Source organism: Sorex araneus, chromosome X, assembly GCF_027595985.1.
Source record: "Sorex araneus isolate mSorAra2 chromosome X, mSorAra2.pri, whole genome shotgun sequence".
Taxonomy (NCBI): Eukaryota; Metazoa; Chordata; class Mammalia; order Eulipotyphla; family Soricidae; genus Sorex; species Sorex araneus.
In genome coordinates, this window is record NC_073313.1 from 22,685,949 (window position 1) to 22,758,037 (window position 72,089).

Genomic DNA, 72,089 nt, shown 5'->3' on the forward strand with positions numbered 1-72,089 from the left:
CCAGAGCACTTCCAACATGGCATCATTGGGAAGGATGAGTAAAGAGAGGCTTCTAAAATCTCAGGGCTAGGACGAATGGAGATGGTACTGAGACCACTTGAGAAAATCGATGATCTACAGGATTATGATGATGATGATGATTATGATGATGATGATGTTGAATCACCATGACATACAGTTACAAAGCTTCGTGATCAGGTTTCAGTCATACAGTGTTTTAACACCCATCCCTCCACCAGTGACCCCAGGTTCCCTCCCATAACATCCCACTCCCCACCCCCTACCTGCCTTTTTGGCAGGTGCTTTTCTTCTCTCTCTCTCTCTCTCTCTCTCTCTATTTCTCTCTCTTCTCCCCCTTCCTTTTGGGCATTATGGTTTGCAATACATATATTAAAATCCCACCACGTTGGTCCTTTAGCCACTGTCAGCAGACATCTCTCATCCAGAGCGATCCCTTTCAACCATCATTGTCCTAAAGGTTCCTTCTCTGGAATCAGTTGGGATCAACTGTCCTCTCCCCTAGCTTACAACTGTCAACCATTCATTTTGACCCTTGTTTCTACTGTCTTGGGTGCTCCTCTCATACTATGACTTTTTAAAATATATCACACAAATGAGTGCGGTCATTCTATATCTGTCCTTCTACTTCTGACTTATTTCACGCAGCATGATACTCTCCATTTCCATCCATTTATAAGAGGATTTCAGGACTTCATTTTTTTCTAACAGCTGTACAGTATTCCATTGTGTAGATGTGCCATAGTTTCTTTAACCAGTCATCTGTTCTAGCTGATGCAGATAGATAGGGACCATCATTCATTGTTGGTGGGAATACCGACTGGTCCAGACTTTTTAGAAAACAATATGAGCAATCCTCATAAAACTAAAAATCAAGCTTCCATATGACCAAGCAATATCACTTCTGGGAATATACCCCTGGGATGCAAAAACACACAGCAGAGATGACATCTGTTCATAGCAGCACTATTCACAGTTGTCAGGATATGGAAACAATATACTCTTAAACAAATAATTAAATCAAATATGAAATTTTTAAAGGAGGTAAAATATTCTTCAAGACAAAGAATAATGAAGACACAAACTATCAGAACCTATAAAAGCCATACTAAGTCAGAAGTTCATAGTAATACAGATTTACATTCAGGAAACAAAAAAAACTTGAATAAATGATCTCACAGCTTGAGAAACTAGAAAAAATTCAACAACAAAATCCCAAAGTAAGCAGATTGAAGAAAATAATGAAAATTAGAGCAGAAGTGCTTGAGAGATAGTATACTGTTAAAGGTGCTTCCCTGCATGCAACTGATCCCAGTCCAAACTCTGGCACCTTATGGTCCCCCCAAGCATTACTGGAAGTGAACTTCAAGCACAGGGGCAGGAGTGCACCCCAATATTGAAGGAGGTGGCAAAAACCCCACAGATATTAGAACATAAATCAATAACACAGAAATCAATAAAAATATTCAAAGGGTAAATGAAACCAATAGTTGTTTTTTTTAAGAATAAATAAGATTGGCAGCTCTTTGATAAACTCCCTAGGCTAAAAAAGAGAGAACCCAAGTAAATTCATCAGAAATAAAAGAGGAGATATTTCAGCAGGTACCTTGGGAGTACAGAAGATCATAAGAGGTTACTATGAAGAACTTTATGCTACTATGTTGGAGAAATTATAAAAAATGGTTACATTTTTAGAATCATACAAACTCCAGGATTAAGTCAATAGAATGTAAAAATATCTGAATAGACCAATCATGAGTAAGAAAATTGAAAATATTCCCAGAAAAAAAATTAAAATCTTTCCAAGAACAAAAAAACTTAGAACTAGGTGGTTGACCAGTGAGTTCTAGGGAGACTGCGAGAAGACCATAGCCAATACTTTTTAACTTCATTTAAATTATCAAAGAAACAGGAGTAATTCCTAACAGCTTCTATGAAGTCTAATATCAAAAGCAGGTAAAGATAATACTGAAAAATGATAATTTTAGGCTATTATCCCTGATAAACATTAATTCAAAGAGCCTCAAAAAATCTTAGCAAAGTAAATAGAACCATTTATCAGAAAGATCATAGACCATGATTAAGTGGGATACATCTTAGAGATATTTCAATATATGCAAATTAATGTTGTTACAAGGGAGTTTCAGCAGACACCGAGGAGCACTACTTAGTGGGGCCAAATTAGGAGTTTTCATTACAGAAGCTGGAGACCGTGGAATAGATTAGTGTCCCAAAGAAATTGTGGCTTGAGGACAGTAAGGGAAGAGTTTATAAAAGCAAAAAGTCACATCCTAGTCAAACAATAGATACAAAAGATAAGGGGCTACAGGAGCTGTGATAAAGTAAGTTACCGAAGCAAAACAAGCTAGTTATGGTTAAGCTAGTTTACCTTCTTGGAGAACAACTGGCTTGCAGTTATGGGGGCAATCATGATTCGGGGAGGCGAGGTGGTGATTCTGTAAGTTGAACAGTTTGTTTATGAGCTGTACTTGTTAATGGCTTACACCTGACCCTTGGAACAATGGAGAGAATTCCCCTTCCTACTGACAGGCTGGACTGGAGTGATAGCACTGTGGGTAGAGCATTTGCCTTCCGCACTGCTGACCTGGGTTCGATTCTTCCGTCCCTCTCGGAGACCCCAGCAAGCTACTGAGAGTATCCCGCCTGCACAGCAGAGCCTGGCAAGCTACCTGTGGTGTACTCAATATATCCAAAATAGTAAGTCTCACAATGGACGACAGTGCTACAGTGCTACTGACAGGCTAAGAAGGAAATAAAGATGGGATCGTTCATTTCAGGAGCCGTCAACTCACTGCAATACAGTTTTGCATCGAAAAATTTAAAAAGCATACATCATTTGATTCAGAGAAATCTTTTGACGAGATTAAATATCCATTTATGATAATAACCCTCAATAAAATAGGGATAGAGTTCAGTCCCTTAGGATAAAAACCAGAGTCAACATCACATTCAGTGACAAAAAACTAAAGCCTTTACTCAGAGATCAGGCACATAGAATAACCTACAGACTATTTAAAAGAAAAGCAAACAAAACAGAACTCTTAGAAAAAACCCAAAGAGCAAAGGAGCAGGCTACTAAATGCATTTTTTAAAATATGTTGCATTTCTGTTGCTGGCAGAAAGAACAGTCTAAAAACTAAACCAGCCCTAAGGAATGGAGGCCTTTGACACATAAGACCCATCTCAAGGGCCTGTAAAACCACTGATATGCAAAAATTTCAGGACCAAGCACTGAGAGATCTCCTGAGCAGGGGCCCCAGAAATGCTTGGACCAAGGCTGTCACTGGAATTCAAGAATAGACCACCTGAAGTTCAACGCTAACCCCAGGAAAAGCCCCATTAACTTCTACTAGTATAAAGAATCTGAGACAAAGGTGGTTATGGATGATTTCCACACTTGTTCTTCCCCAAAACACAACTTTGGGCTTTTTCTCCATCGTGGAGGCTATGTTTTCCTAGAGCACCTATCAAAATCTCTCTCCTACCCTCACTTTATATCCCCAACAAACTTGTTTTATTTCACTCTTCCACTCCTCCTGAATTTCTTCTCTGTGAAGGAAAGGTGACTAACGCCAAAAGCCTGGGGAAAATTTAGGCTTCACATTCCTACAAAGAGCAATTCCTCACGCCAGCGTGTGACTCTCTGGCTTGTGGTGCCCGCTGGTCAGGCTTCTTCACTGCTCAGTGCCTTGAAACTTCTTTTTTTTTTAATTGAATAACTGTGAGATACAGTTACAAGGTTGTTCATAGTTGGGCTTCGGTCATACAATGTTCTAAGACCCAACCCTTCACCAGTTTACACTTCCCACCACTAATGTCTCCAGTTCCCCTCCCACCACCCTCCACATCTGCCCCCATTCCTGTCCCAGCCATTCTCCTGAAATTCTTTCTGAGAGAAAGATGAGAACCTAGAAAACCTGAGTAAGGCCTAGAACTGACTTTGCTTATCCACAAAGAGGAATTCCCCACTGCAGCCTGAGTCCAAGGCTCCCCGGGGAATCAGGTGGAAAGGCTCAACTCCAGTGCTGAGAAGGACAAGTGGACATCAGGGGTGTGTGATCGGACAGCTACCTAGTGGGGCTGGCAGGACTCGAGGAGGCGGGACTCACTGGCTGCTGAGAAGGGGATTATTGAAGACATTATCAATCCCAGTCTTCCCAGCAGATCCCAAGGTGGCAGAAGTGGATCGGGAATGAGTGGCGACCTCTCTCTCCACTTCATATAATTCATCCGCGGGAGCCTATTGACTTCACAGGGACCTTTCCATTGCTGGGCAGAGCAAAAGGACTTCAGGCACATCTTGCAGGCTGCCTTGAAGCGGTGGTGTAATGCGGGTGTCCATGCAGTGCTTATCTAGACTCTTTTAACTCCTCAATTTCCCAGGTACTTCCCCGGATGACCAACATAGGTACAGATGGCCCCAGTATTTACTTTTTTTTTTTTGCTTTTTGGGTCACACTCAGCAATGCATAGAGGTTACTCCTGGCTCTGCACTCAGGAATTACTCTTGGCGGTGCCTGTGGAACCATAGGAGAATCAAACCTGGGTCGGCTGCGTGCAAGGCCAATGCCCTACCCACTGGACTATCACTCCGGCCCCCTTTATATAGGTACAGATGGAAGTGGTAGATTTCCTTCCTGAGGATGCTGCCGCCCTCTTTCTCACTTAGCATAAGCTACCTAAAAAATCCTACTCCGTTCTTGGTGGCAGTCAAGTGCACGACAGCAACATTTCCATATGTGAACAATGAACTAATAGAGAAAGAAATTAAAATGGCGATTTCACTTAAAATAATGTCCCCCCAAATCAAGTAGCTAGGTATCACATTTTGAATGGATAAGGAAAAAATTATCCATTGAAAACTATGAATCAGTATTATAAAAGAAATAGATGAGAACACCAGAAAATGAAAAAAATATTCCAAGTTAATGGATTGGAAGAATTAACATCATCACAATGACCACCGTACCTAAAGTATTATACAGATTCAGTGAAATCCTCATAAAAAATTCTGGTGACAGTTTTTAAGGATTTAGAACAAACACTACAAAAATTTGTATGGAACTATAAAACTCCACTAATAATTATAGCAATTCAGTGAAAAATGAAGATGGAAGGTATCACACTTCCTGGTTTTAAATCATGCTATAAGGTTATAGGCATTAAAACAAGGGTGCTCTGGATAATGAACAGATGTTAAGACCAATGGAATAGAATTGACAACCCAGAGATAAACCCTCAGAGAAGTGGACAGTTAATTATGACAAAACAGCTTGGTGAAGAAAGTGGAGAAAGGAAAGCCTATTTTATTGGTGGGATTGGGGAAAATGGATAGTCACATGCAAAAAAAATTGATGAAACTGGATCTTTACGCCATACCATATATAAAAATTCATTCAAAGTGGGTTTAAGATCTTGAGATTAGACCATAATCCTTAAAATACATTGTGGAATATCGAGGAAGAACTCTACACAATATAGTTCTCAGAGATCTTCACTGGCAAAGAGATAACAAAAACCAAACAAAGAAACGGGACTATATCAAATTTTAAAAGTTCTGCAAGACAAAAGATACTTGAGTTAAAATTATAGATACCCTACTGAATGGGATTAAAAATCTGTATATTGGGGTTGGGATGATAGTACAGTGGGTAGAGCATTTGCCTTGCACATAGCCAGCCTTTTTTCTATCTCTGGCACCCCATATGGTACCCAGAGCCTGTCAGGAGTGATCCCTGAGCACATAATCAGGAGTAAGCCCTGAGCACTGCTGGGTGTGGCCCCCAAACAAACAAAACTTATACACCACATATCAAGTAAAGGATTAATATCCAAGATATGTAAAGCACTCACAAAGCTCAACAAGAGCAACAGCAAAATACAATAACACCACTAAAAATGAGGAGAGGAGATGAACAGACACTTCCTTGAAAAGAAAATATGGTCAGTCAGTAAACATAAAAAGAAATGTTAGTTACAAATGAATCTGTGTAAGATCTTGAGAGGAAAAACTGATCAACCATGTTTATTTCTGGAATTTTCTAGTTCTTGTGTATACAATTCTATATGCCACTTATAGAAAAATTATTAGAAATCATACAAAATTAGCCAACATAAGTATTATAATATGGAACCAAAATATACAAAACTAGAACTGCAAATTTTAGAATAAAAATGACCTCAAATGACTGTTAAAACACATAAAGAGAGACATACAAACTGACCTCGGCCCGAGCTACTTGCTACAGAGATGGAGATGGCCCTGGACTTTGCAATAGGCCGTTCCCGCTGGGCTGCTCCAGACGGAAGTAGGTTCCGTTGCTCTGCCTACCCTCTAAAAACGCCAGTGACCGCCATTTTCTAGAAGTCAGCAATAAGCTCCAGGTACGAGCGGTGGTGGCGCCAAACGCAAGACCTTACGGGACAGGGGAGGAATGGGCACTCCTCCTTTCCCCCACCCCGATGGGACTCTGAGATGATGCTTAAGCTCCCACACAGCCAGGATCCAGAGACACAAAAATGAACCTCAGACCCAAGCAACTTGCTGCAGCGATCTCTCCAGACCCTAATTACTAACATTTTAGAATTCCCAGAGCCTATGGCTGCTCTCACAGCCACATGATATTATATTGCAACCAAAACAAACAATACAAAACACATTGTCTAGCATTACCTTTTCAGCACGTATGAGTGGTGGTGGGTCTTGTCTCGAAATATCAAAGTTAACTAAAGTAAAAAAAGAGAGTATTGTGCAAATTGTCTGCCACACAGGCAGGGGAAGGTGTGGAATGGGGGGACAGGGGATACTGGGGATTTTGTTGGTGGATAATGTGCACTGGTGAAGGGATAGGTATTGGATGACAGTATGATTGAAACTCAACCATGAAAGCTTTGTTACTGTACCTCACGGTGAATCAATAAGAATAAAATAAATAAATAAAAATAAAACATTTAAAGAATATATTTCTCTCTTGTTATATAACAGTAGTAAGGAAACTTCTATAATCATAATGTTACTAATAAATTATAAAACATATTTTAATTAAAAATAATAAAATAAAAACCTGAGTATTATAAGAACCCTTAAAGCTACATAATAAATATTTTCACTGGCAGAAGTTCCTGCTACTTCCTATTTTTCTGGTACACAGCATATTTGTTACATATTCTGAGGATTTATGTAAGAAACTGTTGATTTTAAAAGATTTCTGGGCTAGAGTTATAGTACAGTCAGTAAGGTGCTTGCCTTTTGTGCAGCCAACCCGGATTCGACAACCGGCATCCCATATGGTCCCCCCAGCCCATCAGAATTCCTGAGTGCAGAGCCAGGAGTAAGTCCTGAGCACTGTAGGGTGTGGCACAAAATCCAAAATAAAAAGAGATAGGCTGGCTAATGAAAGAGTCCTTGGTATGGTACTCTGGCTATACATGGCTCCTCTAGCAGTGGGGGACATTCCAGAAAAGTAACTCTCAGGTAGTGCTTTGGGAAATGACCACTGAGGAAATCCCTCAAGGTCAAGATCTTAGAACTCTTTGCGATGTGAGTCAGAAGTTTCTGGATCCTTCAGTGAACTCAAGTACTTATTTAACTCGCTCACTTTTATAACTTTTTAATTACGGAAATTTTCAAAATAGTACAAATGTAGAGAGCAGAATGTAATTAACCCCCATGGACCCTTCATCCCAATTATAGATATGAACACCAACAAGTTTTGATTATGCAATTCTGATCACATACAGCTTGAACTCTTTCCTTACCCTCATTCTTTAACTTCTTCCCTTCTCTTATTAATAGCTTTGTACATTTTAATAAGGATCCTTACTATAAATTTGCCATAATACTTCATTATGAATCTTTGACATACCATTTTCAATATAACCGTATAATTATCATACTCAATACAATAGCAATAGTCCTGTGATAGCATCTAAATTCTAGCATATGATCCAATTTCCACAACTCAAAACTTTTTCAGTGGATTTTCTCAAGAAATATTCAAATGAGGTCAACAGATTATATGATCCATATTTATTTTAATCTGTAGGGCTTCTTCAGTCTTATTTCCACATGTCATTGATGTGGCCATTATGACAAGAAGTGTAAAGATTTCTCAAAAAATTAAGAATAGATGCAAATAAAATGTGTGACTCTGGTAAACACTACCCCTAAATGTGTGAGCACTGCATCCAGACATGTGTGTGACCTCTGGTCATTACAAAAACAGCAAAGAAGGGGGAAATTATAAGTTAAAATTTATGAATTCAAAATAGAAATGCATGATCCAGTTATCCCACTTCTGGGTACTTATCCAAAGATATTTTTAAAAACCTAAAGAGAAAACTATATGCTCTTGTTGATTGAAGAATTATTTGGAAAAAATCTAAGTGGCATTGACAGATAATAGAAAGAATAGGGTACATGGACATGGTGGAATTCTACTCATACACACACACACATACACATACATATGTAACTGAAGAAAACCTAACATATGCAGAAACATGACCTAGAGGGTACTGTGCAAAGTCAGATAACAAAAGACAAATGTAACATTTCATGCATAAGTGGTGCATAGACAGAGGAAACAAAATTAACAAACCAAATTAAAAAAATAATTTACAGACCACTGGACCAACTTACTAGTTGTCTGAGGAACAAGGGGTTGTCAGTCAAGTGGCCAACGGTATTGAGCAGGATAGAGCAGCATCTTTAATGATGGACCTGAAATAATAACATAGAGGTTAATTTACAATGACATATATCTGAAAAATGTAATAACACAATGTTACTTCAACTTAAAAATTATAAAATACACAGTGATCCAGTCCAGTCCAAGAGCGATAGCACAGCAGGTAGGGCGTTTGCCTTGCATGCGGTCGACCTGGGCTCGGTTCCTCCGTCCATCTCAGAGAGCCCGGCAAGCTACGGAGAGTATCCCGTCTGCTACCCGTGATGTATTTGATACGCCAAAAACAGTAACAAGTCTCACAGTGGAGACATTACTGGTGCCCACTTGAGCACAATTGATGAACAACGGGATGACAGTGCTACAATGCTACACAGTGCTATTTTATCTTATAGAATTTATCTTATGTCTTATTAATTGTATCAATTCATTGCATCTAATATATTTATCTGTGCTCTTAGCTCTGGTCAACTGGCAGTCATTGTGCAGACTGATTAGATTTAAGCTAAGTTTTATTTTGAAGAGATATTCCTAAGATCTGTGGCAGTCCTCACTGTGTCACATGGAGAAAATTTTAGTGATGTTAACATTGTTAAATGGGTTGAGTCTTCACATACCTGATACATCTATTATGCAGTTTTCTACTGTTTTAGCCTTCACCAGTGACTTTGACCTTACTCACATTCAAAACTGGGATGGAAAATGGTGATTTTTAATTTTATCACTTTTTTAAAAAGCATTTTACTACATAGGAAATTGCATAAATCATTGTTACCTATAAATATGTTTATATAAGTAGCAGTTTAGGGGCTGAAGTGATAGCAGAGTGGGTAGGGCATTTGCCTTGCACGTGGCCAACCGGGGTTCGATTCCCTGAACCCTATATGGTCCCCTGAGCACTTCCAGGAGTAATTCCTGAGTGCAGAGCCAGAAGTGACCCCTGTGTATCACCAGGTGTGACCCAAAAAGCAAAAAAAGAAAGTAGCAGTACAAATCATAGTATATTCACTGTCACTGTCACTGTCATCCCGTTGCTCATTGATTTGTTCGAGTGGGCACCAGTAATGTCTCCATTGTGAGACTTGCTATTACTGTTTTTGGCATATCAAATATGACACGAGTAGCTTGCCAGGCTCTGCCATGCGGGCGAGATAGTTTTGGTAGCTTGCTGGGCTGTCTGAAAGGGATGAAAGAATTGAACCTGGGTCGCCCACATGCAAGGCAAACACCTTAGCTGCTGTGCTATCGCTCCAGCCCATAGTATATTATTGTTAATGATTTTTAAGTATTGAGATGATGTAGCAATGTTCAAAGGTGACCAATGTAATTTATTTATTTTATGTCTAATGACATGTTACAAACAACTATACTCATGATTTAGTTTTAGGTAATCAAATTTCCCGCATTGGATATATTCTTTACTCTTTAAAATATTTGTGCTGGTATTTTCAATATAAACTTAAGATTTACTAGTTTTAAAAATTGGGGGTTATTTTTTGGTTTCCATTTTTTACTTTTATGTGTGTTTATTTGCTTCATTTGGGTGGTGGTGGGGAATGTGTGTGTGCAGTGCTAAGAGCTTACTCCTAGTTTTGGGCTTAAGGAACATCCCCGGTGGTGCTTGGGAGGGAGACCATATGAGGTGCTGGGGATTGAACCAGGGTCAGCTGTCAGCAAGGCAAACAACTTAACTCTTGCACTATTTCTCTAGGCCTGACATTCGTCTTGGATTTAAATCTTGTCTTCTCAAGAAGTTTTGGTGAAAGTGTAGAGAAAAGGTAACCTTCATACATTGCTTATGGGGACAAAGAAATGGAGTAGCATCTATGGGAAAGATGTAACACTGTAGCACTGTCATCCTATTCATCAATTTGCTTGAGCGGGCACCAGTAATGTCTCCATTGTGAGACTTGTTGTTACTGTTTTTGGCATATTGAATACACAATGGGTAGCATGCCAGGCTCTGCCATGTGGGGGTGGATACTCTTGGTAGCTTGCCGGGCTCTCTGAGAGGGACAGAGGAATCGAACCTGGGTCAGCCGCGTGCAAGGCAAACACCCTACCTGCTATGCTATCGCTCTAGGAAAGATATAGCAATTAATTAAAAAACAAAAATGTAGAAGTGGGCATGTGATTCAGTACATGCCTCGCTTGTGTGAGGCTGTGTGTCCTATCACCAGCACCACCAACAATAAAATAAAACAAAACAAAAATGATATTTTAAGTTGATAGCACTTAGGCATTTATCAGAATGGTATGAAAAGACTAATTCAAAAGTATATCTGCATGTAAGAATTCATAGCAGCATTATTTACAATACTCAAAACATGAAAGCAACCTAAATACTCCTTGAGAAGTGACTAGTTAAAGAAATATATCACTTGTGTCACTTGTCATCCCCTTGCTCATTGATTTGCTCGAGTGGGTACCAGTAAGGTCTCCATTTGTCCCTGTCAAGTGCTAGTGTAGCCCAATGGCATCTGTTCACTCTAGGAACACGAAGAGCTTCAAACTGTTCATTCAGGCTCTTGACGAAGAAGTCTGACGGAGTCTACGCGGTCCTTTCACGTCCCATGGAATCCAGTCTGTAACAGCTTTATTCCAGCGGTTGTCTCCAACTTGCATTACGTGTCCCGCCCATCTGATTTTTGATGCCTTGGCAAATGAGACAGCGTCCCTGATACTTGATCATTGATGGAGGTCGGAACTCTGGATTCCTTCTCTCACTTGAGTGTAATGTGATACTCCAAGCATAGCTCTTTGGATTCCTCTTTGGGAGACTCGTTCCCATCCTGTTTTTGTAGGGCCCAGGTCTCTGAGGCGTATGTTAGTGCAGGGAGAACAGTGGAGTCAAAAAGATGTGCTGGAGCCAGAGGTTCTTCATCTTCTTAACAACTTCTTCAATGCTCTTGAAGGCGTTCTTGAAGAAATATATAGTACTTATATATTTAAAAAGACAAAGTCTTGCCTTATGTGACATGAATGAAATGAGGTGATTATGCTCTGTAAAAAAATTACAAAGGCGGCACATGGGACGGGGTGACGCAATGATGTGTTGTGCTGTTCTATTGTCCGCGAGCTCTCAGGGCAGTTCTCTCTCGCATGCGCTGCTTGCATTTGGTGTTCTCAAGATACTGTGTAAGGACTGGATCAGGACAGCTCCTCCTTGTGCTCTGCTTCTGTGTGTGCCGCTGTGCTCTCTTCTGTCTGTCTCTCTGTCTCTATAGTCTCTCCTCTGGTCTCTCTGACCTCTTTCTGTCTCTGTTTCTGTGTCTTCTTCTGTCTGTGTTGTCTCCTTTGCTTCTGTGTCTTCCTGTGTGTCCACTCCTGTCTTCTGTCTCTTCTCTGTCTCCTGCCCTGCTTCTGTGTCTTCTCTGTTCTTCTCCCGTGTCCTCTCCCGTCTTTCTCTCTGACTCTTCTACCTTCTTCTTCTGTCTTCCCCCCTGTCTGTTATAGTCTTAGTTTATATAGCAATTACATAGGGCGGTAACACAAAGGTGAGTTGAACATTAACAAATCAATAAAGAAGGGTAAGACCATTTCTCGAGGAGATTAACAAAATCTCCTCTAAGGAGATTACTAGGAGATCTGTTCAAGGGTGGGGTCCAAACAAGGGTCTGTCAGGGTGTGTCCCTTTCTTCATTCCTCAGTAATCCACTTAAATAGTTATAGTAAATTTACTTCTAATATTTCTAGCAATGTCATTCTGTATGAGCACAGTAAGAGACATATCGGACTTAAAGTTTGGTTCTTCCTGAGGATATTCATTATATATTCCAGACCACACTCCTCAGGCCAGGTTAGTCTTCCTAATCTCAGCAGGGTCCTAGTCTCGTCGTTACTTTTGGATCATGACAGCATTTGTCTATGACCATGCTCTCAACTTATAGTTGAGTATTGTGGTGCTTTGGTCTGGCCCATTTCGATGGCTGGGTAGCTCACAGCTTGCCCTGGGTCCATTCCGTGATTTTGGGGTACTAGGAACTAAAGGCAACTGAGTTGAGAAAGCAGATGCCTGGGAGTAAATATTATTGGAGTCAATGAGCTCCCAAGTTACAAAGCATAACATTAACTCTCTTCCTGTATCCATACAGAAAGGACATTGCTTTAAGGTAAACTAAGTTCCCTGCGGCAAGACTTAAAGGACAAACCTGATGTTATCCTACAATGCTCATGAAGAAGTTCAGAAAGTAAAAGAAAATGAATAGCTTGTGTCTCATGTTGAATCTAACAATTCAAAGCAAATGAATGTGAAAAAATAATAACAATACACTAAAATATATGGTGTCTATAGGGAAAGGGAAAGGGAGAGTGAAATATTGCATAGATGGAGGATGTTGACAGTGCGATGGCACTAGAACTTTGGTGGTTCTAGTGAACCTTTGAAGTCTTTTTGATATGAAAAGACTTTTAGGCATATAAGGCATGAATCTATCCTCTGGAAATTCTATAGTATTGAAAACTAGTGATAAATATATGAAATTTAATTTAAAAAATCTTATTTCCTAAATGCCATTAGTATACTTATTTGCCTTATCCAACCACCATTTAAATTTTTATCCATTTCAATTTCAAAATATTAAATATAATTACTTGTAAGACTCCTGAATACAGTTTCACATGTGGGATTATTTTTCTAGCTAGAAACAAGTCAAAACATTATGTTATTAAATAATTTGATACAATTATAATAATGGTGTGCCATCAAGTAGACATTTGTGTTCCCTACTTTTAGTTTTTCTTTTTAGAGATTGGACCATTTCTCCCTGAATTACCTTAAACTCTTTATATAGTTTCAATATAAAAGATATAAAGCAAGGTACTTTTTGGAAGCTCAAAGTTCTAATTCTGTAACCTCTGACATTTTCCTTACTTTCCCACCCCCTCACACACCTGCTATTTTCATTTTTTTCTTACTTCTCTCTCTCTTTTGAAATACATAATCAAATCCAATCAATTGCTATTAATGCTAGTATCACTTTGTGTATACAGTAGTCCATATTTTCTGCCCTTGACTACTTGGGATAGATTCTTAATAAAATAAAAAACTGAACCAAAACTAAAAGAATAAGTGATGTGTGGTAATCACATCTTCTTTTTCATAAGGGAAAATAGTATCATCATCATCACCACATCATCAGAAATGTATGAGACTCCACATTTCTACACTGTTTGGCAAAAACAATACATTGAACTTTGCCATGCAGAGTGAGAAATGGAATTTCAATGAAGTTTTTAACCCCATGTCTGTTATTATTAACTCCATGTCTGTTATTACTATTATTATTATTTTAAATCCAAGTCTGTTGAAGTTGCTACCTCTCAGAGGGTAAGGATCCTTTGTATTTATTTTTCTATGAACTACAGATTATATTATTTAGAGAGAGCATTAGGAGAGCATTAGTGTTTTTCCACCCAAGTTTTAGAACATCTTTAAATGTAAGGAAGAGGTTTTGTGATATTATTTGAAAATATATTTCCAGTTTTTATTCACTTGTGGTATTTTATTTTTGCTGTCCAACAACTTAAAAATATATAATCAAATTTATCGATCTTTTCTTTTATTACTTCTGTTTTTAGTCATCAGAAATATCACAAGTTATGTTTCCCAGGAAGCCAATTCTGAGATGGGAATTATAGTGCTGAACTTTATTAAGGAGTATGTCTTAGTTCAAGGTACTATAACAAAATACCATAAACTGTGTGGTTTACATTACAGACATTTATATCTCACAGTTCTAGAGTCTGAGAAGTATAAGAGAAAGGTGCCAGCAGATACGGGAAATGAACACCCTTCCTAGCTCGAACATAACTGCTAGCTCTCTGTGCTCACAGGACATCTGCATGCATGTAGAAAGAAAGCCATGGTCCATCTTTTCATAAAAAATTATTGTTATTATAGGAATCAAGCCCTCATGATTTTCTTTAATCCTAATTACTTCATGGAGATCTCGCTTCCTAAAGCCTCACATTTGGAGGTAAGGAATTCAGTATACAAACTACATGAAGTAACACAACACATGGCCCATAATATTCAGTTCTATAATGCTTGAGATTAACAAATGTGGATAAGAGGATTCCCAATGATGTGCAAGCTCTCCATTCTTGAGGAAGGTCTGGATGTATGCCCTAGTATTTATCACATGAAATTCTTTCCCCTCCAAGAAACTCATCACTTATATCACTTGCCATCCCGCTGATCTTTGATTTGCTCGAGCAGGCACCAGTAACGTCTCCATTCATTCATCCCTGTCGCGTGCTAGTGTTTCCCAATCGTAACTGCTCGCTCCAGAAACAGGAAGAGCCTCAAACCATTTATTCAGGGTTTTGACGAAGAAGCCTGACCATCTTGTAGGTGGGCGGCCACGAGGTATTTTGACATTCTATGGAATCCAGTCGGTAACAGCTCTAGTCCAAATGATCATCTCTAAATCGCATTACATGTCCGGCCCAACTGATTTTTGATGCCTTAGCAAATGAGACAGCGTTTCTGATTCTTGATCGTTGATGGAGGTCAGAACTCCAGATTCCTTCTTTCACTTGAGTGAAACGTGACACTCCTAGCAGAGCTCTTTCCATTCCTCTTTGGGATACCCGAATAGCTTTCACATCCTGTTTTCGTAGGGCCCAGGTCTCTGAGGCATATGTTAGTGCAGGAAGAACAGTGGAGTCAAAAAGATGTGTTCGGAGCCAGAGTTTCTTCGTCCTCTTAACCACTTATTTAATGCTCTTGAAGGCATTCCACGCTGCTCTCTTCCTCCTGTGCAGTTCTGGCGCCAAGTCTTTCCTCATGTTGATTTCTTGACCCAGGTACACACAGCTGCTGCATTCAGATATGTTCGTTCTGTTGAGAGCGAATGGAACGTCAGGGACTAGTTTGTTTTTTATGAACATCATTTTGCTGCGATTCAGCTGCAGTCCAACCTTTGCACACAAATGGTCAAAGTCGGCCAGCATTTGTGCTGCTTGGCTAATGTTTGGTATTATGAAAACGATGTCATCAGTGAAATGGAGGTGGTGTAGTTGCCAACCGTCTATCTTGACTCCCATTCCTTCCTATTCCAGTCATCACATGACGTTCTCGAGGGTGGCACTGAAGAGTTTCGGTGAAATGGTATTGCCCTGCCAAACCCCTCTCTTTACATCAATGATCACTTCCTTGTAGAATGGTGAGATCCTGGTGGTGAATCCGAAATACAGTTCACAGAGGATCTTGATGTACTGAGTTTGAACGCCCTGTTTAGCTAGGGCTTCTATGACTGCTTCAGTCCAAACAGAATCAGAGGCCTTCTTTAAGTCGATGAATGTTAGACAGAGTGGCATCTTGAACTCTCACGAAACTTCAGTGAGTTTGGTCTCTGTGTGGATATGGTCGATCATGCTGAATCCTTTTCAGAACCTGGCTTGCTCACATGGTCGTCCTTCGTCTACTGTTCTGCCTATTCTATTCAGGATGACACATGTGAACAACTTGTAGACGACAGACAGCAGGCAGATTGGGCTATAGTTGCCGATGTCATGGATGTCTCCCTTCTTGTACAACAGAACAGACCTACTGGTTGTCCATTGGGACAGAACTTTGCATACAAACAGGTAGCATGTGAAGAGCCAAGCCAGTGTATTGACGAGTACTGGCGAGAGATTCTTCAGATGTTTGGGTCTGACTTTGTCTGGACTGGGTGCTGTATGAGTCTTTACTGATGAAATGACATGTCAGATTTCGGAAGGGAGGACGTTGGGAACGACATATCCATCCTGCGGAACGTGGTATGTGGGCAGGTGGACGTGGCTGTTGAAGAGATCTGAGTAGAAGTAGTGAATAATCCGCTCCATTGCCTTTCTGGAAGATGTGAAGATCCATCAGGACGTTGGAGGGCAGTCATCTTGGTCTTATAGTTGGCGAAGAACAGGCAAGCATTGTGAATACTTTTCCCGGCTTCTGCCACATCGGCCAACACTGTTCCTCTTCTCTCTTTGAGGTCTTCCTTTATCACTTCTCTGCACAGCTTTGCAAGCTCGGACGTTAGCTTGTGATTGCCTGAGGCTCATGCCAAACCAGGTTGGCGAATGAGCTCGAGAGTTTCCGAAGACAGGTGTCTGTTTGTGGCTCTCCTACTCTCGGCATTCTTCAAGCAGTCATGGAGGTGCTGAACCAGTCAATAATATTCCTCATAGATGTTGTCAAGGACGGCATCTTCCCACGTTGCCACAATAGTGCCAAAGGGCTCCCAGATGATGGTCATTCTGGGAGTTCTCTTCTCAAACTTAAACTTTGCTGTCCTTTCTCCCTGCTTTGTGAAGTAGAATTTTGCATGAAGGAGACGATGGTCCAATCCCGTTTGGAATTTTGGGACAACAGCGACATCGGTCAGGCAAAACCATCGATTGAATATGATGTGGTCAATTTTGTTGTGGAACTGTCCACCGGGAGACTCCCATGTCTAACGTTTAGATTCGGCCTTCTGGAACTGTGAATTACCATGGATGGTCTTGGTCTACATGATGAACTCAGTCTCTCACCCTGTTCGTTCCATTCTAGGCCATGGGTCCCAATGTGGAGGTCTTCAGGCGACCATCTCGGTCCTATCTTGGCATTAAAATCACCAACAATGATCTTGTAGAAGGTGTGGTATTCTTTATAGAAGTCCTCCAGCTCCATGTAGAACTTCTCAATTTATTCTTCATCGTAGTTGGATGTTGGTGCATAGATGACAAAGATAGAAACTTCCAGCAGTGAGCCACATCTATTCAAGCATAATAATCAGATTCGTGTTGTAAGGCATTCGAATGAATCAATGCTCATGGCCAAGTTCGTGTTGACAAGGACACCGATGCCACTGACGCCTCTGTTGTAGAATATTCCGAGGAACAGATCTTCTCCAGTGTCGAAGATCTATCACTTCTTGCTTTGGTCAGACCAATGATGTCGTACTTGATCTTCTGTGCTTGCATCATCAGGTCCTCAATGGATGCTTCCAATGCCAGCATACGTGCATTGAAAGTACAGACAGTCATTTTAGACCTTCTTCATTTTCGCAGTCTAGTTTGTCCCTAGGATTTTATCAGCCTCTCCTTGCTCATCCTTCTTAACACTGCTGTATTAGGGGCTCTTTCGGTGTCAGGCGAATGAGGCCCATTTTTGTTACTGCTTTTGTCATATTGAATACACCACAGGTAGCTTTCCAGGCTCTGCCCTGCGGGCAGGTTACTCTCGGTTGCTTACTGGGCTCCCCGGGATGGATGGAGGCTTTTAGGTTGGCCTCCAATAGCCCTTACAAGAAACTCATAGGAAGAAAAATTACAGATAATAAGTACTCATCTGTCTTCTATCACTTTAGCAGTTTGATTTGGTAAATTAGATATATGATCTATTTGAAACAGTGTGAGAAACTGATTGACTATTTTTAAGTTTATATTTTATTTAAAAAAATGTTTTGTCAGTTATACCTTCTCCCACATCACTGGTAAAACTGAAGCTCTAAACCCTGCTCCCCTGTTATTCCTCTTTGTCTTTTTCTTCTTTCCCCACTGCACCCTTGATCTTGATTCCTTTCCTTCTCTGTCCTTCTCTTCCCTATACTCTGGGGTCAAGGCTGACCTGAAAATATAAAATCAAAATTGCAACCACAGAACTTTGAAATATGCCTGGGGGGAGGAGGATGGGAGGTGACACTCATGGTGGGATTGGTATCAAATTAGTAAATGCCTAAAACCAAACTATCAATTACTTTGTAAATCACAGTTCTTTAATTAATTAAAAAATTAAAAATAAATATAAAAATATTTTGTCAGTTGTTTCACAAGGACACTTACGAAAAGTTTATTTTACCATTGATTTGAAATGCTGTCTAATATTCTAAAGTCTAAATACCCATGTGCATTTAAATCTGCTTTGGGTTTCTTTTTAGTTTTATTAGTCTAGCTGCATACAAGTCCTGCATCATTTTGATCTGGGAGGTATTCACGATCACGAAATCCTGTTAATCATTGATTTCTCGAGCAGGCTCAGTAACTTCTCATTTCATCCTTTCCCTGAGATCTTAGAAGTCTCGACTTGGCCCTCCCAAAGATGTTGCACTAGGGGCTCTTTCAGGGTCAGGGGAATGAGATCCAGCTTGTTACTGGATTTAACATATGAATACACCATGGGAAGCTTGCAAGGCTGTCCCATGTGGGCAGGAAACTCTTAGAAACTTGCCAGTTTCTCCCAGAGGGAGAAGTAGGCTAGCTCTTCTGAGAGCTTGCTTTTAAGTGTCTCTCTCTCTCTTCAGGCATGAGGCCTGTCTGAACGTGTGGAGAGGGGCCTCGAGCATGGCTGTAGCTAGGTTCCAGTGGTCTTCGGCTGCCGGGAACTCTGCTCGGGATGGGGAGGGAAGCTGGAGCCCATCCCCTCCTAGTGGCCCCGGGGAAGACAGCCAGGCGTGCGAGCAAGAGACTCTCTGCCGGGAGGTATTATACTACATTTTAAAATTAATTATGGGATACTTTATACTTCATAGTTTTCTTTTTATGGTTTTGATAGGCATTTTTATAATAAACTTTATAAATTGTCTAACTAGAAGAACTGGTGTTTGTATTTAATTAGATTCATAGTTCAAGTTAAAGAAAATAGATAGAAATCAACAAGACAAGCTGATATCTTCAAGATGTTGTATCACCCTTTCTATGAATATGTTATATCCTTCAACGTGGTCACATATGCTTTTAAGAAATAACTTACAGTCACTCTTTCTATGGGCTTTGTTCCTTTTTTGGTTTATGCTTAGTTTCTTAAAACCTCCGATCATAAACAAAGCCTGTTTTATGATAGTTTTAATTAGTTATAATGAATACTTCATTTATTTATCACTAAATTTTATAAATACTTAGTTATTTTTTTTAAAAAGTTTTATTATGAAACAACTATTCCATATATCAAAGTTGAGGCAAGTGAATGATAAGCCCATGATGAGACACAACAGTGATAACTTCAAGAATCATTTTATTCTTAACACCCAGCCTGTTTCCTTCTTCTAGACTACACTGAAGTAACTCTAAAATATCATATAGTACAACCTATATTTATGCTAGAATATACTTCCAAAGGATGTGCAATTTTGGGGGGTGAGTTTTGGGGACATAACAAGTGGTATGTAGGCCATACTCCTGACTCTTTGCTTAGGGATCACTTCTGGGGAAGCTCAAGGGGCCATATGGGGTGCCAGTAATCAAACCTGGGTTGGCCACATACAAGGCAAGTACCTTACCCACTATACTATTGCTCTGGGACCCATGTATTCTCATTTTTAAAGTTTATTAATTCAAATCAGTATATAATTAATGTCTACATATTGCAGTAATCTGATGCCTTTTTTATTTTTATTTTTTTTAATTATTTTTTTTTATTTTTATTTTTTTATTTTTATAATTTATTTATTTTTAATTAGAGAATCACCGTGAGGGTACAGTTACAGATTTATACACTTTTGTGCTTATACTTCCCTCATACAAAGTTCGGGAACCCATCCCTTCACCAGTGCCCATTCTCCACCACCCGTAAACCCAGCATCCCTCCCACCCTCCCCAATCCCATCTCCCCCCCACCCCACCCTGCCACAGTGGCAAGGCATTCCCTTCTGTTCTCTCTCTCTAATTAGCTGTTGTGGTTTGCAATAAAGGTGTTGAGTGGCCGCTGTGCTCAGTCTCTAGCCCTCATTCAGCCCGCAACTCCCTTCCCCCACATGGCCTTCGACTACAATGTAGTTGGTGATCGCTTCTCTGAGTTGACCTTTCCCCGGAACGTGAGGCCAGCCGCGAAGCCATGGGGTCAACCTCCTGGTACTTATTTCTACAGTTCTTGGGTATTAGTCTCCCACTCTGATATTCTATATACCATAGATGAGTGCAGTCTTTCTATGTCTGTCTCTCTCTTTCTGACTCATTTCACTCAGCATGAAACTTTTCATGCCCATCCACTTAACTACAAAATTCTTGACCTCCTTTTTTCTAACAGCTGCATAGTATTCCATTGTATAGATGTACCAAAGTTTCCTCAACCAGTCATCCGTTTTGGGGCATTCGGGTTTTTTCCAGATTCTGGCTATTGTAAACAGTGCTGCGATGAACATACATGTGCAGATGTTGTTTCGATTGTACTTTTTTGCCTCTCTGGGATATATTCCCAGCAGTGGTATTGCTGGGTCAAATGGGAGCTCAACCTCTAGTTTTCTGAGAATCGTCCATACTGTTTTCCAAAAGGGCTGAACTAGCCGGCATTCCCACCAGCAGTGTAGAAGGGTCCCTTTCTCCCCACATCCTCTCCAACAGCGGTTGCTTTTGTTCTTTTGGATGTGTGCCAGTCTCTGTGGTGTGAGGTGGTATCTCATGGTTGTTTTGATCTGCATCTCTCTGATGATTAGTGATGCAGAGCACTTTTTTATGTGCCTTTTGGCCATTCGTATTTCTTCCTTGGTAAAGTTTCTGTTCATTTCTTCGCCCCATTTTTTGATGGGGTTGGATGTTTTCTTTTTGTAGAGTTCAACCAGTGCTTTATATACCATTGATATCAACCCTTTATCTGATGGGTATTGTGTAAATATCCTTTCACATTCTGTGGATAGTCTTTGTATTCTGGTCACTGTATATCTTGCGGTGCAGAAGCTTTTTAGTTTAATGTAGTCCCATTTGTTGATCTCTGTTTTTACTAGATTGCTTAGTTCCGTGTCACGTTTGAAGATACCTTTATCTTCAATATCGTGGAGGGTTTTGCCGACCTTGTCTTCAATGTACCTTATGGTTTGTGGTCTAATGTTGAGGTCTTTAATCCATTTTGATCTGACTTTTGTGCATGGTGTCAGGTCAAGGTCTAAACCCATTTTTTTGCATGTGGTTGTCCAGTTGTGCCAGCACCATTTGTTAAAGAGGCTTTCCTTGCTCCACTTCACATCTCTTGCTCCCTTATCAAAGATTAGATGATCATACATTTGGGGTTGTGTGTAGGGATATTCCACCCTGTTCCATTGGTCTACGGCTCTGCCTTTGTTCCAGTACCATGCTGTTTTAATTGTTACTGCTTTGTAGTAAAGATTGAGGCTGGGGAGGGTGATGCCTCCCATCATCTTTTTCGCAAGAATTGTTTTAGCTATCCTTGGACGTTTGTTATTCCATATGAATTTTAGGATTGCTTGATCCATTTCTTTGAAGAATGTCATGGGTATACATATTGGGATCGCATTGAATCTGTATAATGCTTTAGGGAGTATTGCCATTTTGACAACATTGATTCTCCCTATCCACGAGCAGGGTATATGTTTCCATTTCCTCATGTCCTCTTTGATTTCATGGAGTAGCGTTTTGTAGTTTTCTTTGTAAAGGTCTTTTACTTCCTTGGTTAAGCTGATTCCGAGGTACTTGATTTTCTGGGGCACAATTGTGAATGGGATTGCTTTTTTCATGACCCTTTCCTCTGCCTCATTGTTTGCATATATGAAGGCCATGGATTTTTGGGTATTGATTTTGTAGCCTGCAACTTTACTGTATAAGTCTATTGTTTCTAAGAGTTTCTTAGTAGAGGTTTTAGGCTTCTCTAGATATAGTATCATGTCGTCTGCAAATAGTGAGAGTTTGATTTCTTCCTTTCCTATCTGGATGCCCTTAATCTCTTTTTCTTGTCTAATAGCTATCGCAAGTACTTCCAGTACTATATTGAAGAGGAGTGGTGAGAGTGGGCATCCTTGTCTTGTGCCCGATCTCAGAGGAAAGGCCCTTAGTTTTTCCCCATTGAGGATAATGCTTGCCGTAGGCTTGTGATAGATGGCTTCGACTATCTTAAGGAAAGTTCCTCCAAACCCCATTTTGGCGAGGGTTTTCATCATGAAAGGATGTTGGATCTTGTCAAATGCTTTCTCTGCATCTATTGATATGATCATATGGTTTTTGTCTTTACTTTTGTTGATATGCTGGATTATGTTGATTGATTTCCGAATGTTAAACCATCCTTGATGATGCCTTTTTTAATCTATAGGTTACTTCTCTACCTCCTCTGATTTCCCCCATGTATTTCTTAAGGAACTCAGAGCATTTGTTCTCTACAGACTTTCATACGATTGCTGACTTTTACCCCCACTCATATTGTTTAATATTCTTTTTTCTTCTCTAAATTAACTAGTAGATAGAATAAGATAATTTGATTCCGCGCCTCAGCCAAACCCTTGACGTGGACCCTCCCAGCTTCCCCGATGGCCATCCTGCCCTCCTGCATGCAGACCTCCAACACTACGCAGGTTTGCTTCCTGTCACATGTGGGTGACCCCACAAGCCAGTACCCAACCTACACCACAGCAGGGGGCGTGGCCTACGCGGCATGGGCGTAGCCTCCAAGGCAGTCTCGACAGCAGTTATTCTCCCCACTCTGGAGTCACGTCTCAATCTTCATCACCTAACTCCCTGAAGAACATCCTAGCTATCTCAAACATAATAGGCCAATAGTCCACTAGCCTATTCCAATTTCACCAAAACACAGTGAACACAAGAAGGTGTACAAGCCCAATATAAAAGATCACATCCTCCGAAGCTTCACTAGAGGCCTCACATAGTCACAGAGGAACACCTGAGAGGAAGGATGTATCTTAGAAGGGGAAAAGGCGACCACCATCGACTGAGCTCATCCAGAATACTTTCTTGCAGGAAGAGGGAAAGTGATAGTGATAGGGAACTGGAAGGTCCCACCTCCATACAATCATCACAATGTGAAGAAACAGCGCAAACCCCCACCACGAGGAGAGGATGAAGAAAAGAGTTCAGAAACCTCAACAGGCATTACCCACAAATATGATCTCTCCGAAAAAGAATTCAGAGACGAAATGTTGAAGATATTCAATGAGCTCAAAGAAACAGTGGAACAGGCATCCAGTAAATTAAAAAAAGAAACAGTAGAATAGACAGCCAAGAGAATATAGGAAGAAATGAGAGCAGAAATTAGAAAGCTACAAACAGAAGTGTCACAAATAAAGGACACGGTAGATGAAATAAAAAACTCAGTGGGTGCCCTCAACAGTAGAATGGCTACAGCCAAAGACAGAATCAGTGAACTTGAAGATGGGCTGCAGGAAGCTTACAGGCAACAACAAACAATGGGAAAAGACCTCAAAATAGCTCTAGGGCAAATAAGAGACCCAGAAGATGATTCCAAAAGGAACAACATTAGAATCATTGGAGTACCAGAAGGATAGGCAGGAAACCCCAATGAAATAGTCACAGTTAAAGAAATCATTGCTAAATAGTTCCCAGATCTGGAGAATGCAGGCATCCAGATCCAAGGAGCCAGAAGGATGCCAGCTAACACAGACCCTAATAAACAGACTCCAAGATATATCATAGTCAGAATGATGTATGCCATGGATAGAGACACAATACTGCAAGCAACAAGGTCAAAAAAGGTAATCACATACAAGGAGCACCCCTTAGATTTAGAGCAGACCTATCAGAGGAAACACTCCAAGCACTAAGACAATGGTGGTATATAGTAAAAAAAACTCAATGAAATGAACACTTCACCAAAAATACTTTATCAGCTAGACTCTCATTCAAACTCGAAGGAATGATACACTATTTTATGTATAAACAACAGCTTAGGAACTTCATAGACTCAAAACAAAATTTAAAAGAAGGAATAAGAAGCTACTGTAAGACAAGGAAAAAACCTACAAGCACAACGAACCCCCAAGAAAGATGGCACAATTCCCCATGACAATAATATCTCCCAATGTCAATGATCTAAATGTACCAATTAAGAGACACAGAGTGGCAAAATGGATTCAGAAACTGAACCGAACATTCTGTAGCCCACAAGAAACACATCGGAACAGTCAGAACAAACATAGACTCAAAGTCAAAGGATGAAAAACAAGCCTGCAAGCAAACAACTCCCTCAAAAAGCTGGAGTGGTCTTATTAGTATCCACCACCATAGATTTCAGGTTGAAAAATATTAGAAGGGACAGCGAGGCCATTTTTTATTAGTCAAGGGATATGGATAACAGGAAGAAATCATACTCCAAAACGTATACACACCCAATGATGGACCAGCTAAATAACAACTGCTAACAGATTTTAAGGAGGACATTGCTAGCAACACAATAGTAGTTGGAGACTTCAATATTGCCTTATCACCTCTGGGTAAATCAACAAGATTAAAACTCAGCGAGGAAACACTTGCTTTGGAGGAAGAAATAGAAGAGAGAGGGCTAATAGATCTATGCAGGACTTTACATCCCCAAAAGAAAGAATACATTCTTTTTCAGTGCACATGGAACATTTTCCAGAATAAACCACGTGCTGGGCCATAAAACACACCTCAACAGAATCAGGAAGATAGCCATTATATCAACAATCCTTTCAGATCACAATGCACTGAAGATAGAAATTAATCAAACACAAATGCAGAGACCCAAATCAAACACCTGGAAATTACACAACTCAATGTTGAACAACAAGTGGATCAGGAAGGAACGTAAGGAAGAACTCAAAGGGTATCTGGAAACAAATGAGAATGAAGACATGAGCTATCAGAACCTGTGTGACGCAGCTAAAGACGTGTTAAGGGGAAAACTTATAGCTCTGCCGGCATTTCTCAGGAAAGAAAATAGGGCCCACATAAATAACTTGACTTCACAGCTCAAGATCTTAGAAAAGGACAAACCAAAGGAGCCCAAACCAGGCAGAAGTAAAGAAATAATTAAATTTACAGCAAAAATCAATGACATGGAAACCCAAAACACAATCCAAACGATCGATGAAACCAAGAGCTGGTTCTTCAAGAAAAATAAACAAGATTGATAAACTACTAGCAAGGCTCACAAAAAAAGAGAGAGAGAGAACCCTAATAAACCTAATCAGAAATGAAAAGGGGGACATTACAAAAGAAGCCAAAGAAATTCAAAACATCATCAGAGACTACTTTGAAAGTCTGTATGCCATGAAACAAGAGAACCGAGAAGAAATGGATAAATACCTGTATTCCTATCATCTCCCAAGGCTGAACCAAGAAGATCTGGAATACCTGAGTATACCTATTAATATCAAGGTAGCTGAAACTGTAATCAAAAGTTTTTCCCAAAACAAAAGCTCAAGTCCAGATGCATTCACTAGAGAATTCTTCCAAACATTTAAAGAGGACCTATTGCCAGTTCTTCTCAAGCTTTTCCAGGAAATTAAAAAAAAAAAAACAGAAACTCTCCCAAACAGTTTCTATGAGGCACATATCTCCATAATACCAAAATCAAACAAATACATCAGCAAAAAAATCAAACTACAGGCCAATATCCCTCATGAACACGGATGTGAAGATCCTCAACAAAATACTAGCGAACAGAATCCAAGAACTCATCCAAAAGAACATACACCACAACCACTTGGGATTTATTCCAGGGATGGAAGGATGGTTTAACATTTGGAAATCAATCAAAATAATCCATAATACAAACAAAAAAAAGATGAAAACCATATGATCATATCAATAGATGCAGAGAAAGCATTTGACAAGATCCAGCACCGGTTTATGATAAAAGCTCTCAACAAAATGGGTAGCAAAGCAACTTTCCTCAATATCATCAAAGCCATCTACCACAACTCTATTGCAAGCATTATCCTCAATGGGGAAAAACTAAGAGCCTTCCCTCTAAGATCAGGGGTGAGACAGGGATACCCAATCTCACCACTTCTGTTCAATATAGTACTGGATGTACTTGCAATAGCGGTTAAGCAAGAAAAAGATATTAAGGGCATCCAGGTAAGAAAGGAAGAAATCAAGCTCTCACTATTCACAGATGATGTGATATTATATTTATAGAACCCTAAAACTGCTACCAAGAAACTCCTAGAAACAATAGACTGGTATAATAAAGTTTCAGGCTATAAAATCAATACAAAAAAGTATATGGCTTTCCAAAACGCAAATAATGAGAGAGAAGAAAGTGACATGAAAAAAGCAATCCCGTTCACAATCATGGCTGAGAAAGTCAACTACCTCGGAGTCAACTTAACTAAGGAAGTAAAGGACCTGTATAAGAAAACTACAAAATATCTCAATTCCCGTCCCCAGCAGATCAAGGATGCAAAAAAGCACAGTAGAAATGACATTTGTACATATATGTGCATTGCAGCACTGTTCAAAATAGCCAAAATATGGAAACAACCCAAGTGCCCTAGAACAGATGACTGGTTAAAGAAACTTTGGTATATCTACACAATGGAATACTATGCAGCTGTTAGGAGAGATGAAGTCATGAAAATTGCTTATAAATGGATAAACATGGAGAGTATCATGCTAAGTGAAATGATTCAGAAATAGAGGGACAGAATATTGTCTGCCATGGGGCCAGGGAAGGTGGGAAAGGGGGGGTATACCGGGGATATTGGTGGTGGGAAATGTGCACTGGTGGGAGGATGGGTGTTTGATCATTGTGAGATTGTAACCCAAACATGAAAGCTTGTAACTATCTTTCAGTGATTCAATAAAATTTAAAAAAGAAACTACAAAATGCTACTCACAAAATAAAAGAGGATACAAAGAAATGGAAACATATCCCCTGTTCATGGATAGGGAGACTTAACATTGTCAAAATGGCAATACAATAGTCCCCCAAACATTATACAGATTCAATGCGATCCTTATAAGTATACCTATGAAATTTTTCAAAGAAATGGATCAAATACTCCTGAAATACATATGGAACAACAAGCCCCCATGAATAACTAAAGCAATTTTGGGGAAAAAGAAGATAGGAGGCATCACCTTCCCTAAGCTTAAACTGCACTAAAAAGCAGTAATTAAAACAGCATATTTTAATTTTAAAGGCACAGCCACAGACCAATGGAATATTCTTACACACACCCTCAAATATATGATCATCTAATCTTTGACAAGGGAGCAAGAAATGTGAAGTGGAGCAAGGAAAGGCTCCTAAACAAATGGTGCTGGCAAAAGTGGACAGCAACATGAAAAAAAAATGGGCTCAGATCTCTACCTAATACCATGTACAAAAGTCAGATCAAAATGGATTAAAGACCTCGACATCAGACCACAATCCATAAGGTACATTGAAGACAAGGTCGGCAAAACCTTCCACGACATTGAAGCTAAAGGTATCTTCAAAGATGACATGGCACTGACCAAGCAAGAGAAAATAGAGATAAACAAATGGGACTATCTTAAACTATGAAGCTTCTGCACCTCAAAAGAAACAGTGACTAGAATACAAAGATAATCTACATAATGGGAAAGGATATTCACCTAATACCCATCTGGTAAGGGGTTGATATCAAGGATATATAAGGCACTGGTTGAACTCTACAAGAATAAAACATCCAACCCCATCAGAAAATGGGGCTATGAAATGAACAGAAACTTTCTCAAAGAAGAAATCCAAATGGACAAAAGGCACATGAATAAATGCTCTTCATCACTAATCATCAGAGAGATGCAGATCAAAACAACAATGAGATATCATCTCAAACCACAGTGACTGGCCCTCATCCAAAAGAACAAAAGCGACTGTGGGGATGTGGGGAGAAAGGGACTCTCCTTTACTGCTGGTGGGAATACTGACTGGTTCAGCCCTTTTGGAAAATGGTATGGATGTTTTCTAAAAAAAATTATAAATAGAGCTCCCATTTTATCCAGCAATACCACTTCTGGGAATATATCCCGGAGATGCAAAAAAGGTATAGTAGAAATGACATCGGCACTTGTATGTTCATTGCAGCACTGTTTACAATAGTCAGAATCTGGAAAAAACCCGAGTGCCTGAGAACAGATGACTGGTTAAAGAAACTCTGGTACATCTACACAATGCAATACTATGCAGCTGTTAGAAATGATGAAGTCATGAAATTTACATATGGGTGGATCAACATGGAAAGTATCATGTTAAGTGAAATGAGTCAGAAAAAAAGGGACAGACATAGAAAGATTGCACTCATTTGTGGAATATAAAGTAACAGAATGGGAGATTAACACTCAAGAATAGTAGAGATAAGTACCAGGAGGTTTGCTCCATGGCTTGGAAGCCAGACTCACGTGCTGGGGCAAAGGGCAGCTCAGATAGAGAAGGGACCACCAAATAAAGGGTGTTTGGAGAACCCGCTTGGATTGGGAGATGCGTGCTGAAAGTAGATTATAGACCAAACATGATGGTCATTCAATACTTGCATTGTAGACCATAACACCTTAAAGGAGAGAGATAGTAAAAGGGAATGCGCCTGCCACAGAGGCGGGGGGAGGGGAGGAAATGGAAAGCGGATGGGAGGAATACTGGGAACTTTGTTGGTGGTGGATGGGTACTGGTGTGGGGATGGGTACTTGATCATTGTATGACTGAAATGCAAGCACAAAAGTTTCTAAATCTGTAACTGTACCTCACAGTGATTCATTAAAATATAAAAAAATAAAAAACTAAATAAATAAAATTTTAAAAATTAGCGCTAAAAAATTAAGATAATACACTAGACTCGAGTTGATTTTTTCGTCAAGAATACTTTCCTAAACGTCTAAACAAATTAACATGATGAAGCATTAATGTCTGATTGTGTATTTTAACATATATTAAATCTAATATTTCATTAAGGCTTGAAAAAAGGTATTTTTAACTTTTGTAACCTTTCACTTATTAACTAGAATCCCATAGATATTTTTAATTGCCTTCAAAATTATGTTAGACTTTCAGCATATTCCAAAGGTGACTGATACATTTTTCTTATTCTCATGTACTCATAGTTTAAATATGCTGACTGTACTGAAATTCCTTATAATTTTTCCTATGAGAGGAAACGAAATGCCTCTCTTTCTGATATGATCTTAATAATGGTGGTAGTTGACTAGATTTCTACCTTAGAAATGTGTTTTATTTTTTTTAATTGTATTGAATCATCGGGAGATAGTTACAAGCTTTCATGTTCGGATTACAATCACACAATGATCAAACACCCATTCTTCCACCAGTGCACATTTCCCACCACCAATATCCCCGGTATACACCCCCTTTCCCACCTTCCCCTGGCCTCCATGGCAGACAATATTCCCCATACTCTTTCTTTACTTTTGGGCATTATGGCTTGCAATACAGACACTGAGAGGTCATCATGTTTGGTCTGTTATCTACTTTTGGCACACATCTCCCATCCTCCCTGATTCCTCCAGCCATCATTTTCTTAGTGATACCTTGTCTATTCCATCTGTCTTTTCCCCTCCATTTATGAAGCAGGCTTCCAGCTATGGGGCAATCCTCCTGGCCCTTGTATCTACTGTCCTTGGGTTTCAGCTTCATGTGATGTTATTCTATTCTCCACAAGTGAGTGCAGTCCTTCTATGTCTGTCCCTCTCTTTCTGACTCGTTTCACTTAGCATGCTACGCTCCCTGTCTATCCATTTATAAGCAAAAGAAATATGTTTCTTACATATCTTTTACATTCCTTGTTCAAATCAAGCAGCTCCAAAAATTCTGTGATCAAACTAAGAAGAAGTGAGAATTTGAGATTACAATTTCAAATTTGAAATATTCTTCATTACTGGTTTTTCATTGTTTCTATGTCTTTTCTCATTTCAGAACTATGAAGTACTTTTTATTAAAATAAAAATAGATCATGCATGCAACACAAATAACTCCAATTTAGCCCTAAAGTGTTTTTATTTAACCTTATCAAAATTTCTTGTGCATCTGTCCTTTGCATAATAGATATCTGCATCCTCAATGATATGGACATCATTATTAATTTTATTTACCCGTTAAAATATACATGACAGCTTCAGAATACTAATAAAACCATTATCATGATACCATTACATACATTCCTTTCATTATGTTTTGATATCTATGATTGCCAGTGAAAGGAGTTCTTTATGCGTAAGTTTTATGTGATTTTAAAGTCAAACATACAAAATAATAAATATACCAGCTTCAACGAAATGCATTAGTTTGCTTTTCTTCCTCTGAATATTTAGGTACAGAATTTAACAGAGAAGGTTTCACTAGTAACTAAGGTGAAAAACTTGTACTTAGACCAGTGTTTCCCAAAGTGGGCAATACAACCTTTGGTGGTGCTGAAAGAAACAGGGGGTGGGAGGAAATAGTAGCTTCAAGTACAATTGTGGAAGCTTCCTGTGTGTTTGCTTAAAATAGGTAGATTACTAGGGTAGCACTTTGTGATAATTTTTCCTCTGAAGAGTAGGCAATAGGCCACAGTTGCTGAGGAAACTCTAACTTAGATGTTAAATTGTAATCTTTGTAAGAAATCTGTGGATCAGAATTGAAAGTATTAGGCAGTTAGAGTAGAAATTGGGGCGTTTTAAAATATTAGTGAATTGGTCAAAAAGATAATAATGATAGAGCATTTGGGGGAAAAAAATGACAGTGTGAGGTCCAAGGATATAAATCAAAGGGGTGGAGCACACTCCTGGAATGTGTGAGTCTTTGAGTTCAATCTCCAAGCATTTCATGACCCCCACTGCCAAATGTAGCCTTAGTGGTACCAGAGGATGGCTTAGGTGGCCTTGGTGGACCCTGGCACTGACAAGTTCCGATTACTGTAGAATTGAGTTTCAGCAATGAACTCTCGGGTCCATACCATCAAGCCAAATATTACGAAAAGACTAGGGGAAAATAAGAAGGATACTCAGGAGGAGGAGGAAAGTGGTATTTGAATACCAAATACAAAAGTCAGCAGAAAATCTTGATAGATGCTAACAAATGTAAGTACCTAACTATATAATTTAGACATCAACAAACCTAAAGAGACAAATAAATAGCAATCAACTAATGGCTCATCCCATTGTTTGTTAATTTACCCGAGCGGGCACTAGTAACGTCTCTATTACACTCATTCTTGAGATTTTAGCAACCTCTCCTTACTTGTCTCTCCCAACGATTGGAGGCTCTTTCTGGGTCATGGAAATGAGATTTATCGTTACAGTTTTTGGCATATTGAATATGCACTGGTAGCTTGCCAGGCTCTGCCATGTGGGTGGGATACTCTTGGTAGCTTGCCGGACTCTCAGAGAAGTATGTATATATCTGTTACTGTATTTGGGATATGAATAGGCCACGGGGAACTTGCCAGGCTTTCCCGAGCTGGCAATAGACTCTCAGTAGCTTGTCAGGTTCTCCAAGATGGAGAACTAGGCTAGGAATAGCATTTTGGCCGCTCACTTCAAGGAACTTGGTTTTATAATCTCTGGATGTTGGCCATTGATGGAATTACATGGTGCCAGGGCATTTTCTGTGTGTGGCTTCCTAACTATCGAAAAATGGGGGAACTGGGTGTAAGAGGCCCAGTCCTGATCCGAGAAACCTTGGAGATCTCACAAGGTCCCACACACCTGGGTTCCTTTGCCAGTTCCTTTATGTGCCAGGCTCGTCTGAACTTGTGGGGAGTGAAATTGTGGCATGGCTGTGGCTGGGTTCTGGATGTCTTCATATAATAACAGATATGGACTTTAATATATTACTTTCATAAGTCACTCAGATAGAAAATATTTTCTGTAAGAAAAAACTGTATATAAAATCAATAAGAAAATATTGATCATAACATAGTATGTCAGATGTACTTAAAAGATATATACAAAACATCCCAGAGAACACCCACAACATATACATTTCCCCCAACTGAATATGGAACATTCTACAAGACATACTATATGTTACATCACAAAACATCTTTATAAATTTAAGATGACTAAAATCATATCAATCATCTTTTCCAACCACAATGATATACAATTAGAATTACCTGTAAGAAAAATTCACAATTTGGAGATTAAAACGCTGCAATAAAGCTAATGAGTCAATAAAAATATATATAGGGAACAGATCTTAACATTATAAAGACCAGATATGATAATGATAATGCACAGAAAACAACATACCGTGTGGAGAAACAAGACAAGGATTTTTACTTCTTTAGTTTTATTAACCATAAACTTTTATTAACCAGATAAATTAGGCAAAAAATAATTAAAAGGCACCCACATCATAAAGGAAGAAAGTAAAATTGCTACTCTTTGCAGATGAGTTAATTGATCTATCTATAAAGACTAAACCAAAATTTAAAAGAAATCAAAATTAATGAAGTTGAAGGAAATAAAATCTTCATACATCCAATCTGTTCTATCTCTATTAACAGCAATCTCTCATAAAGAAAATAATTAAAACAATTCCATTTGCAACTACACCAAAAAGAATGAAATACACAGGAATAAACTTAACACAGAGATAAAGACCTGTACAATGAAAAAGAAAAAACACTGATAAAAGAAGACAAAGAAACCAACAAACCAAATCATATTTTGTGCTCATGAAACAGAAGAATTAATATTGTTTAAAAAATTCCTATCCAAAGAAATCTATGGGTTGTTATGTGATTTCAAGCTGTATTACAGAGCTACACTAATCAAAACAGTATGGCACTTGCAGAAAAAAACAACCTCATAGATCAATGGAACAAAACAGAGAGCAAAAAACAAAAATGAACCCACACAAAGATGGCCAATGAACTTACAAAAAATCAGTCAAGAACATACAAAGAGGAAAGGATAACCACTTAAATAATGAAAAGTCACATTAAAAAAGCAAAAGCAATCACTAAAATACATCAAATAAGACTACATTAAATTATGAAGATTTCTCACAGCAAAGAAAACCTCTAACAAAACAAAAAGACAACTAATAAATGGTAGAAAATATTTGAAAATTGTAAATTTGATAAGTATTAATATATATGATATAAATAACTCACAGAACTCAAAACCAAAATAATCTAAATATGAGCAACCTCTTTATCAAATGTTCTTGCTACCTCCTATCCCTAATCTGAATTCACCATTGCTATTTCTGAACCATTATTTTTTATCTATTTCTGACAACTGTTCTCTTGGGACAGATGCTGTTTCATGGCATCTGTTATTTATTTTGTCAGTTTCTTAGCTTGCATTGTCAGTCATGATTGTGTCAGAAGGAAAAAAAATGGAATAAAGTAGGTAAGTTGCTGAAGAAGAGCATGGAATATTAATTGGACGACAGAGTCACACCAAATAGAGGAAGGTGGATGGGGTGGAGGGAGAATGTGTGTGTGAGACATACATGATCCTTAAATAATAGATGAGGCATTAGGTATGCTGCAGTTGGAGCTGGTTCTAGCTCAAAAGAGTAAGTTTAAATTTTCAGAAATTTTGCTAATCAGCACACTAGCATTGACATGTGATTGAAACGGTACGTTATAGGAATATTTACACCATGGTAATCTGCAAATGCTACTAATCAGGATTCTTTCCCCATTGGGAGTGAGTTTTTAAATATATATTAATCAGCATTTCACTGGGTGGTAGAGAGGAAAAGGAAGTGGAATACTGAGTGGATCTGAGGTCAGGAACCTGAAGATAAATGGGAGCCAATTCAAAAATATCTTTATGACTAATTATCATTCTAAAATCTAACACCAAGAAAAAAATAAGGTATATTTAAATGTCAAACCCAGTAGTGGCAATATTGAAAACATATTCCAAAGAAAAAGAATAGGAACATGGGAAAATTGCTTTACTTTAGCTTACAAGTAGATTTAACATTGACAGGGGCTGAATCAGAGTTATCAGGAAAGAAGTTATATTAGCTGGATACTCATATTGACTTCAGCACACATGTTTATTCTGTGCTTAATTGGGCTCTGGACAGAGCTCTAATATTCAAGCACATGGGTTACTAGTTGAAAGTAAGAATAATGAGAATATTGAACATACATAGTTGTTACATTCAAAGAAAATGAAAAGGAGTTTGTCTCTTGTCTCCTCATATCCTCTAAGCAATATTATGTAAGTCACATAATTTTCTAAACTCATTTCATAGGCTAAAATATGGCAATGAGTTGTCTATTTCTTAGAGTAACTGTGAAAATTACTCAAGATGAAAGAATTTAAACTGCCTGGTCTGTGCTCTGTTTATACATACAGTCAAATGTTTGGTTCCCATCTCTTTCATACTCTGAAGCTTTGTATTTTCATGAGGAAAGGCTGAATACCTTTCTTGAGAAGGTGAAACCGCAAAATAAGAAGATCTCTAAGTATAAGAGTAAAGTTCTAATCCACAAGTGGAAAACTTCTGCTAAATGGCCAGAGAGTAAACATTTTAGGCTGTTCTGCCCGTAGAGTCTCTGTGACAACTACTCAGTTCCATTGGTGTAATATAGAAGCAGTCACAGATAACATATAGACAAATGTGTGGTGAGTGAGGGTGCAATGAAAGTGTATCATCACTGAAATTTGAAATTCAAATAATTTTTATTTGGAAACATCTACTTTTGCTTGGTTTTTAAACTGGTTAAAATCATTGACTCAAAAATCATATAAAGCATGCAAATGTTTGATTTTGCCTGTGAACTAGGGTTCCTGCCACTTATACTTACACTTCAGGAATAAACAGCAAGAGTCAGGGAGCTTAAAACATGTTGTTTGATTTGCTTTGCTTTGGGGGCCTCAGCTGGCAGTGCTCAGGAATTCTTTCTGGCTCTGTGCTCAGTGATCATTCCTGGTGAACTCGGGGGACCATATGGCATTCTGGGATCAACCCAGGTTTGGACCTGTGCAAGGTGAGCACATATTCCGGCCCATAAGACATATTTTTAAATCTTGGAATCATCTGCTCAAAGAAAATCTTGCATTGCCTCGCAGAAAAGAATTTCAGGAGTAGGTCTCTCCGCTGCTGCTCGAGCATGAGCCCGGAGGCAACCGAACTAATTTGGACACGAGCAGCTCGCAGAAATGCCTCCAGACTGTGAGCTGAGCCACAGCCCCATGCGGTGCCAGTGGGGCAAGATTTCTCTCTCTCAACTCTTCCTTCTTGGGCACAACGTGGCGATTGCCGGTTTTTAGAACACAAAATGAAGGTACCAGCGGGATGCGTGAGAAATCCCAGGGGGTGGGGTTGCCGGACCCGCCCTTTGCAGATATTTAAGTGCAGCGCCACGCTGGTAAGGGTCTCTTCATTGCTGCTCGAGCACGGGCCCGGAGGCAACTGAACTACTTTGGACACAGCCGCTCACAGAAATTCCTCCAGACTGTGAACTGAGCCACAGCCCCATGCGGCGCCAGCAGGGCAAGATTTTTCTCTCCAGGCTTCTCCATCATATGAGTACCACAAAAGGGAAGTAAAAGCTTGCACTGACGCAATTTCTGGCAGAATTTTCCCTGGACTTCATACAAAAATCCAAAACCTAATATCTCTTAATTGTCAGCAATGTGAAACGGTTTCTTTTTAGCAGGTCTGACTGTGGGGGGAAACTCCAAACAATAATACCGAGTTTTTTTGTTGAAATATTGAAGGTAATCAAAGTAGCAGCCATTTCTCTAGACTGTGAACTAAGCCAAAGCCCCATGCTGGCCGAGGTGAGGAAATATCCTCCTTTCTTGGTTCTTTTCCCTTTTCAGAGAGAAACGCGGCATGGTGTCCACTATATTATGAGGTCTATTAAGCAGGCATGAACTTAGTGGTGAGGGAAGGGGAAGGAAAAAAAAACAAAACTATGTACTTAGAAAAGATTGTGCAGTCTGGAACAGCGGGACGCTTGGGCAGTCTCGGGCCAATACCAGTGCACACTTCGCCGAGATTTGACCCGGGTGGCCACACTTTTGTGCGGCCACTTTGCTGCTGATCAACCAGAATCCGGAGGCCAACTAGACTACTTTTGGTTCCAGAAACTGCTTACAGCCATGTCCCTAGACTGTGAACTAAGCCATAGCCTCACGCCGGCTGAGGACGGAAAATATCTTTTTTCTTGCCGGGCGGCATGGCGTCAACCATATTATGAGGACTATTTATTAAGCAGGCATGAACTTGGTGGTGCAGGAAGGAGGAAAAAATTATGTACTTGAAACAGCGGGACTTCATATCTCTCCATTGTCAGCAATGGAAAACTAATTATCAAATGCTTCCTTGGCAGTAGGGCTGTCTTTCCTGGGGGGAAAATCCAACAATAGTGAGTTTTGTGTTGAAATATGGAATGTAATCAAGGTAAAGAGAAAATGAAGTTAAATTTATCAATTACGCAGGCGGGGATGGGGGGTGGGGGGGCGGGGGTTGGGAGGTATACTGGGATTTTGGGGGGTGGAATATGGGCACTAGTGAAGGGATGGGTGTTTGAGTATTGTATGACTGAGACATAAGCCTGAGAACTTTGTAACTTTCCACAGGGTGATTCAATAAAATAAATAATTTTTTTTTAAAAAAAGAAAATCTTGCATGACAACCTCTTGTTGCCAGATTTTCTATGAGGATGGGAATCGAGCATTCTTCCCACCTTCTCAAATCATACTTTCCCGCCAATACACACATACATATTAAACACACACGGTCACAAACACACACAGAGACAGACAGACAGACTGACACATACACACATAGTCACGGGACACATCTTTGGAAGCCATAAAAAGAAGTAATAAGATTTTTCTGTCATTTGTTTCCCTTTAAGGTAAACAAGATTCAATATGAAATAGGAAGGTAACAACCATTGTTTAAAGCCCTCACGAGGTTTCAAGGGTCTTTTATTCAACATTAAAATTCTTACTTATCCTTCCACATAGTTGCTTCTCAACTGAATCTTTGCCTAATCTGATGAAAATATACATATTTGAACACTGCTGATTATCTTCATCATCTGCCTGATGGCTTGACATTCTCTTTTTTTTTCTTATCTATCTCGGCTTCCACTCTAGTCCAGGCACATGACACATCCGGGTCCTAGTCACGCTGCTATCTCAAGTTCCTGCCCATGACAGTTATGAAAAATGCTCTCTAGTCTAATCAATTCAGTGTGAAAAAATCCATCAAAGCAAAGCTTCTATACAGACATCCCTGGAGAGCTATTAGTTATCAGAGTGCCATAATAAAGGATGGAAAGAAGGAAACAAAAATTTAGTTAGGTCTATGTACTAAGTGCCGTGCTTAATATTCATTCTAGAATTTTAAAAAAATCGATACACATTCTAAGAAATGATATAATGTGCAACCCAATCTCAAGAAAAAGAACCAAATTAATGTTTTTTCTAAGGCCTTTCCTTTCAGGTAAAGTATGAGTTACACATTCCATGAATCTCTGCAGACACATTTTGTAGCAAGGAGGGATAGAGTGAGAATAAATAGATCCTTAAAAAAATACTCTTTTGCAAAGCCATTAAAGGCTTCAGCTGGCATCTGAGAAAAATAAGGCTACTTTTGGTGCAAAACAGTTATAAACATTGAAAAGAAAAACATATGCTACAAAGCTCATCCTCTCTCATTAATGTTAGGTGATAATCGAAAACATTTTTCTAGTCATTTAATCTTTTTTATGAAAAAAAGTTAGGGGGCCCACAAAGCAGTGCTTGGGAGTCCTGGAAGTCATTTCTGGCAGTACCTAAAACTACTGGGCAGAATTGTGGCCCATTGCTTTGATGGGCAATATGGCACTGATTGATCCTGGCAATGTGTCAAGGCTTGATATCAAAAGTGGTGGGTGGAGGGATCACTCTGCATGTCTCTTAACTATGTGGTGGGGAGATTGAGAATCTGTTATAAGGGAATAATTCAAGATACTATCTTTTCCTTAGAAATCGAGCAAACCAACAAAACAAAAATAAAACACAAGTAAAACTCTCGCTGTAACTTAAATGGAAAGCAATGGAGTATTAACATATGCATAATTTTAGATATATTGTTTTCAAAGGAGATAAAATCAGAGAACAAGTTATACTGAAAACTGAGATAATTCCAGAACAATATCTCATAATTTTTAAAAAGGAAATACTTGAAAGTTAGTGCTTCTAATATTTTTCATTACTCTCTCCTGTCATTACTGAACAAAAACTATCCCACACAAACTGAGACTTGAGACAAATCAAATGTGTACTTTCCTAGGACTTCTAGATCAAGTCTCCAATACTCCCTATCTTGTTTTATGATCTGGGGACAGACTTTTAGGGGACTGAATCAAATGAGATTCTGACTCACTAGAATGTACTCAAGGGAAAGAACCTGTAAAACATCAGTATGGAGGTTTAGGGGAAGGTATTTTTCTCTGTCTTTTTCGTTTAACAAAAGTTATACAGTTCATTTCTCTTCTTAAGAACAGAAAAACATTATCTTTGACCATTGGAAAACTCGCCCTGAAGAGGCAGCACAAATGTTATACTAATAGTCTTCATTTAAATATATATATATATATATATATATATATATATATATGGGGAAAGATGTAGGGAATCTCCCCCCCTAATAAAACCCCAAGGTTAGGACTACCCTTGGGCAAAACATTTAAGGTCTTTTAGAATATGATACAAAAGTGCTTGCTTCGGCAGCACATATACTAAAATTGGAACGATACAGAGAAGATTAGCCTGGCCTCTGCGCAAGGATGACACGCAAATTCATGAAGCATTCCATATTTTTAAAAAAAAAAGAAAAAAAAAGAGAATATGATACAAAAATTGTGCCCAGGAAAGAACAAAATAGATAACAGGGCCAGCAAAAATGTGCCTATTAAAGAATAGAATAGCTAGCAGATCCAGGAAAAAGACACCCAAGAGAGAATAGCATAGCTGCCACCCAATTCAGGTACCAGCCCGGGTCGGGGCTCCTGCCCAGGGCTGCATTTTTGCCCAGTTCCCAGGAAAGCCGGTTTTCACTGTTGTTCTTCGGGGGACGGGAACTGAGAGACACCACACTGCATCCAAAGCTGAATTATTTTGTGCGCTCTCTGCCACCTAATTCAGGTACCAGCCTGGGTCGGGGCTCCTACCCGGAGCTGCGGCTGCTAACGCGCCACGAGTTTTTCTCCTCCCTCCATATTCCACAAGAACCAGAAGTTATCCTTTTAGCTAGAACTTTCACCAGGTTAGCTTAACCAACAGAAACAAATTAGCCAATATTTCATTAAGCTCACCTAAATTAATACTGCATCATAAACAGAATAATATCAGTGAGTGTGAAGGGCTGAGCCACATAGGTCACAGTGGTAAAGCAACGCAGATCCCCACCAAGCTTACTTGTTGAAGAGGCTAGCCCAGAAGACCCAAATAGCAATGAAGTGCTTTACAACCTCTCTGACAAGCAATTTAGGAAGGAGCTACTGAGGATGTTTAGGGGACTAAAAGAAACAATGGATGGCAATACCAATAAAATACAAGAAGATTTGAAGGTAGAGATGTGGAAAATACAAATAAAAATATCAGATGTGAAAAACCTGGTAGGAGAATTAAAAAACTCACTGGACGGCCTCAGCAGCAGAGTAACAGCTGCTGAGGACAGAATTAGTGAGCTCGAAGATGAAGTCCAGAGACTCTATAGAAAACAACAGAAAATGGAAAAGAGACTGACAATCCGGGAACAGATGGCAAGAGAAGATCGTGATGAAGCCAAGAGGAGTAATATAAGAATTATTGGCGTCCCAGAGGGACAGGAAGAAAACCCTAATAAAGAAGAAACTGTCAAAAGACATTGCTACAATGTTCCCAGAGCTGAAGAAAACATGTGACCATATTCAGGAGACCCGAAGGGTACCAGCTAGAAGAAATCCAAATAAAAATACCCCAGACACATCCTGATCAAAATGACCAAAACCTTGGATGGAGACAAAATCCTGAAAGCAGCAAGATCAAAGAAAGAAATTGCCTATAAAGGAGCATCCTTAAGATTCACAGCCAACTTGTCTGATGAAACCCTCACAGCCCGAAAACAGTGGTGGGATATAGTGAAAAAACTAAATGAAATAAATGCCTCACCAAAAATACTTTACCCAGCTAGACTCTCATTCATAACAGAAGGAAAAACACACAGTTTCACAGATAAACAACAGCACAGAAACTTCATAGACTCGAAACCATGGTTACAAGAACAACTGAATGGGCTACTTTAAGAGAAGACAGGACCCTCAAATACACCAAATTTTAGCAGAAAAATGGGACAGAACCCCATAACAATAATCTCTCTCAACATCAATGGGTTAAACGCACCAATTAGAAGACAAAGAGTAGCAGGATGGATTAGAAAATTAAACCCAACATTCTGCTGCCTTCAAGAAACACATCTCAACAGTCAGAGCAAACACAGGCTCAAAGTGAAAGGCTTGAAAACAATCCTACAGGCGAACAACTCCCATAAAAAAGCTGGTGTAGCCATCTTAGTATCAGACCACATTGATTTCAGACTGAAGAAGGTCACAAGAGACAGTGAAGGTCATTTCTTATTGATAAAAGGATCTGTACAACAGAAAGAACTAACAATAATAAATATATATGAACCTAATGAAGGACCAGAAAAGTACTTAAAATAACTACTCATAGATTTGAAGAAAGACATTAATAGCAACACAATCCTAGTGGGAGACTTCAACACCACTTTATCACCTCTTGGTAGATCAACCAGATTCAAGCTTAGCAAGGACATACAGCATCTGAGGGAAGAAATGGAAGAAAAGGATTTAGTAGATATATACAAGACAATTCATCCTCAAATAGCTGAATATACATTCTTCTCAAGTGTGCATGGAACATTCTCAAAGATAGACCAGATGCTGAGCCAAAAACATACCTCCATTAAATTAAGAAGATAGAGATTGTATCAACGATCTTCTCAGACCATGATGCGCTAAAATTAGAAATAGATCACAAACACAAACAGAAAATGAAATAAAACACCTGGAAATTAAACAGCTCACTGTTGGACAATGAGTGGCTTAGAAAGGAAATCAAAGAGGAAATCAAAAGATTCCTGGAAATGAACGACTATAAGGACACAAGTTACCAAAACCTATGGGGCACAGCAAAAGCTGTGTTAAGAGGAAAGTTCATAGCTCTACAAGCATTCCTCAGGAAGGAGGAGCGAGCCCACATAAGTAACCTAACCTCACAGTTTAAGAGCTTAGAGAATGACCAACAAAAGGAGCCCAATACGAACAAAAGGAAGGAAATAATAAAACTCAGAGCAGAAATTAATGAAACGGAAACCAAAAAAACAATCCGAAAGATCAATGAAACCAAGAGCTGGTTCTTCGAGAAAATAAGCAAGATTGATAAACCTCTATCAAGACTCACAAAAAAAGGGAGAGAGAAAACCCTAATAAACCAAATCAGAAATGAAAAGGGGGATAATACAACAGAAATTACAGAAATTCAAAGGATCCTCAGAGATTACTTTGAGAATCTTTATGCCACGAAACATGAAAACCTCGAGGAAATGGATAAATTCCTAGACTCCTATAGCCTCCCAAGGCTGAACCAAGAAGACCTGGAATACCTGAACAAACCTATCACCATCAAAGAAATTGAAATGGTAATAAAAAGTCTTCCCAAGCACAAAAGTCCTGGCCCAGATGGATTTACTAGTGAACTCTTCCAAACCTTTAAAGAGGACATACTCCCAATACTCCTTAAGCTTTTCCAGGAAATTGAAGTATCACAAACACTTCCAAACAGTTTCTATGAAGCAAATATCACCCTGATACCAAAAACAGACAAAGATACCACAAAGAAAGAGAATTACAGACCAATATTCCTGATGAACACATGCGCAAAGATCCGCAACAAAATATTAGCAAATAGAATCCAACGACTAATCAAAAAATCATACACCATGACCAAGTAGGATTCATCCCAGGGATGCAAGGATGGTTTAACATTCACAAGTCAATCAACATAATTCATCATATTAATAAAAGAAATAATAAAAACCATATGATCATATCAATAGATGCAGAAAAAGCATTTGACAAGATTCAACACCCGTTTATGATGAAAACTCTCAGCAGAATGGGCATCGAAGGAACTTTCCTCAATATAGTCAAAGCCATCTACCAAAAGCCCATGGCAAGTATGATTCTCAGTGGGGAAAAACTGAAAGCCTTCCCTCTAAGATCGGGCACAAGGCAAGGTTGCCCATTTTCGCCACTCCTATTCAATATAGTACTGGAAGTCCTGGCCATAGCAGTTAGACAAGAAAAAGATATCAAGGGCATACAGATAGGAAAGGAAGGCATCAGGTTATCACTATTTGCAGATGATATGATACTATACTTGGAAAATCCTAAAGACTCTACAGAAAAGCTCCTAGAAACAATAAGTAGATATAGTAAAGTGGCAGGCTACAAAATCAACACCCAAAAGTCCATAGCTTTTTTATATACAAATAATGAAAGAGAAGAAAGAGACATTTAAAAAAATCCCGTTCACAATAGTACCTCAGAAAATCAAGTACCTTGAAATCAGCTTAACCAAAGAGGTGAAGGACCTATACAAGGAAAATTACAAAACACTACTTCAAGAAATAAAGGAGGACACTAGAAAATGGAGACACGCCCCCTGCTCATGGATAGGGAGAATTAACATTATCAAAATAGTAATACTGCCCAAAGCACAATACAAATATAATACAGTCCCTATCAGGATACCCATGACATTTTTCAAAGAAATAGACAAAACACTCCTGAAATTCATATGGAACAATAAACCCCCACGAATAGCTAAAGCAATCCTTGGAAAAAAAAGAAAATGGGTGGCGTCACCTTCCCCAACTTCAAACTCTACTACAAAGCAGTAGTAATTAAAACAGCATGGTATTGGGATAAAACAGACCTGCAGACCAATGGAACAGAGTTGAATATCATGTCACAGACCCACAAATATACGGCCACTTAATCTTTGACAAAGGAGCAAGAAATGCAAAGTGAAACAAGGAAAGCCTCTCTAACAAGTGGTGCTGGGAAAACTGGATAGCTACCTGCAAAAATGAACACTGACCTCTGTCTAATGCCAGGCACAAAGTCAGATCAAAGTTGATTAAAGACCTCAATATCAAACATGAATCTATAAGGTTTATAGAAGAAAACGTAGGCAGAACTCTCCATGACATTGAAGCTAAAAGCACCTTTAAGGACGAAACAGCACTGATCATACAAGTGGAAGCAAACATAAACAAATTGGACTACATCAAACTAAGAAGCTTCTGCACGTCAAAAGAAACAGTGACCAAAATACAGATAGAGCCCACAGAATGGAAAAGAATATTTACCCAATACCCATCTGATAAGGGATTAATATCCAGGATATACAAGATACTTGTAGAATTGTATAAGAAAAAACCTCCAACCCCATCAAAAAATGGGGAGAAGAAATGAACAGAAGTTTCCTCAAAAAAGAAATACAAATGGCCATAAGGTACATGAAAAAATGTTCCACATCACTACTCATCAGGGAGATGTAAATCAAAACAACAATGAGATATCATCTCACACCACAGAAACTGGCACACATTCAAAAGAACAAAAGCAACAAGTGCTGGTGTGGATGTGGGGGAAAAGGGACGCTCCTTCACTGTTGGTGGTAATGCGGACTGGTCCAGCCTTTCTGGAAAACAATATGGACAGTCCTTCAAAAACTAGAAATTGAGCTTCCATATGACCCACAATACCACTTCTGGGAATATAGCCCGAGGATGCAAAAGAGCACAGTAGAAATGACATCTGTACTTATATATTCATTGCAGCACTGTTTACAATAGCCAAAATCTGGAAACAACCCGAGTGCCCTAAAACAGATGACTGGTTAGAGAAACTTTGGTACATCTACACAATGGAATACTATGCAGCTGTTAGGAGAGATGAAGTCATGAAATTTGCTTATAAATGGATAAACATGGAGAGTATCATGCTAAGTGAAATGAGTCAGAAAGAGAGGGACAGACATAGAGGGACTGCACTCATTTGTGGGGTGTAGGGTAGCATCACATGAGGCTGACACCCAAGGACAGTAGATACAAGGGCCAAGGGGATTGCCCCATAGCTGGAAGACTGCTTCATCGGTGGAGGGGAGAAGGCAGATGGAATAGAGAAGGGACTACTAAGAAAATGATGGCTGGAGGAACCAGTCGTGATGGGAGAATATGCCGAAAGTAGATAATGGACCAAACATGATGACCTCTCAGTGTCTGTATTGCAAGCCATAATGCCCAAAAGTAGAGAGAGAGTTGGGGAATATTGTCTGCCTTAGAGGCAGGGGGAGGGTGGGAAAGGGGGGGTATACCGGGGATATTGGTGGTGGGAAATGTGCACTGGTGGAGGATGGGTAAGATTGTAACCCAAACATGAAAGGTTGTAACTATCTCACGGTGATTCAATACAATTTTAAAATTTTTTTAAAAAGAAGGAATAGCGTAGAACAGTTTAGGATCTTTTCACTGTATAGAGCAATCTAATCAAGAATATAATAGGAATTTGTCACAACTTTATCGTTCAACGTTGCCAGCTATTTTGCTATGTGAAATACCCCAGACCCCGCTCTTCATGATACTTTTGAAATCAAAGGTGCTTACGAACTGTCCTTCATGTCTCTTAATTTAAACACGGTTCGCCTGTGGGGAGCCAGGGTGAAGAAGCTATACTGTACAGAATAAATGGCTGACTGTGAGCTCACTAAGAATTGCTCAGACAACCCTAACTAAGCAGGGGAAAAGTACTCCCGTGTGCCAGTAAACCACTTCCTTCTCTGCATCTTCATACCATTGGGGGTGACTTGTTTTGCGCCTACATTTTCATGAAATTATTTCATTAAGGTCTCCTCAAATCTCCTATTAGAAAATCATCATCATCATCATCATCATCATCATCATCATCATCATCATCCCGTTGATCGTCAAATTTCTCTAGCAATCTCAGTATTCGTCCTAGCCCTGATATTTTAGAAGCCTCTCTTGACTCGTCCTTTCCAATGGTGCTGCATTGGAGGCTCTTTCAGGGTCAGAGAATGAGACCCATCATTGTTACTGGTTTTGGTATATGAATACACCATGGGGAGTTTGCGAGGTTCTCCCATGTGAGCAGGAAACTCTCGGTAGCTTGCCAGGTTCTCCCAGAGGGAGAACTAGGCTATAAGATGTCACGTGGCCGCAAAGCCTATTAGAATGTACCATCATTTCCTGAGTGATAATGTGTCTACCTTTCACCCCACAGTTAATGACTGAAGAGTGTTGTACCCATTGTTTTCCACCTTGCACCATTTTCCTTTATTATACACTTGTGAGAGGAGCAGGTACTAGGGAATGCTGAGTGAAAAACTCCACACAAGAGGCTCAAGAGGAACTTCAAATGTTGCATTTTGAAGCCTGACAGTTTTGAGGTCTTTACATTACTATTGCTAGTATATCTTAAATGTATGTCATATTCTTTGTGTAATTTAAATAATCATAAGACACAAAAGAAAAATATTTGCTGTAACTGAAGCTCTGATTTTATATGAATATATGCATAAATGTTTTGAATGAAATTAGAAAAATATGAGTTTCTGTAGAACATGAGATTATGGGTTCCTTAGTTTTCTTACAGCTTTCAAATTGTCTGTAATAAAGAACAATCTATTTATTTTTTTACTCTTTAAATCTCTTTATTTTTAAAAAAAAATTCTATTAGTGAACCACCGTGAGGTACAGTTACAAACTTATGAACTTTCATGTTTGCATTTCAGTAATACAGTGATCATTTATATCCCTCCACCAGTGCCCATTCTCCTCCACCAATGTTCCCATTATCCCTCCCATCACCCCCAGCCCAACCCCCACCACCTCACCCTGCCTCTGCGGCAGGCCATTCCCTTTAGAACAATCTATGTCTTAATAGCCATAATAGGCAGTAAAATTGTTGGAAATGATATATCTTCAATCAAATTCTAGAGCGACTACTGAATGGAATCATTTTATTTATTTATATATTTATTTATTTCGGGGGGGGCACCGCTGGCAATGCTCAGGGATTATTCCAGGCTTTGTACTCAGGAATCACTGTTGGCAGTACTCCAGAGACCATAGAGGATGCCACGGATCAAACCCAGGTCAGCTGTGTGCAAGGCAAATGCCCTACCAGCTATACTATCACTCCAGCCCCTGAACCAAATTATTTAAATGATAACTGAATCCGTTCAAGAGAGGAAACACCAAGTTAAAGCTCAGACAGGAAAAAGAAGATAACCCTTTGATTCAATCAGAGTATCAACCTCTTTCAACAATTACATCTTAAGGATTTTGGAAGATCATTAGAATGTGAACTTGCTTATGAAAATTATTTGCTGAATTATACCTTGATATTGCCAAAGGTGACCTTCATCCAGTTATGTTCTATTGAAAACCATTATTTTTCAGTTGCTATGAACAGTAGCTATGTGAGATGGTCATGTTAAAAGGGATGGTGGCTACTTGTTTTCATAGACAGTTTCTTCTGTAGGCTATTACTAAGATTTCATGGAGTTTGCAAAATGCTTTCCCTGAAAACCTCGAAAAATTAGTGGCACAAAGACTTGTTTATGTTCAATGTCAGAGAGGACAATTCACTTGTTTGTGGTGCAGCCCAGCAACAAATCAAGATCTGTTATTGAGATAATATTTAACAACAAACATACCAACTATTGAACTTATATTGACTGATCATAGAAGGGAAGTATCACTGTCACTGTCATCCCGTTGCTCATCGATTTGTTCTAATGGGCACCAGTAACGTCTCTCATCGTGAGACTTATTTGTTATTGTTTTTGACATATCCAATACGCCACGAGTAGCTTGCCAGGCTCTGCCGTGTGGGTGTGATACTCTCCGTAGCTTTCTGGGCTGTCCAAGAGGGGCAGAGGAATTGAACACGGGTCGGCCGGGTGAAAGGCGAATGCCCCTACCGCTGTGCTATCGCTCCAGCCCAGAAGGGAAGTGAACTCAAGAAAATTTAAAGATATATAATATTCATGCTTAATAACATCACATTGATTTTTAAAACAGTCCTGGTCTTGCAGCATTATTTTATTTTATTTATTTTTATTTTAATTTTTTTTTGCTTTTTGGGTCACATCCGGCAATGCTCAGGGGTTACTCCTGGCTCTGCACTCAGGAATTACTCCTGGCGGTTGTCAGGGGACCATATGGGATGCTGGAATTGAACCTGGGTCAGCCGCATGCAAGGACAACGCCCTACCCGCAGTGCATCGCTCCAGCCCCGCAGCATTATTTTATTTTATTTTTTAAAATTTTTTTATTAGTGAATCACCATGAGACAAAGTTACAGACTTACAGGTTTTCATGCTTATGTTTCAGTCATACAATGATCAAGTACCCATCCCTCCACCAATGCCCATTTTCCACCACCAATGGTCCCAGCATCCCTCCCACCACCCCCACCCTGTCCCCTTCACCCCACCCTGGTGATCCCATTTGCTCGCTCTCTTTTTTTGAGTGTTGTGCTTTGCTATAGAGGTATTAAGTAGGCATGATGTTCAGTCTATAGTCTATATTCATCCCGTATTTCCCATCTCTAGTGGGCCCGCCTAGCACCCTTTGCTTGGTGATCCCTTATCTATCAGAGCTGCTTCTTCACCTAGCATGTGAGTTCAGCCTCCAAAATGTGGAGTACTCCTCTTGGTACTTATCTCTACTATTCTTGGATGTTAGTCTCCCATTCTGTTACTTTATATTTCACAAATGAGTGCAATCTTTCTATGTTTGTCCCTCTCTTTCTGACTCATTTCACTTAACATGATACTTTCCACGCAGCATTATTTTATACCACAATGTTGATATTTAGATTTAAGTCATGCGGCACAATTCTGTAACCCAGGGCTTCCCTACAATAACCTTTTTCTAGTATCTCTCAAACATTAGACTAGGTAGTTTAGTTAACTTACTTAATGATGTTCCTTAGGTTGGCACTCATCTTAACTTTCTCTAATTTTTAACACTGTTTATAATGAATATATCAATATGTGAAATGAATTCAACTCATCAGTATTTTTCTGACAGTTTAAGTATAATATATTTTAAAACTATGGGCCCTTAACAAAACTTAATTAAATTTTTACCCTATAAATCATGAGGCTGGAGATAGCTTGAAGCACGCTGGGATAATTATTTGTGGTTTAGTGTAATTCATTTGAATGAGGAGCCAAGAATTATTTTATAATAGAATACCTATATGGCTACATAAAGGCGTGCAACATCTGATTTGGAAATGGAAAGATGATCTAGTCCTAATCATTCACTGAAGTCTTGAACCCCATTTAAAACATTTCCCTCTAAATGCCAGAGAGATAGCACAGGGATTATGGCTCTTTCCTCGTATGAGGTTGAACCTGGTTTTATTCCTGGAACCCTACAGAATCTCTAAAGCACTGCCAGAAGTGGCCAAAAGACCCCAAAATAAGTTAAAAAATAAAACATCTCCACATATTAGTCTGCACATCATTTTCAACTATTATAGGAAAGTAGAACATTTTTTGAAGTAACTTAATAGCAAAAGTAGCTACTAATTTCCATTCTCGTGTTTATATAAAATATTACTCCAAAGATATTTAGCGATCTTTATTTCAAATTTAGTATGAGACTGCTACTGAGAAAAGAGAAGAAAAAAATTTTACTTGAGTTCTTACATTACTTGTTTTCTCAGATTTTCTTTTGTGCACACTCTGTGGTGCCCAGGGCTTACTTCTGGCTGTGTACTCAGCAGTGTGTACCCTGGTGGGGTTCAGAAGACTATATGAGGTGCTGGCGATAAAACGTGGGTTGGCAAGTGCCTTCTCCTTAGTACTCTCTTCAGCTCCATATTTTCATTCTTTTTGCCTATTTGTTTGATGTAGGGAGCACATATGGCTGTGCTCAGGGCTTACTCCTGGCTCTGCACTGAGGGATAACACTTCTCAGGCTTAGGGGACTATCTGTGGTGCTGGGGATCAAACTGTTGCCGGCCTCATGCAAGGCAAGTACCTTACCCACTGCACTCTTTTGTGTAAAATTATTTTACTGACTTACAAACGTTCGTGATTACATTTCAGTCATACAATGCTTGAGTACCCATCCCTCCACCAGTGCTCATGCTCCACCACCAATGTTCCCAGTATCCCTCATGCCACCCCCACACCTTCCCACCCCTTGCCTCTGCAACAAGCACATTCCCTCTTACTCACTCTCTCTCAGGTATTATGGTTTGCAACACAGGTACTAAGCAGCCATCATGTTTGGTCCATAGCCTACTTTCAACATGCATCTCCCATCCCAAGCGAGCCCTCCAATCATCATTTACTAGTGGTTCCTTCTCTATCCCAATTGCTTCCCCTCCGCCAGCACGTGAGACTGGCTTCCAAGACATGGAGCGATCCTCCTGGCTCCTATCTCTACCATCCTTAGGTGTTAGTCGCCTATTATGTTACTTTATATTCCACAAATGAGACCCACTGCCCTCTTACTCTGGTGTTCCCATCTATTCCTTCTTAAAATAAATTTAATATGTCCAGGAGGGCTCAGAGTTTTTCTCTTCTTTGATCCACAAAATGAAACTATTAACACAAAATGAAACTATTAATACCAAAGGATTAATAGCTTGTAGGATACGTTCAATTACCAAAATCAGCAATTAAAAAGAAGGATCATTTTCACCTTTTAAACGTGACTACCTTTATTTGGTGCAAGTAAAATCAAACAGGAAAAGAGCTTCTTTCCAAGATTATGTTCTAAATAGGTGGACACTGCTTAAGAAAGACACACTGGTATCCAAAGTGATAGTACAGCAGACAGGGCACTTTCTTGCATGCGGCTTACCCAGGCTTGATCCCCTGTATCCCATGTGGCTTCCAAGCACTGAGTACAGAGCCATGAGTAACCCCTGAGCACTACTCGATGTGGTCCAAAAGCCACAAAAGAAAGGACTATAAAAGAAGAAAGAAAGAAAGAAAGAAAGAAAGAAAGAAAGAAAGAAAGAAAGAAAGAAAGAAAGAAAGAAAGAAAGAAAGAAAGAAAGAAAGAAAGAAAGAAAGAAAGAAGAATGGAGGAGGAAGGAGGAAGAGAAAGAGAGCAAAATGAGTGAAGGAAGGAAGGAAGGAAGGAAGGAAGGAAGGAAGGAAGGAAGGAAGGAAGGAAGGAAGGAAGGAAGGAAGGAAGGAAGGAAGGAAAACAGATGTATGATGCATTGAAAAATTCACATACCAAATAATTTTTTTGAATGGAAAACAAGATTTTTCTCATTGAATCATCACTATCAGTTGTTAAGGGTCAACAGAACAATTTTAAGTTTCCTGTATCAATGAAAAGTTTCAAAGAATAATTTTAGAAATCCTTTTTCCATATTTATAAAATGTACTTGGCAAATCTTGGAGAATAAAATGCTTTGCAACCCTATAATATGATTTAATAGAATACTCAAAATACAATACTCATTAGGGAGGCATGGCTTGGGGGAGTATAGGCTTCTCTGTTTGAAATATCCTGAGCACCAACTCCATTAGCATACTCATTACAAAGCAAAATCTTGGAGAGATGAGTAGTCCAAAAGAGAGGTAGAACCTAATTAGAGAGAGAGAACAAAAGGGAATACCCTGCCACAGTGGCAGGGGAGGGTGGGGGGAGATGGGATTGGGTAGGTGGGAGGGATGCTGGGTTTATTTGTGGTGGAGAATGGGCACTGGTGAAGGGATGGGTTCTTGAACTTTGTATGAGGGAAACATGAGCACGAAAATGTATAAATCTGTAACTGTACCCTCACTGTGACTCACTAATAAATAAATTTAAAAAAAAGAGAGAGGTAGATACACATGTCTCACATACATGTAAATACACTAGAGCTGTTGGCAGATACAAGATACTTCAGATACTGGAAAATATAGAAAGATAAACTTCACTCCCTGCTCAACTTTTAGAACTCTAATATACCTTTACTTTTGGGTTACTTTCAGTATCTTCTTATAGATCTGTCAGGCACTATTGCTGAACCAAATCCAAATGTATGAAGCTAAGAATCCTTATTAGGAATTAAATCTTAGTCCTAAAATCTTGAGAGCCATCTATAGTCAATAGAGAATGGTATTTGGATAAGATCTCTTTAATTTTTAGCATTATGTTGTGGCACATATTAGGTGTTTTATGAAAGCACTTTACTGAGAATAGCTAAAGAATATTTCTAATGATAAGTCTGTAAATGATAAATGTCTTTAGAACAGTTTTAAAGACATTCCTGTGGTGAGTCATTTATCTAGCTTCTTCCCAGTTTGAAGAATTAAGTAAGAGCCAATGAGGCTGAATTCTTCTCCCTACATACTTTTGCTTTCTAAATAGGCAAAGGAATCTGAGCTGAAGAATAGACTTCAAAATGACTACATTAAAAGAAACAATTAAGCTGCTTATTGTATACTCAGTTATGAATATTGTAATAAAAATATTCATCTGAAAGCTGAAATACATGTCGAGTAAGCCTTTGGGATAATCAAAAGTAAAGTGGGTCCAATCACTAAAAGTTAGGAGGCAGGAACAAGAAACCAGAAAAAAATGAGTTACTTAATGATAAAGTGCTGTAATATTGTAGTGAAAATATGCAGGCTTTTTCTAAATTACCCAATCTTCAAAGGATTCAAACTGCCAAGAACAAAGAAATAAGTATGAAGCAATTTTACGTTGCACTAGCCAGAAAATAAAGTATTGTGTTTTGCCTTTATCACTGTTTTATCTCAGGGTTCCCTCAAAGGCAAAGACCACCTTACCTCTGAAGGTTAAGTGCTACTCTTTATTGCTCTCTCTCGTTTTTTTGATTCCTCCTCTTTTCTCAATTGGTATTATAAAGCCTAATTCCATTATAGTATTTCTTCGTGTCTACCCTGGCCTTCAGGTGATACAAGTGAATCTCTCAAAGGTTTCAAAGCTTATTGTCAGGACATTTTTAGTGCTATATTGAAAAGAATGTCCTGTGACCTTTCTGGGAAACATGGTCAAGTGGGTTGGTTTGCCATTTTCACAAAACAGCACCATTCTAACATTCCACCTCCATTAAGTCTTCTGATATTTTGCTCAAGTGTTGTTGCATAGTCTCATTTCCTGCTATAGGTCATTGTTATACACAAGTTTCCAAACTCCACTGCAGAACAGAACAAAATTTAGATATATTTGACTGCATTTTAAACCCATAGGTGAGTAGTGATAGGTCAAAACTTCCCTGGTCCAAGAAAACAATAACTTATTTTAAAGCAGTTCCCCTGATCCCGGCTAATACCAATTACCCAGTCCTGTAATTCCTTCAGGGTATAAGCTATTTGTTCACATACCTGGGGCTCTGTTTCGATGCATATAAATTGATCAGAGTTCCTAATCTTAAGGGAGGAGGGTGGCTGGAGCAGTTCGTTAGAAAGATAAACATCATATCCAAGTTTGCTCACTCAGATCCTCTAATCAAGGCAAGGGAAGCAGCTAATCTTACCAGTTGGAAAGGTTTGGGTCTGCATTTCTGCAACTATCTCAGTGCTATTGATGCCCTCTAATGGCATTAACTTTTACATAGGAGCCTATGCTAAGGCATGCTTAAGCTCCTTTCATATCTGCCAATAAAAATGAGATCTCAGGTCTGATTTCTAGCATGATCTCCAAAGTTACAAGAGGCAGAGTTATTCTTATTTGTTTCCATACAACCCTCTGGCTTTCATAGTTTCTTCAATTGACCCAAGGCTACCTGATTTTTTTCTCACTTCTGAAGTAATTATATTCTTTATTCTCCTTCATCTTATCATTATAATTATCATTTGCCTACATACTTTCACTATGGCCATTGCTATCAATTGGCCCAGTAATATACCTTCTACCTGCACCTTGTCTCAATCCATTGAAGGTCAAAGTCTTTGCAATTGGGGTGCTTCTAGAAGCAAGGCAGATGCTATCACTACTTTGCTTTTGTACCAGGTCTTCTTACTCAGGTTTCCCTAAAAGCAGAATATAAAATAAAGCCCTATGTGAAATCAATTTAATGGGAAATATAATCTCACATAGCAGTAGTTAAGGGAGAGATGCGGTTTGCTTTCCTTGAATGGGAAGAAAAGGCAGTACGGGAACATATTATCAAGTCTGTTAGCAGTAGGATGAATGAAACTTGATCTCAGTGGACCTTCTGATAAACCTCTTGAAATCTAAGCATTCCTTTTCTGGGGTTGAAAAGAGGACGAAATTATCCACTGGCTCATGTTTCTTTCATTTAATGTGGCTCCATTGGTATTAGCCTTCCGGGTTGTGTACTCACAAGAACTGAGCAGTTTCCTGTGGCCGATTGCTACTTCCTCTGGTAACCAGGACCCTGAGCAGGAAAGAAGCCCAAGGCAAAACAGCATCAGAATACATCTGTGAGTTTCTAAAGTCTCTGCTGAACTCATCACTGCAGCAATGACTGGAGTGTCAGCCCCATGGATTTAAGATGGTCTCAAGAGGTGTCTGATATAACTGGCAATCACAGTTTGCACTTATTTTGACTCCTTAATTTAAACAACATTGCGGATGTAAGCGTTCTGGCTGTAACAGGCCTGACCAACCTCTGTGGAATTGGTCTATCAGATATAAAAGCAGATTGGGGACACAGAAGATACACATAATAAACATATTTTGTGACTACACACATATATAAATAAGTGCTTCTTAAGGGTTAAGATTATAAAGGTCATGTATTTTTCTGGAATGGCAAAATGTTATTTTTAGATAAAAGATGATCATTTGATTAGTCACAAAGTTCCATGGTTTCTGGCGATACACAAAATTGATTTTTGCAAATATTGTTTTTGGAATTACTGCCATAATTCAAAGTCTTGAAAATGCATCCATATTATAAAATGCCCTTGAAATGCTAGGATCATGTTGAGAATATGTTTCATATTCTTATTACGGCTTATTGTAGACTATTTCTTCAAGCTTCAAAGAGGTGGGCTTTTCCTGGTGACAATTTTTTTAAATATTTTCTATCTGTAACTCTTGCAGTTAATGTTTGCTTGGCAACCAGAAACAGTATATTCAGAGCTGCATTTTACTTCTAGTGATTCAACAGAATTTTATAATTAGCATTTGGGGAGATAAAACCACCTTGCATATGTTCACCCCAGTTTGATACCTGGCACCACATGATCCCTTGAGCATTGCTAGGTACAGGCCGTGGGCCTGGAGGGTGCTTCCCAACGAAGAAGCACCATGTCTTGGGTCCTTGCATTGCATCACCAGCCTGGTTGCCAAAGAACCGCTGGGAAATGCACCTGAACCTCCTGAGTACCGCTTTGGATAACCCCTCAGCCAAAAAGGTTTCTGCAAACTAATAGCATCTTCTAGTTTGGGTTTATCAGTACACAATTATGTCCCCTCCCAGTGATCTGTGTGACCACTTCCATTTTATTTTCTTGTTTATAATATAAATCACTTTATGTCCTAACTTATTCTGAGATGGGCATGAATTAATGCGGTTAAATGCAATTTGCAGAGTTACTCATACATACTTTAATTTGTTTGACATTAAATTAAAGATGTATATTATTTATTTGTGTACACTTCAATTATTTATATTTTAATTAAATGGTAGAAAAACTTACTGAAAATGAACAATACAGCAGAGATGGCAGAGCATCCGCACATAAAATAGCAGTTTTTCACTGATGAATAAGTGATGTCAAGTCATGATTCAGCCAAAAATTCATAAGTTGTATGACTGTCAATAGGACATTCAATTTTATTGTTGTATATTGTTTTAAGTCAGATTAAAATCTCACAAGAAATTAGAAACACTGATTTTACTTTATGTATCTCCCTTTTTCCCTCACTATTTAGGTCAGGGAATTTATCTTTACTTAAAATAGGCACATCAATGAAGAATGGTAGTATCGAGGTGACACGAGTTTAATTCATTTTCTAATGGAAACAATTGAGTCTGAAACTGTCAAATGCATAATACTGGTGCATAACAGAATTAACCCTGTAATACAACAAAATCAAACTGGTAAAAATATACAACGGCCCTGTGAGGGCCAGGAAAATAACTCAAGTCGGCGTGGCATGTGCTAAAGTAAGCAAGGTGCTAAGTTTTGATTTCCAGTACAACTGGCCCTTGAGCCCCAGTGGTTGTGGCCCTGATGTTTTTAAGCATTCCTGGGATGGTCTCTACAAATAAACCCTGGTAAATGAATATGATAAAAAAAATAGAAAGGTATGATAGAAAAGGTGTGATAGAAGAAAAAAAGGTATGATGGCAAAAAAGTATTCTAGAAAAAAAAAGATATTATATCAAAATACTACCTTCAACCAAGTAGAATTTCTTCAGTTTTAAGAAATTATGAATGATCTTTTTGATACACATCACACTTTCTGGGTGTGAGGTAATATCTCATTATTGTCTTAATTAACATTTCCCTGATGATAATTCAGAACATTTTCTCATATACCTATTGGCTAGCTGTACATCATCCTTGGTTAAGAATCTCTTCACTTATTCACCCCCTATTTTTGCTATCTTTTATGAAGGGGATAGTTTGGTCTTCTGTTCTTAAGTTTTACAAGTGCTTACATATTTTGGATATTAACCCTCTCAGATGAATCACTGTATCACTCTCATCCCATTGTTCATCGATTTACTCGAGCGGGCACCAGTAACATCTCTATTACACTCAGGCCTGAGATTATAGCAGCCTCTCCTTACTCATCTTTCCCAACAATTGGAGGCTCTTTCACGGTCAGGGAAATGAGACCTATCAATACTGTTTTTGGCATATCGAATACGCCACTGGTAGCTTGCCAGGCTCTGCCGTGCAGGCGGGATATTCTCGGTAGCTTGCCCGGCTCTCCAAGAGGTATGTATATATCTGTTACTGTATTTGGGACATGAATACACCGTGGGGAGCTTGCCAGATGAATAGTAGGCAAATATTTTCTGCCAGTCTGTACAGTGTCTTTTTATTCTGGTGATAGCTTCTTTTGCAGTGCAGCCATTCCTTTATTTGATCTAATCCCATTTGTTTATCTCTCTTCTGTTTGCTTGGCCGAAGGCATGGAGTCATTGAAGACGCTGCTAGAGTCAATGTCATTCAGGAATAGTTCAAATTATACTTTCCTCAGTATAATTTGTGGATTCAGGTTAGATATTGAGATCTTTGATCTATTTTGAACTTTTTGTGCATGGAGTGAGGTTCCACATTCATCTCTGTTTTACATGTGAATGGCCAGTTTTCCCTGTACCTTTTGTTCCTCTTAGCAGCTTTGTTGAAGATTAGCCATCCATATATCTATTTCTGTGTGCTATCAATTCTATTTCACTGATCTTTTTTGGGCCAGAGTGATAGCACAGCAGTAGGGCGTTCACCTTTCAGATGGCTGACCCATGTTAGATTCTTCCGCCCCTCTCGGAGAGCCCGGCAATCTACCGAGAGTATCACGCCCTCACGGCAGAGCCTGGCAAGCTACCCGTGGCATATTGGATATGCCAAAACAGTAACAATAAGTCTCACAATGAGAGACGTTACTGGTGCCCGCTCGAACAAATCGACGAGCAACGGGATGACAGTGACAGTGACAGTGATCTTTATTCCTGTAACACTGTCTTGATTCCTATAGCTTTATGGTATAATTTAAAATTGGGAAAAGAAAAACTTCCATTTTCTTTTCCCTAGGGTTGCTTTAGCTACCTGGGAGGTTTATTACATCATATAATTCCAAGAGCATTTGGCCTATGTCTTTTAAAATGTCATGGGTATCTTTACAGGGACTGAACTGAATCTGTATCGTGCTTTGGGCTTGTCATTTTGACAATATCAATCCTTCTAGTATATAAACAGATAGAGGATACAGTTCCATTTCCTGTGTCTTTTTTAGTTTTCTTAGTAGTGATTTACAGTTTTCTTCATGTCTTTCAATTTTTGTTATACTGATTCTTAAGTACTTGATTACTTTTTTTTCCTTTTTTACAGGGGAATGGGGTTGATATACAATTAAATTGTGAAAGGGATTTTTCCATCTATTATATTTCATTGTTTGCATATAAGAACATCATGGATTTCTGTGTGTTAATTTTTTAGCCTGTCATGTTACTGTACAGGTTTATTGTTCCTAATTTTCTGTAGAATCTTAAAGGTTTTCTAAGTATAGTATGTTATCTGCTGGTGGAAATGTCCTATGGATTACTCCATTTTGAAAATAATATGGACATATGAAAAAACTAAGAAGTGAGCTTCTATGTGACTCAGCAACTTTATGTCTGTGCATCTATCCCAAGTACCCCCAAACATTCACTTAAACTGCTTTGTTAATTGCAGCACTATTAACAATAGCAAGCATATAGAAAAAACCCAAATATCCAAATAAGATGACTGGGCAAAGAAATTATGAACATATACACAATGGAATGCTGTGGTGTAAATGCTTCCAAGCTATTCGCATCAAAGTAGAGAACATCAAAACACAGTAAGTCACTGAGGTCGCTGATCTTTAATGAATGGTAATGGAAAATTATAAATGGGTCTGATATCATTGTATCACTGTCATCCCGTTGCTCATCAATTTGTTCGAGTGGGCACCAGTAACGTCTCTATTGTGAGACTTGTTGTTACTGTTTTTGGCATCTTGCATGCCACGGGTAGCTTGCCAGGCTCTGTTATATGGGCGGGATACTCTCAGTAGCTTGCAGGGCTCTCCCAGAGGGACGGAGGAATTGAACCCGGGTCGGCCGCATGCAAGGCAAATGCCCTACCCGCTGTGCTATCGCTCCAGGAAGTAATTTTAACCATAGACAAAGCCTAAATGGAATTCTATGTTTTATCTGCTAAGAAATATATGCAGATGTCAAATTTAAAAGGATCAAATCTAGGGGCAGTGGCGAAGTCATTTTAGGATTCTAGAAAAGCTGGTTCATCCAGAGATAGGAAGATAGGGCACACAGCTGAACCGGGTCCAATCCCTGTATCACATACATTCTCCAGAGCCCAACTGGGGTCACTCCTGACCCAGGAATAAACCCGTGAACACTGCTTGCCCCATGAGAGAAAGAAAGAAAGAAAGAAAGAAAGAAAGAAAGAAAGAAAGAAAGAAAGAAAGGAAGGAAGGAAGGAAGGAAGGAAGGAAGGAAGGAAGGAAGGAAGGAAGGAAGGAAGGAAGGAAGGAAGGAAGGAAGGAAGGAAGGAAGGAAGGAAGGAAGGAAGGAAGGAAGGAAGGAACTCAAATCCTTAGGACTACAAGAAGAATGATCAGTCTCTGAAAATAGAAAACATGGCACAAAAAAGAACGCCATTGTATTCCAGGCTCACTCATAGAGCCCCAAAGAACTCCAATGAAGTGAAATGAAATGAAAAGCTCCAAGCTCTAGCAGGAAGCTCTCTTCCCAGGAGCCCACAGATGAGTTCAGTGCCGGTTCTGGCAGAGTTGTCCTGGGACGACTGACGCCTTGTGTTCATAACGCACAGCGAGCTCGCTAGTAAGGGGTGATCATGCAGCAGTGACAGGAAAGGAAACTGCCAAATAAAGCATCCTGGAAAACAGCAGGACTTGTTCATCTAGACTTTATATCCATTAACCTAATTACAGGGGTCTGATATAAGGGCACCTATTTTATAATATAATAAACAGCAAGCTTAAGATTTTATTAGATAAATAAGATTAATCACAAATTCTTAAGCATGCATCTTTGAAAGAATTATATATATTAAAAACGATAAACTATACCTTTCCAAAAGAATTTTAAGGGCTGGAGCGATAGTACAGCAGTTAAGGAATTTGCCTCACATTCAGCCAACCTGATTTTAATTCCCAGCATCCCAGATGGTCCCCTGAGCACCGCCAGGAGTAATTCCTGAGTGCAGAACCACCACCAACAACAAAAACAACTCTACTATGTCTGCTAGTACTCATGTGACCAGTTAATTCATGCAAAAACTGGCTCCAACATTCATTCTAAAAGAATGGATTATGAGTGGTGTCCTGGCCACTAAGGAATGATACATTGTGGGCTTGAGCAACAGTATAGAGGATATGTCGCTTGCCTTGCATGCAGCCTGAGTTTGATCGCAAGCATCCCATATGCTTCTCTGAGCCCACCAGAAGTGATCCCTGAGTTCAGAGCCAAGAGTAACCCTTGGGCATCGCCAGGTGAGCCCCCCAACTCCAATGCCCCCTCAAAAAGCAATGATTTGTTGAACTGCTCCATTATTACTTTGCTTAGCTTACTTAGAATAATCTCAGGGGCCGGAGCGATAGCACAGCGGGTAGGGCATTCGCCTTGCACGCAGCCGACCAGGGTTTGATCCCTGGCATCCCATATGGTCCCCCAAGCACCGCCAGGAGTAATTCCTGAGTGCAGAACCAGGAGTAACCCCTGAGCATCACTGTGTGTGACCCAAAAAGCAAAAAAAAATATCTCAACAAAAATTTATGAAGCACTTGCCATGTACTACAGTATGCCTGTATGTAGGCATTTAATTATCACAACCACCTTGTGAAGTAAGTACTATTATTCCCATTTTACACAACAGGAAACAAGGGCTTAGAGCTAGTGATAAGCATACCTGACGAGCAGATTTGGGCTTATAACATGGAGCTGTCCTCAGAGGTCCAAAACTTAACCACTAAAGTGAATTTTGCCTCTAAAACTATCCTCGAATCAGTCCACAAGAGAATTCCAGTCCTGTTTATTGAAAAGTGCCAGTCATGTATTAGCTACTGTATATGAAAGCAGAAGCTTCTGCACTAATTAAAAGGAGTTATGGCATAACTTATAATTTTATACATTATATGTCTTAATGCTATTTCTCTAAGATAGCACCTATTCCTCTTCTTTTTTGCCTCTCTCAATTTCACTCGAACTGCAAAAACTCCATTTTGAAATAGAAAAGATCCCTAGAGGCTACCTTATTTGGTTTTCTTATTATTTTTAAATGATCAAACCAGGTCCCAATAAAGTTAAATGATTTACAATTGGTAAGCAGGGCTCCCCAAAGTCTGAAATCCTCATCTAGTGCTATGTCCTATTATGCTAAAGTATCTTTCAACCTTAGGACATTTTTGACTCACTTGATTGAGACAGGAAAGGTGCCATGAAAATAATTTTTGCTTCCTCGGTAAAGGGTGCTATATCATGGTATTTGCAACAAAGAAAGACATATTATTGAGCTCCTCTATTACAACCACAGGCTAACCGTGACCCTGGACACAAACATTCCTGAAACCAATCTCAATTCTCTACAAGGAAGAAAGTAAACACAAGAATGTGTCAGACTGGGGATTTAACTTGGAGAATAAATGAAAAGCCAGATATAAATAGAAAATCAAGAAAGAACAAAGGGAATTAAAAAGAAAATATAAGCTGTATAAATTAAACTAATGCTGAGCCCCCTGGTCATTATTAGATTTCACATTTGTGAAAAATCTTTTGCCTTCTAACAGCCCTTCTTTATAGCATCAATTGGAAAAACAAATAAATTTATTTAGTACCAATTGGAAAAAATAAATTAAAGATTAAGTGGTATAACATAAAGCAAAAAGTGGTAGTTATATATATTATGTATATATAATATACATACACACATATACTACGTTAGGTATATAGGTATATACACTACGTTATATATGCATAATGTAATTGCATATATATGTATATGAGACTGAAGCGGTCTTTGAAGCCCTAGCAAAACAGGGGATTCAAACTCAATATATCAAGATCCTCCGTGAGCTGTATTACGGATTCACCACCGGGATCTCAACATTCTACAAGGAAGTGATCATTGACATAAAGAGAGGATTTCAGCAGGGTGATACCATTTCACAGAAACTCTTCAGTGCTACCCTCGAGAATGTCATGCGACGACTGGAATGGGAAGGAATGGGAGTGAAGATAGACAGTTGGCAACTACACCACCTCCACTTCGCTGATGACATCGTTTTCATAACACCAAACATTAGCCAAGCAGCACAAATGCTGGCCGACGACTTCAACCCTGAGTGTGGAAAGGTCGGACTGCAGCTGAATCTCACCAAAACAATGTTCATGAAAAATGAACTTGTCCCTGATGTTCTGTTTGCTCTCAACAGAATGAACATCTCCGAATGCAGCAGCTATGTGTACCTGGGTTGAGAAATCAACATGAGGAACGACTTGGTGCCAGAACTGCACAGGAGGAAGAGAGCAGCATGGAATGCCTTCAAGAGCATCAAAGAAGTGGTTAAGAGGAAGTGGTTAAGAAGCTTTGGCTTCAGGCACATCTTTCGACTTCACCATTCTTCCTGCACTAACATACGCCTCAGAGACCTGGGCCCTGTGAAAACAGGATGAGAATGCTATTCGGGTATCCCAAAGAGGAATGGAAAGAGATATGCTTGGAGTATCACATTTCACTCAAACGAGAGAAGGAATCCAGAGTTTCAACCTCTGTAGATGATCAAGAATCAGGGACGCTGCCTTGTTTGCCAAGGCGTCAAGAATCAGATGGGCTGGGCACGTAATGCGATTTGGAGACAACCGCTGGACTAGAACTGTTACCGACTATATCCCACGGGACGTCAAAAGACCTCGTGGCCGCCTACCTATGAGATGGTCAGGCTTCTTCGTCAAAACCCTGAACGAACAGTTTGAGGCTCTTCCTGTTCCTGGAGTGAGCAGATACCATTTGGCTACACTAGCACGAGACAGGGATGAATGGAGACATTACTGGCGCCCGCTCAAGCAACTCGAAGATCAATGGGATGACAAGTGATGATATACATACACATACATACACACATACCTCTACATTAGGTACAAAGTAATGTTTGCAATCAGACAGATTAGAGGCCTATTATTAAATTACATACTAATTTTTGCAACATTTGGCAGGATACTTTTGAGAGAAACAATACCACATACTGGGCCATTCTTAAGGCCTCTGCTTTCTGCTATCAAATATCACTGACACATAATCATTGTGACAACCAGGAAATACCCTTAGACATTTCAACCCCAGCTCCTTGAGTGGAGCCCAACTTCCCTATTTGCATAACACTGGGACTAAGCACAACAAAAGAGGTCCAATTTAGAGAAGTTCTTAACATGACAGAGTCACAGATTTTATGTAGGGGAATGTTTATTGAGTAGCTAGCTACCTGTGCCAGTTGCTGGGCTGTGTGTTTCTAAGTCCAGACAGAAAGTGATTCTGCTGTAATGTAGTATGTATGATGGTGTGAAAGCCAGCTATTGATTAAATCCTTATACATACACAAATTGAAAACTCAAAATAGCAATAAAGACACACATAATGTTATCAGAGTCTCTAGTAGGATCTAGATGCACTTGGCCAGATTAGTTAGGGGAGGGTCTCCAAAGATGCGAGGCTTGAGCAGAAACTGGAAGCATAAGTGGGAATTCCCTTGGTGATGATGAAAGACAAAACCATCCCCAGTAAAGATAGCGAAGTTACACTGATGCAGAGCATAGCAAATACGAGAGCGATTGTGAGAGAGAGAGAGACAGGGTTTTGTGAGATGAGGCTGTGGAGGTAAATCTAAGAATACACAGATGGTCTTTTTTTTTTTTTTGCTTTTCAGATAACACCCAGTGATGCTCAGGATTATTCCTGACTCTGCACTTAGGAATTACTCCTGGCAGTGCTTGGGGGACCATATGGAATGCCAGGGATTGAACCTGGGTCGGTCACATGCAAGGCAAATGCCCTATCTGCTGGACTCTCGCTCCAGTCCCCAGATGGTCTTATAACCCATGTTAATAAGAGTTTTTAGGAATCATTAATCAAGTGAAACAGGAGAATTCAGAAGATAGAGATTCGTTTCATGAGACACAAATCCATCAATGGGTACTGTCCCATAAAACTTACAATAGAATCAAGTTCCCTGAATGGAGATTGAACTAGCACAGTGCAGTGTGAATATGTATTATCTACTCAACTAATTTGTATCATGCAAGGTTCTATGGAGGCTGTAATGTGTAAGATCAGAGGTATGTCTAGGCCAGTTGGGGGAATCTGGAGACAACCTCGAACAGTCAAGTGTTACAGGGGAACAAGTACTAGAGCTGAAGGTCTACCACTTCGGTCTTGCTCCTATACATTCTTGCCTCCGGGACCTGGACCAGTCTCATGATTGCTCTCCCCTCAGCCAAATGAGGTCTTTAGATCTCTCATAAGTCTCACCAGTGGATACTAACATTCCAGATTTCTGAATAGAATCAATTGAAACACCCAATGGAACAATGTCAAGCCCGTTATCTGGCACCTACTAGGTGTGAGATTCATGCTCTCAATATAAACTATTATTCAGGCAATAATACCCTGGCATTGCCAGGGTATCATAAGGGCAAGTGGGGTAAAGTAAAGAATAATAGGTATTATTATAATCAATAATAGAATGGGGCATGATTGTGGCGCTGAATTTATTATCATGTTTTTTCCATCGGTGGACTCTATTCACATAGCCAATAACCTCACCACTATAATGGTGGTGAGATTGACATGCACACAAATTTTTCTTTGGCTTTAGAGACAAAATCAAAGTATTGGTTATGAGTGATGCACCTTGCATTTTAGGTTTGATGTTAGTCTTGAAATAGTCATGAATGAGGGAAGCAGAAAAAGAAAAATTCACAATGTAGTAATACACTGCATAATAACTGAGTTGCTACATGACATATTATTTCCCAGACGGTGGGAGATTATTCTGGGATCAGTCTAAAATATTCTTATATGCCCCCTCAAAATATCACACTTAATCAACCTCGGAAATTTTGAAACGTTAACCACTAATACCTAATCACAATTCGGCACCATAATGAGGCCTTGGGAATTTTTTTTTTGCTGTGATGACTGCTTTATCCAGTGCACAGCAAAATAAACTGTCACCGGAAGCCTCTAATACCTGTGAACTTCAGACTCTGGTAGAGACATCACATAAATGTGTAAGAAAGAGCAAAGGAGAAACAAGGTTTTGACTTGCCCAGGGACAGATTCTGAAAGAAAGCACCTCCCTTCAATAGAAAAGCCAATGACTCTGGCATTTTACTTGGGGAGATTATAAAACCATGGCAATTCTGCAGTCTCGATTCTCCTTCTCCTTTGACCCTGTTCATCAAGAATAGCTTTGGATGTATTTTACTTTTACCTTCATTTGGACCTTTATTTCAGAGGTTCTCGGGGGGTCAGGGGCCACTCTCAGTAATACTCAGCAGGCTGGGCAGGTGGTTTGGTACTGCTCAAACTCTGGTGCTGGGGACCAATAGGGCTTCGCTGGCAGAGCTCAGGAATCTCCAGGGTCACGCGTGCTCACACAAGGAAGTCATATGATAGACAGTTGGAACTCTGGTGGCACACATGCCAACCCCTGTACTATCTCCCTGAGTCCCAGAAAGCTTCGCTTTAAACTGGGCTAAAGGCATCCTGGTCATACCCAGGCTGACTCTGACTCTTGGCCACTGCTGAAACTAAGGATTTTTTTTTTTCATTCTGAGAACAGCACCACTAACTTGTTTTCTTGGTTTGATATAAACTCATGTGTTGCCGGAAATTAGAAAGCACCTTCTCTTCTCCTTTGGCTCCTGTTTCGCTTCACCCCTTCTAATCCAGACCTCCCATTAAGAGCTCCCCCTGCTGGTGAGCTGTTTCAAACAATCTGTTAGCCTTGGCGTCAGTTCCTAAAGCCACTAGACCAGCTTCTCAGTAGCCTCTGAGCTAGGCCTCAATCACTTGCTCTTATCTACAGAACAGGAGCTGCAAGAAAGCCTTTACCTACTGATATTCCATAGCGGTCTGCTTTATCCAGAGCATCTCTAACACTCAGAATAAGATACAGGGGATGCTGACAGCATGGAAGCTTTGCCTTATGAAAGTTAAAACGCTTTTTCTTCAGTACCTATACCCAATACCATCAAACAACTGATATTTTGCTGGCTTTATCTCACATATTCAACTTATTTACTAAACAAATGTGAAATAAACAGATATCAAGACCGGCGACATTTTTGGTTTCTCTGAAGTGGTTGTAAGAAAATCACCAACAAAAGGCTAATTCTAAATGTATGTATGCTGGTACCAAAGTAGGTATGATTTGCATAATAACCACTTTCTAAAGAGCTCAGTAGGTTCACATTATATAGGAAATCAGTGCTGGCAGTATGAAAATACTTATGTATGCTTTTAAAAAATTAACATTTCTGAAGCTAATGGAATGAGATCTCTATTTGGGTGGGAAGTGTCGCCAATAATTAAAGATATGGGTTTTTAGGACAATTACTAAACGTTGCAAGTGAGAAGAGCCTATTTCCTAAGCCTTTGCTGATAAACATTTAACACATTTATAATAACATCAAGAGCTATTCTTCCCATCCATAGGTTCACAATAAAAAACAACACTACTATCCTTAAGGATTATGCAAACACGACAGAATAAAAACCAGAAGACCTTGTGTAGGCTTTGTACCAGACTAGTTTTTGACCTTGAGGTCTTTAGTGGATCTCATTATCCACTGGTAAGAGGCAGACAGAGTAAATTCTAAGCTCTTTTGTAACTTTCTGGTTGGTGATTTTATAACAACTATAATAATAATAATAAAAAAGTGGTTTTTTAAAAAAACAGATCCCTAACGCTGCTTCCTCTGTCTTAAGTCAGGTTCCCTAGAAACATAATCTAAGTTAAATGTTCTTTATCAAGTGAGTATTTGGTGGAGGGTCACCCTCCATGTTGCTCAGAATAACTCTTGGCTCTGTACCTGATGGTTGCTCCGAAAAACACAGAGATGCCAGGGATCTTACTGGGTCTGCTCTATGCCAAAGGTTCAGTCCACTGAACATTCTGGCCCTAGCAAGTGATGTTGTGAGGGAGTATTCACCTGGGGAACCTTAAAGGAGTGAGGCAAGCAGGATGGGACTGAGAAAAGAGCTAAGCAAAGATATGCTTGCAGGTAATCCTAAAGGCACTCTGAAGCCTAAACTGCACCACTGTTTCTCCCTCCTGGAAGCCTTTGTTTTTATATCTCCACAATAAGTAAGACATTAGCCAAAGGCTACTTGGGGAAGTGATGGCAGTTCTGGATGGGGAAACCCTCTGCAGAGGAAGATGTGAGCTCTGCAGTCAACAGAACAGCAAGCAGGGGAGCTAAGGGGAAACGAGACAGGCCACAAACAGCACCTGTGAAATTTTATTTCATTTCTACAACGTAATTTTTGGACTGAAGTGGTATTCCTAGATTCCACGTCAGTTCACGTCAGTTCCCCTCACTGGCCCTTGATAATTTTCACCAAATCACTTGATAATTTATTGAGTTCAAATAGAAATTCAATAAACACACTAAAAAGAACTGGTTATTGTGTATTACAAAAATAAAAGTGCTCACACAAATGAAATTTATTTTTCCTCGTATTTCTTTTAGGTTGTCTATTGTATGAAATGGTTATTCAGTGAAAAAAATAGAAAATAGAACTCAACAATTAAGACTTTCCAGAAAATATATGTAAAAGAGTTCTTTGTTTTTTATTGGGGAATGAGTATTTAGCATTAAAAAATAGTCTGTTCACAGGAACGAAATAGAAGTTAAGGTAGCTGTGAATTATATTATCCTCCTGTCTGGTGATCTTGTTCTAGGAATTAATACTATATTTAGATCAGGTTGAAAACTGGATGAAGCTAATATATCAGAAATGCCACAAACAAGCACACATACAGATGATAAATTTATTTTTCATTAAAAACGTGAACCTGCAAATGAATTACTATTTGAACTATGATGGAGAGGTTTAATTCTGTAACACACAGATAACTCACTAAAAATAGCACAAATTTTAAACTATTAGCAGTAGCATGAACCAACCTAAAATACACATTGTACAAAGTATGTACAAAGAAATACACACTTGAAAAGAAAACTAAAGAGATATGAGAACAGTAAACACAAGGAGCACAAAGGGAACGGACACAGAAAAGACAAATGTGTTTGATTTCACCATGTTGTCTTAAAGAATCTTACAGGGCCCTACAGATGAATGATTCTTAATCCTTTTGGAATCCTTGGCCCCTTTAATAGTTTGATGACCATTCTGGACTTTTTTTCCCAGAGGGAAAAACACATGTGCACACAAAATTCTGCTACCACCTTCGAGTAATTAAAGAGCTGTGAATCCTTCCATGAACAACTATGGTAGAGACAAATGTATGAGACCAGAAGGAAATTACTGTTTCCAAAAACACTGTTTTAGCTTTCACTTGAAAGCAAAAAACACTGTTTTTGCTTTCACTTAGACATAGTACATCTCAAGTTTACTGATGTTAATGAAGGTTAAGTGAATAAATAATATAGTTAAGTACATATAATACAGTATTCACAAAGTATTTTTTGTGTGAGGAAAAGAAAGTAATTAGAGTTGAAGTTTCATTAGGAGGATCAAGAAGTTATTTCTGTACTGACTAGGCTGAGATTAGATCTCTATACTAATAGAATTATCCATTTAAGTTTTGTTTCGTTTTGCTTTTCTTTTAAAATTATCGAATCACAATCTGTTTAATTACTTACTCTTGGCATTCTTACAGTCTCCCTTTGAACCCAGGATGTCATCTGACAGGAAGTCCTTTGCAAAGCAAACACTTTTCTCTCTCTCCCACTTTCGTGAAATGAAGAGACACTAGCTTGACATAGACTGACACTGACCTTAATGTGTTCCAGCTCCATTTTAACCACTGGTTTTCCTTTTTTTTTTTTTGAATCTCCACCATTCATCTCTGGCTTCTTCCTACAATCTATTGTTTTGACATCACCGAATCTGACTATCTTATATTTCTAATCTACTGGCATTTATTTTGCTTTTGCGGCTATGTTGACCTCATCTCACCAGCAAAGCCTTTAAACAGTTTCTGGAAACAAAACAGGTCATTTCTACAGCTCCAACTCAAGATGAAAGAAAATCATAAGACATTCTTAAAGCACAGTGTTCATACTGAAAAAAACTCTAGTCGGCTCAGATTTTAATTTTTGTTTGAATTGTGTTTAAGAGGAGCACTTAATCATTGTGAGTTTCACTTACATGCTCTGCAGTGCTCACACATTCCATGTGCAGATTAGGAGACAGGCTAATTTTTCTTTCCTTCCAAATTATTAAAACAGGTAATGCACTTTTATTAATGTTAGAGCTAACTGAAATAATTTTAGAAAATTAATGCTCCAAATGAATGAAATTTCAGAGCTCAGTGAGTACATTATAGGCTTATTTTTCTTACTCTGTATGGGATGTTATATTTGGCAGTTTTGATTTCTATAGTAGAATAGGAATAATTTCTCTGTCTTTCCTGCATGACAACCTGATGACCCAGAAGTCTTCCTAAAATGAAAAGGCTTCACTGTCGCCTAGGTGAGCATAATCTTTTAAGTTATTCAGTTAATATATTAGAGAACAATAGAAAAGAATTTCAGTAAGATTTTCTGACATAAGCCAAGAGCATGCACACCCCTGTATCTGCCTTTCTCTCTCACATACTTGCAAATGTAAATAACATGCATAAATATATACCACGCCAAGCATGTACAATGTATGCAGCATATCAACAGTAAAAATAGAAAAGATAATATTTGTCATAGCAGAACATATTATCTAGAGGATAAACAAAAAGAAGACACATTGGAATTTGTCCTTTAGTTAGAGGCAAGGCTCTTATAAGACATAACAGGAGGGAAAATGGGGTGTAGTAGAATCTAAATTTGGTAGTAAGAGGAGGTAACTTCATTTTTACAACTTTCTCCGATTAAATTATGAGACCAAACTCTCAGGGTATGGAGAAAGAAACCAGGAAGGGAGATTTAAGAAGGACGGGGAAAGGATAAATTATTGTTGTAGAGACTGATTAACTACAAAAATAATGGACAGAGCTAAAGATATATTCAGGTTTGAGCTAATGATATTAAAATAGTTTTATGATTCTCTCTAGCAAAGGAAAAATGCTGAGATAAAGGAATGCAAAGAGCCAAAAGTTGGTTTAAATAGACTAGGGGCTTTTCAAGGGAAACATAATGGAATGAGGTAAGACAAGGAACTTGAGATTGTTTTCAGGGTAGCACACGTAAAAGACAAATGAGGTGAGGTTAGGATAACCATGGAAGAGAGTGATGAAAAAGTAATGGTGAATACAGAAAGAGTGTGAGTTTAAGTTATCAACAGAAAGAAAACTATGCTAAGGGGTAGGATATTTTGCCCCTACCCCTTTTGCTTGGAAACAGTACAGTTTTTGAGGACTTGGTTCAGGCTGATATGGAGCAGAGGGAAAGGTCAATGATGACGGGAACCGGGAAAAATAGTGAGTACGTTTTGGACCACATGAATTTTGAAATAGCAAAAATATTTTTGCCTCTGAGTATCAACCACCCTTTTAGTAAAATAGATTTTAATGCTCTCTCTTTCCTTTAGTCAGATATCCGCATGGAGAACAGTGAGATGGGGAACACTGTGTACTTGTACTTTTTCTAAACCTCTTACTGCAAACATTATTATATTGTACAACTTTCCTTATATAACCTCATATCATATTTTCCTCATTACCAGGAAAGTGGTCTGCCTCTTATGAAGAAAGGGTTTATTTATTTTCATCAGATTATGTATTCTATGCTTTGCCTTTTATTTTAACTGCTACAAACTTCAGAACAAAATCTAATGTTCTCTCATGATCTCTATGTGAGTTGAGGTCTGGGATGACATAAATCTCAATCTCAATCTTTCTCTCTTTCTTCCCTCTCTAACACCCAAACATATAGTCACAAACATAAGCACACAGAAACATGAATTTCAATATGTATTTCTAGCAACTGTATAATAAGTGTCAGTTATTTTAGTCATCATTCTTTCTCAAAATTAAATTTATGACTATTATTATCTAATATTAATTTAATTCAACTTTTAGTTTTCATTCATAGAGACAAAGATTATATTCATATTTATAATCTGTGAAGACATAACTATTTACAATAATTTTTACATTTTGCTATTTGTTTGGAAAAAGTATTGAATCCTCATTATATTTCTTTGTATTTGTTTATTACAGAGATGTTTACTACTTGGCTTTAATTAACCCTCAATGAATTCACAGCTTAGTTTAATATAACAGAAAAATATACCACCATTAAACTCTTAGCATGTCTGAGCAAACTATTAGTCTACGTGATTTTTTCTATCACTTCTATTTTTAACTAGAAGACAGCTATAATCTTTTATTTACATGGCATCTCTGACTAATTTTTCAGTACAACAGCAGATGGTTTGGACAAAGACCTCAAAAACCTCAATATTTATTATCTAGGCTCCAGAAAAGTTCTCCTGAGCCCCGATCTACTGGAATTTGATTTATATGTAGTTTCATCCCTGGAACAGTGAAAAAGAACTCTTAATAACTGATTAGAGGGTTGCTCTTTAAGCACATGTTCTTCCTTTAAAAATGTATTTTGCTTGTTTGTCTCTGTGTTTCTTTGCTTGTTTATTTCCATTCTGAAAAAGCATGTGTTCTCTCTCTTGAACCCATATTTCCCCTTCTTCCTCTCCTCTCAAATATGTCTAGGCAAGTTTCATTCAATAAAAACTACCTTGATTCACACACGCGCGTGCACACACACATACACACACACACACACACACACACACCAGACACTATTTTCTGGGCCTTAGTCTTGATTTCACATGTTGTTTAAGACTGAGTAGAAGAGTTTTTCATTCAGCAGAGGAGACATGGTATTAGCAGAATACAGGACTCTGTACAGTTCCCACCATATTGGATTGGAAAAGGCAGCAACTGGAGGGTTAATTGTAGGTTGAAACACAGAAGACTTGAGTTAGCTGATTAAAACAAACAGCAAAAAATGCAGCTACTAATTTTGAGCATCTGTCATATTATTAAGTGCTGTTTTTAAGAGTACCCACCCAGAATTCATTCAGGTCTCAGCAACATATGATATATCTCAAAGTAGTAGAAAGTAAACCTTGGAGATGAGAAGGGAGAAGCTCAAGGAGATTCTGTATACGTTGCCATGACTATATGGTCAGTTGATGATGAAAATAAGATTCAAGCTTAATATTTGTGATTTCAAAACCCAAGCACTTTCCTACTATATTATGCAATGTCTCTGTTGCTGGAAGAATTAAGCATAAGTATGTGTGTGTTAATTGTGATCTCACCCATATCCCTATCACATTATTATAATACATCACAATTTATTCACCGTACCTCTAAGTACCAAGGGTTCAGGCACTCTAATATTGATCTTGGTATGTCCAGAACAAGTTTTCAAATTAAATGGTATTGTCCACAGTGTGTATGTGTGTGTGTGTGTGTGTGGTGGAGGGGGTGTTGTTGGAATGACTGAACTGGCTTTAGTAGTATCTGGTATAACTGGTCAGGGAGGAGTACTGAGTGATTTCTTTTTTCTGAAAAAAAAATTGATTTTTCTTGTTTGGTAGGCCAAATAAAATTGTCAACCTTTGATCTAGTATCTAACACGATGCCTCTCAGTAAAATGTTTTATGATGAATAAAAAAGGAACATTTTCAGGAAGATAGGATTCATCTCCCAGCCTTCATCATCATAGACAGACCCTCAGG

The 72,089-nt window shown here is 39.0% G+C and overlaps 1 non-coding gene across 1 annotated transcript; it reads left to right on the forward strand.

Annotated features, from left to right (window-relative positions):
- Positions 1-39,061: 39,061 nt before the first annotated feature.
- Positions 39,062-39,168, forward strand: LOC129400414 (U6 spliceosomal RNA). The gene has a single exon (XR_008627657.1). It is a non-coding gene; the product is annotated as a U6 spliceosomal RNA (small nuclear RNA).
- Positions 39,169-72,089: the final 32,921 nt, after the last annotated feature.